General features: G+C 45.2%; 2 protein-coding genes across 2 annotated transcripts; one reads left to right on the top strand and one right to left on the bottom strand.

Moving 5' to 3' along the window:
* Positions 1 to 16,424: 16,424 nt before the first annotated feature.
* On the bottom strand, positions 16,425 to 17,075 carry ASCL1 (achaete-scute family bHLH transcription factor 1; the record flags this gene model as incomplete). Its single annotated transcript, XM_080349692.1, has 1 exon — positions 16,425 to 17,075. The coding sequence occupies one exon, from the start codon at positions 17,073 to 17,075 to the stop codon at positions 16,425 to 16,427; it is 651 nt and encodes a 216-aa protein (XP_080205818.1).
* An 8,944-nt stretch (positions 17,076 to 26,019) lies between these two features.
* On the top strand, positions 26,020 to 67,046 carry PAH (phenylalanine hydroxylase; the record flags this gene model as incomplete). The annotated part of the gene is made up of 13 exons (XM_080363761.1): positions 26,020 to 26,139; positions 30,606 to 30,713; positions 45,354 to 45,537; positions 53,168 to 53,256; positions 55,525 to 55,592; positions 58,407 to 58,603; positions 58,971 to 59,106; positions 60,401 to 60,470; positions 61,655 to 61,711; positions 62,724 to 62,819; positions 63,136 to 63,269; positions 66,265 to 66,380; positions 67,003 to 67,046. The coding sequence occupies exons 1-13, from the start codon at positions 26,098 to 26,100 to the stop codon at positions 67,044 to 67,046; spliced, it is 1,341 nt and encodes a 446-aa protein (XP_080219887.1). The 5' UTR covers positions 26,020 to 26,097.
* Between the last annotated feature and the right edge of the window lie 4,831 nt (positions 67,047 to 71,877).

Genomic DNA, 71,877 nt, shown 5'->3' with positions numbered 1-71,877 from the left:
CATTTATGGCATGGGTTTCCAAAGATTAACTTTCTTCCTTCAAACTGCATTAATAGCATTAAGCCTCAATTAATCAGATTCAAAATTTGGAAACAAAGAAAGTATTTTGTCTGTATAATCACTGAGAAGCCATATACCAGGAGCTCTTCTTACCAGCCTTTTTAATGATTATTTCAGTCCAGAATTCTTTTTTTTAACAGAACCGCTGAAATCTAGGCTTTGAATTTTGTAAATGAGCCTGCTGCCCAACACACTTCTCAGCAAGATAAGGGCAGAATGGCATTTGCAGAAATGCTTAGCTATCTCTCTAACAATCCTGCTTGGTTGTGGGCCCCTTGGTAACAGCTTGGCAAATCTGCAAAAGGAATGCGACTATATAGTTTGTGTGTGGATTGTTGAGTCATTATAGCCTCCAAATTGCACAGCAGATCATTAATCATAGGCCAAGATAGGCAATCACTGCAGAAACCTGATGAAAAGGCTCCAGAATAATGCCTGCTAAATCATGTTTAACATGCAGACCTTGCCTGTGCAGATATGGAAAGGGGGAGGTAAGGAAAAAAATCATTCCCCTTTTAGGAAAGAAAACTTCTACTTATCTTTGATTTGCATTCAGCCCTCCCTCAATAGTCCTTAAGCCTGTTATTTAATTCATTTTGGTGCCAGGTCCCATCACAAAGCAAAAATCCTAACCAGGACCTATGCAGTCTATGACCTCCAAACCCCCTGTCTTTTCTTGTCAGTTCTATGTCATTTGTGCAGTTGAACTCCACCAATTTGAAATGCTGACCTCTTCCATAGACAACCTTATTCTCCTTGAGTGAAAGAAAGGGACAAGGCCTACAAACCACTCAAGCGAGAGATGGCAAGAAAAGAGAAAAGTGGTTGACTCGTAAATCAATTTCCACAGCCCACCCAAAACCCACATGGACAATAACAATGGTATTTTTTTTAAAGTTGCGTTGTTGTGGTTTTCTTAATTGAGTTCATTCATTTTAGAGAAAGTTTCACGCAAAGAAAAATTGCTTGTTCAGAGTGGAAAATTAAAATAGATCCCACTCACAAGCCACTTCAAATCAGGGTATATTTATATCAGACCTCCATTCCCACCTGTCATCCCCACAGAAAATGAGTGCAGGCTCACAAATAGGTCTTTGTCTGCACTGGAAGAGGTGGCAATATAAAGAAAGAGAAACATTTGGGGCACGAATGCGTGCTCAGACCACGCAGTACCAGTATGCAGGAAGAGCGACAGTACCTGGCTTTGTGTTGCATGACCTGCCCACATGGATGTAGCTGTGCAAATCTCTCTTTGGGCCCCAAGAACCTCACACATCTGTCTGTGTTCTGTACCAAGCCCCTGGCGTGCTGTAAGCAGGGAAGGAACATGCAAACGCGTGGGTTGCACTGAGCCAAGCACACACATTGTGCTTTAGAGACATGCCAGCAGGCATCCAGGCAAAAAAACCAGCTAGAAACCTGCCACCACACAGTGAGATAGATTTTTAAAGACCCATATTTCACACCCTAGGTGCCTGATTCTGCCTATGTTACTCTCTTGGGATGGTCTCCTGCTCCTCAGGTGGTCTCGCTGGTTTCAATGGTTGTGTCTTTAAAGAGCAGCTGCAGAAATTGCCTGGAGCAATTGCACAGGTCAATGGGTGCCCCAGGCACCCATTCCCACTAGCCACTTTCCATTTTTCAGAGGCCTGGATATAGTCGTTCTGTTTCTTACTGGACAGTCACATCTCTGGATTTAAGGCTGGGACATCCTTAAGCAGCATTATCAGCCTTCCCTACAGGAAAGATCACCCCTCCCCTGCCAGACGTGCGTATCTCTGTCCTGCTCTCATGGGATCATAATCCTCTGGAGCACAGGATGACTAGTTAGTCTTTGTCAGCACAGGCAGGTCTCATGCTTAGGTTGCACATAACATATTGAACTTTTAAAATTTCTCATTGATCAGGCTTAGTTTTAAATATACCCTAAGCTTAGTGCCACTTATATTTAGACAAGTCTGTGGCAGAAAGAAAGTCTCTTGGAGCAATTAAGTACAATGCCCCGCCTTGGGATCTGCACAGCCTTGAGCTATATGTTATTGAAGGAGGTATCACCATGTGCTTCCCTTTTGTTATTTTTTTCCTTCAACATCTGGTATTGGCCCTTTCTGGACTACCCAAACCCTTCCTCCAGCTTCTGTTTCTTGAAACAGATTGATGGTACTTTGTGATCTGAAAATCCTTGATACCTTACAAGCAAAATACAGTGTGATGTATTGTTCTGGAGGTAAGAAAGTTACTCCACCAGAAAAAAAGTATCTACAATGGCAGACTACATCTTCCAAAGATCTTGACCTGTTGCACTGGATTTTCTCTCAATTGCTGTGAAAATGCTGATGGGCTAGTCAATGGGAGGGGTTCTTCATCTGGGAGAACAGATGCTCCAAAGGAATCTGCCTATGGAGCCTGCTCAGCCAATGTGCCCCATCAGGTCTGCGCCTGCTTGCCGTGGGGCTTACCAGCTCTGCGACCTTGGGCAGAAGGGAGATTTGGAACTGTTTATACCACTTGACCCTCCATCCAGACAACCTTCCATCATCTCGGGCCAGCTGATGCTAAGCAGTAAATTAAATTCAGCGGCATGCTGTCTCACTTCTCAATGGCGTTTTAGTGTGAGAGCTGGAGCCCATAGAGCAGGGCTCATTACACGCTGCTACAGCAGCTGGAGCTAAGGGGAGCGTCAAGCTCATTACCTTTTATAATATGCCCACTGATGGAGCTAGGTGTGCTCTAGATGGATTTATCAGGGGCCAGCACTTTTGTCTGGGGGTGAAGCACTACATTAATCTGACAGGCAAGACTCCACATTATGCAAAAGGAAGAGTTCTACAGGAAACAGATGTATGTTGATAAAAATGAGCAACATTTTTACAACCTGAACTTCTGAGTGCAACAGCATTTATAGCAGCAGAAAGGATGTATCCTCTCCTTCTTCACCTCTTTTCCTTGGCAAACCAAGTTTTATGGCAAGCAGTTTGCTAAGTTTCACTCCAGTTCAGTGAAATCCTTACATGTTAGCAAAGTTTTCAGCAATAAATTTGTTGGCTTTCTTAGTCAGCTCTGTGTATGTCATTATCTAGCCAAAAAACCCACTCAATTTTGCTCCTTAATGTCTGAAGTAATGCACCAAGACCTGTATTTGACTATGATTATGAGTACCGTAACACATACTTCCACTCAGGGCTAACCTTGCAACACCATTTTGTTTGGAGTGCAGTGCATTATATTTTAGTAATCAATGTACATTCACCTAATTTGCCACACTTCAGAAAAAAAAAAAAAAAAGTCACATGCCTGTAAGGAAGAGAAAATGGAAAGGAAAAAAAAAAACAAAACACACAACACAAAACCAACAAAAACCAAAAATGCAACAAAAACCAAACCGAATCAAAACAAAAACAAACAAAAAAACACAACAAAAACCATCCTCGCCGTGTCCAGGCTCCCTGGCTAGACAATGCTGATCTTGAATCTGTCCACTAATATCTAGATCTTTGGTGAAAAAGAACATCAGATGTATAATGATGATGAAGTCAGAAGAATAGGGTCTGCAGAGAGTTCCTTACTGGTTACTGTCCCTGCAGCACAGCAGTGGGCAGCTGAACTGGCAAATTCAAGGATAACCCATCTGTCATTGCAGACTGTCTTCCTAGGGGCTTCATAAATCTTGAAGGATAAGAGGCTATTTCTGAACTTCTGAGCTCATTAGGACTCATTGGTTATGGCCCCTGGGTTACTGATGGTTTGCAATTTATCTGCTAAAGGATAAAAAACAGTTTACAGAGCTTGGAGGAGGTGGACTTGAGGGAATCCACCAGCATTGTAAACCTCATCTTTTCTGTGCTCCTTGATTCACATTTCACACATCCCTGCTAGAAGAAGTGGGCTGGTGCATGGTAGATGGGAGCATCACACAGTCCCATCACTGAGGCAGCCAATTTTAATTTCCTGTTTTCTTAGATAGGGAGATGGCAAGGATATGTGTGCATTGTCTCAATTACAGCAGTAGCAGCAGGCATGCATTTAAAAGTGGTGTTAATAAGGCACATGCTCCTGGTTGTGTCTCCCAGAAGTAGTTGTGCAGTCATGCAGCCCTTGCTTCTTTTCATGCTGTGGTGGCATCTGGCACAGCCAGATCCTTGTTTGGGTTATTCAATTGCTTCTTTGCCTGCCTTATGCAAACTACATTTGTAGCTGGGTTTGACGTGGGCTTTTGGGCACTTGGACTCTTGACTGCACTGTATTTAGTAAGCACTCTGCTCTGTCCTGTAAGCAGTATTTCACAGAGTCACCCAGTGACTTTATTCAGTTCACTGGTCCTCAACGTTATTGTCAACCTCCATCATTTACCAATACAATTTTCACAAACAAAATTAGTCATTGCAATGTAGGTGTATGGAAGCTGTCCCACTCTGGAAGGATTCATTAAAATTCCCATAATAGTCTCCTTGTCAGGACTCTTGCCTGCTGTCTGGGAAGTATTTCAACAAGTCTGTCCTACTGTTGTGTTAATTAAACATTGTTCTATTTATAAATGCTCCATTGGTCAGTAGCAGTTCCACACACAGAGAGTGAGACGGGCTAATGGTAACTATAAGAGATGTGCCAAGAAGACACAATTTGTCCATGCAGAGAAGCCAAGGGACAACCCAGACTCAGTAAAGTGCCCTTCATGGACCTGTCATTGTCCTCATCACCTGCCCCTGCAGCCGTGGTGGTCTTATGACAAGAAACTTTGGAGCAGGGGAGGGAGGGATGAGGTTTGCTCAATACTTCTGCCAGAAGCTGTTTTATTTCTGTTTGTCTGTACATCATAATCTCTTTATAGTGATTACCACAGAGTGTTGTAGAAGGCTAAAATATATCTGGGTCCAGAAAAGGAACAGGTAGCTGAATGGAGGACAGAGTCATCAGTGGGTTTTAAAAATGGGCAGGTGCAGCCTCCAAACCAGTGCCCCACTACAGGAAGCTGAGATGCTGCACAGCCCGAGGGAAGATAATCCTCCTGTGTGCTGCTCACACTGCCACCAGCCTCCTCTGCAAGCCACTTGCACAAACACATCTCTCTTCTGACACAGACGCAAGGAGAGGGAGCTATGGGAGCCCTGAGGTGCTGCTATGGGATCATCTCCTAGGGCTGGCACTGCCCAGGTCTTGGAGGTGTCTGCCCAGCATTGCTCTTTCTATATGTTCCCATTTTGCTCATCAGCATCCCTTCTCTGTGCTGTCATCCTGCCCAGCAGTACACGGCATGGCTGTTTGGAAAGGTGCCTCTCTCCCTCTCATGATTTCTGTAAATTTCTGCCATAGCACCTTGTATAGCATCCTGTGATACTGCAGGTCCACACCATCCTCCTTTCTGCACAGGTAAGTGAAATGGCCAGCATCTTTCCTCTATCTCGTACAGGCTTCCTGGCCTCAGAGGCAGGAGCAGTTGGCCACCATCCCCACCAGTGGGTCCCTAAGAGGCAGAACCAAAACCTTTGGTGAAGCCTGGGGGAATTTGGGATTCAGATGAGTAGTAATAGCAATGAGATGCTTCTGAAAGTCATGTCTGTGCTTTCTCCTTGGCTTGTTGGTTTCCTCTTACCCCACAGTTGTTCTGGGTATACCATGCTGATGAACAATGCCTGGATGAAGACATATGCAACCGAGTAATTGCCCTGCAAGTGGGTTCATGGTGCAACACTAGACCTCCCATGGCCCAAGGTATAAGAAACAATGGAGCCTAAAGATGAAACCAAAGTAGTGCAGGAGAAGGAAGCAAAAATTTGACAGCAAAAAGTGTGAAGTGCTGCCAGGCTCACCAGCACTAAGTGCAGGGGGATGATCACTTCCTCGGTGCTACTGGTCACACTATTCTTGATGCATGCCAGGATGCTGTTGGCCTTTTTGGCCACCTGGGCACACAGCTTGCCCATGTTCGGCCAGTTGTTGATCAACACCCCCAGGTTCTTTTCCTCCAGGCAGCTTTCCAGCCGCCCTTCCCTGAGCCTGTAGCGCTGCCTGGGGTTGTTTTGACCCAAATGCAGGACCCGGCACTTGGCCTTGTTGAACCCCATACAACTGGCCTCAGCCCATCAATCCAGTCAGTCCAGATCCCTTTGTAGAGCCTTCCTACCCTCTAGCAGATCAACACTCCCACCCAACTTGGTGTCATCTGCAAACTTACTGAGACAATCCCCTTGTCCAGATCATGAATAATGATATTAAATAGAACTGGCTCCAACACTGAGCCCTGGGGAACACCACTTGTGACCAGCCACTAACTGGATTTGACTCCATTCACCAGAACTCTTTGGGCCCTGCCAAACAGCCAGTTCTTTACCCAGCAAAGAATATGCCTGTCTAGACCATCAGCTGCCAGCTTCTCCAGGAGAATGCTGTGAGAAACAGTGTCAAAGGTTTTATTGCAATCTAAGTACACAACATCCACAGCCTTTCCCTCATCTACTAAATGGGTCACCTTGTCATAGAAGCAGATCAGCCTGGTCAAGCAGGACCTGCTTTTCATATACCCATGCTGGGTGGGGCTGATCACCTGGCTGTCCCATACTTGCCACACGAAGGTATTCAAGGTGATCTGCTCCACAACCTTTCATGGCACCAAGGTCAGACTGACAGACCTGTAATTCCCTAGGTCCTCCTTCTAGCTCTTCCTGTAGATGGGCATCACATTTGGCAACTTCCAGTCAACTGGGAACTCCCCAGTCAGCCACGACTGCTGATAAATTATGGAAACTGGCTTGGTGAGCATCACCGCCAGCTCCTTCAGGACTCTTAGGTGGATCCCATCTGGCCGAATAGACTTGTGCATGTCTAAGTTGTGTAGCAGGTTTCCAACCATTTTTCCTTGGATTATTTGTGCTTCTTTCTGCTGCCTGTTCCTGTCTTCCAGCTCAGGGGGCTAGGTAGAGCTCAATTAGTCTTCCTATTAAAGACTGAGGCAAAGAAGGCATTTACGACCTGAGCTTTTGCCTCATCCCCTGTCACTATGTTTCCCTCCACATCCACCAAAGGGTGGAGATTCTCCTTAGCCCTCCTTTTGTTGTTAATGGATAATTAACAGCTCTAGTTGGGCTTTGACCCTTCTAATTTTTTTCCCTGCATAACTTCATGGCACCCTTGCAGTCCTCCTGAGTAGTATGCCCCTTCTTCCAAAGGTTATGCGTTCTCCTTTTATTCCAGAGTTCCAGACGAAGGTCTCTATTCAGCCAGGCTGGTCTTCTTCCCTGCCGGCTCACCTTTTGGCACACTGCTCTTGCACCTCTAAGATTTCCTTCTTGAAGCATGACCAGCCTTCCTGGACTACTTTGCCCTTCAGGACTGTCTCCCAAGGGACTCTGCTAACCAGCCTCCTCAACAGGTCAAAGTCTGCCCTTTGGAAGTACAAGATAGCAGTTCTGCTGATCGCCCTCCTTACGTCTCCAAGAATAGGAAACTCGATCATTTCATGATCACTGTGCCCTAGGTGGGCTCAGACTGTCACATTACCTATGAGTCCATGTCTGTTAGCAAACAACAGTACTAGGGGCACTGGGGCTGTAAAAGGCATGCCAAGGGGAGCACAGCACTGCACCAACATGGTTCACTCCACACCTTTCTCATCTGGGCCACCCATGCATGTGGGAACCTGAGCCCAAGGACCAAGTTGCCATTATGGTTATGGTTAGGGTTGTGAGAGCCACTAAGCCTACAGCTCCAATAACACTGGAGCTGCAAAAGGCAAGCCGTGTGAAGCACAGCACTGCACCAGCATTGCTCCATACACAGCCTTCCCTAGTTCACTCACTGACAAGCTGTGTCAGGAAATTTTCTTCCATACAATCCAGAACCATCCTAGACTGGGGTTCATCTGAGTGGCAGCATAGTCAGTGAGAGATGTGACCGATAAGCTGAGCTTTTTTTTGGCAGTACCTCAAGTCTGAGAGGGTATGAAACACTGTATGTCTCTTTGCTAGGTCAGGGACCATAGCTGGGCAGATCAACATGATGTGCACTATAGAAACCTAAAAATGTGGTTTGCCATGAAAGTTAAAAGCAAATGAAGCAAAGTGTGTCCCACAGCCTGTTCTTCAGCCTCTTGGGTCAGCAGCTCCAAATACAGTTTGCATGGCATGAAGGAAGATGCACAGACGCTGATTAGAAACTTAGTAAAAGTCTCATGTCTTTGAACAACACCCATCATCTGAAAAACTCAGGGAGTTATTAATAACCAGTGACCCTTTGCTTGTAGATCAACAGTCTGACATTATCCCATATATTATCTGAAAGCTCTTGCTGTCCCACAGTGACACAGTAGTGCATGTGGGAGAGACTGTAGGTTTTATGTTGACTGGTTATACCATCATTTGCTGGTGTATCCTTAGAGATGAAAAAGCAAAGATCTCCAGTACAGTCTGGCACTTAAGCACATGCATAAACATTACTGATATTTAGGTAGGCAGGCTGGCTTCCTGCCTTGCTCAGGGAAACCCTCCATTACTCTCTTGCAGGCCCTTGGCAAAACAGGTTGGGGAACGAACCGCTCTGTCCTATTGCCCAGGCAGTGTTTGTCCTGGTTATGATGCAGGACTTTGCTCTCCTGTGCTGTCAGTTCGGCACCTTTCAGAAGCACTGTGTTCACTCCTCCAAGTGCATACGTGAATTATTGTTTACTCAATAACAAATCAAACAAATTCTCTCTCCTATTCAAAGCAAACCGCAGTGATAAAAGAGGGCTGATTTCCAGTATCATTAACACCAATTAATGTCTTCCCTTCACTTGACTGTCTTTATTTCACATACAGGTGGCTTTTTAAATTTTTTCTTATTTTTTTCCTTTTTTTTTTTTTTTTTTTTTTTTTGTTTAGAAATGTCATCACCATTTAATTAGCAATGCATTGTTACCTGAAAGCAAAAGCAAGCCTAGCTTAGGCCATATGGCAGGGTTTTAATCTGCATTGTCATGGTATAATCCTGTTGAAATGGCTTCCTTTTTCAGTCAAAACTGCATTTCGCACTTTACTAATATGGGGCTTTTCCTTTCCTGTTCCAGAATAATATAGCCCTGCCGGTGCAGCAAGTGCAAATTAAAATAGCTCACAGCTCAGCCAGCAGCAGGAGGGGAGAGAGAGTAGTGTTGCTGGGGGGAGGGAGGAGGACCCCATCCCAAAATGGGAACACATGCTCTTTCTGTGACCTGCTCCTGTGAAATTGAACCAAACAAATTTGGGCTCCACTTCAGAAGACAATCACCACCCCTATCACAAAAGCCTGGGGATGGATTTAGGGTTCTTTGTCAATTTTACCTTTCTTTGCCCAGTGCTATGGGGAACCTCCATCAGGAGTTTATAAAAGCAGAAAACAAGAAAGCAACATGTTGCTGCAAATTAAGAGTGACCAGCAGAAAAACTGGGCAGCTTGACTGCTGCAGTTCTTTACAGGGTCTAAGAGAGGCCTGAAATACACAGCCTGGTGGGTGACATTTTCAGAGGAATTTTGCTCCCAGGCAGCTTCCAGGTAATATACACATCAACATACAGATGTTTGCTCTGATGTTTTAGAGGAAGAAAAGCTCTTCTGTGAAAAACACATAACTGTCCCTTTCTGGACTGGTAGGTGAAGAGCACAAACCCGATTGAATCCTGTTCACAGTAGGATGAAGGGAAACACAGATTGTCTGACCCCCAAAAAGACAAGCCAGACTATTAATATGCACTGGGTCTTCACACAGCACTTTCCACAAGAACAGAGTCTGGAGCGGTGACCCCTTAGTCTTGCCAGCTTCCTCACCTTCTCCCAATGAGGTGTATCTCTAGACACCTGTGAGGAACTACTCATGGTCTGTGTTTAAAATTCATGGATATCAGACTAAAATAAATTGAGACAGGGACAAATCATACCCAGCAATGAATCTAGATAGCTTCAGTCCAAGGTCAATGCCCTGTCACTAAAAGCAGCTGTCCCTTAGTTACCCTTCCCTGCATTTTTACCCAACCTCTCCCTTTTGCACCTAGTATAGTAAGCACCATGTATCTGGGTAAAGAGAGAAAATGGATCTCATGAAACTTCTCCCCTTTCCTGCTGATTGCCTGTGTTTGCGCAGGACAAAAGTGTCAGAGCCAATGAAAGTACCAGCTCTCAGGGGGGCTGTTCCTTTGCTTACATCCTTCTGGAGACACATCTGGCTCCAAAGCCACAGGAAATGCCTGTCTCCTCTGAAGGGAGGAAGCAAGCACCATATTGCCTGAATGCATTGTACTGCTCCAGAGTGTGTGTGGGATGGAGGACTGGGGCTGCTGTCCCTGAGGACTATGGGCAAAGTCTGACTTGTCTTATTTTCACGTCATCTGAGATGTGGTTGCTGTGTTCCTTTACTGGTGTAACCCCCTAGAACACCTGAGATGAGGTTTGGAGATACTCCTCCTTTTTCTTCAGTCACCCCATATTTTGTGGTAATTCTATTTTTGAAACCCACACACAAATATTACAACACACAGCAGTACTCTTCTCCACTCATCTCCCTGACTTCACTCAACAAAAGGCTGGCCATAAAAGCTGCAGAGTACTGATGTGGTCCTTATCAGATATCAGCATATCACAGAATCACAGAATGGTTAGGTTTGGAAGGGACCTATGGAGATCACCTACTCCAACCCACCTGCTAGAGCAGGTTCACCCAGAGTAGACTGCACATATATGTATATTTGCAATGGTATAATACAACAAAAGCAACAAGGGCAAACAAAAAGGCATTCAAGTGGTGGTCTGAGGTTTTGCTTACAGTAAGAAAAGGAGCAGAGCTCTCTTGTAATTTAGATGCTCAGGAAAAATCCATGCAGTGGCCAGGAAAGTCAAAGCATAGATGTTCACTTACAGGCAGTGCAAGGGAGGCTTTGGTTTGGTGTCCTTAACAGTAGGTATTTCCCTAGGGGAAAGGACTCGAGCATGTGTGTCTGGGTGGTTAAACCTGTACATTTGAGGGAGCACAAAGCAAAAGGTGTCAACAGATCTGGCATGCTGCTGTTTGACCAGGCACCTCATTTGTGCTTTGAAGGACTGGTGCAGGAAAGGGCTGAAGCTGCAGAGAGACAGTGTGAGTGCGTGTGATGGTCCCGAGAGAAAATGCAATTTTGGATAATGAAATGGAGGGAGAAATATCAAGAGCGAATATCCAGCTGCAGATCCTTTCCCCTTCTTTTTCCAGCTTTTGGATGAACTGCAAAGCCGAGGAGGACTGTTAACATCCTGGGACTATCCATTTGTCTCTCTCTCTACTTCTCCATCTCTAAATCCCCCTCCCTCTCCCCTCTCGCAGCTCCAGAGGGTGGAGGTGCGATTCGCTATGCCAGTTTTTTATTTCCAGCACGCTTGACAGGCTGGGCGAGGAAGGCGTTAATGTTTTCTGACAGGCCCCCTCTAATTGTTGGAGCTTTTCTTCTCTGCCTTTTCTGTGAAATTCTGACTTAGGCGAGCAGCATAACAAAATGCTCTGGCATTGAAATGTGCGCTTGCACTACACTGGGCTCGGGGAAACAGCATTATTCATGAAGATTTTCAGCTGTTTTTGTCTTTTAACTAACCTTTGAGTTTGATCAGAGGATAGCCGGGCTCCCTTTCTCAAAAGGCGGTCTTGGCAACCCGACAATGGAGCCAAACTGTTTTCCCTGTTAAAGAGATAACTATGCCGTTGAGTTGGTACATGGGGGAAATTAATCTTCAGGCGCATACAAATGATAGCTTTACCTCGGTTTGCAATCGCCTGCATGGGATTATTAATAGGACAGGGGTAAGGAGCAGGAGAAATTCAGTCTGGGGCAGGGAACTTTAAAAAGAAAAAAAATCCCAAACCCATCATCCCTTTTGATTGCATAAAGCCTGCGATTGATTCCTCACCACTTGCCTTTTGCAGCAGGAATTAGCCCTGCATTGTGCGGGCTGACACGCTAAAAGCGAGCTCGCTTAGGAGCAAGAAGTTGCTGTGCGCTGGAACGGACCGGGGTGGCGGCCGAGGGCGGGGGACCGATTCTCCCTGCTCCCCTTTCCAAGAGGCGAGGAGGGGGGAGACACAGAATCCCCCCTACACTTCAAGGCGAGCTAATCCCTGAATGCGCTGAGTTATACGCGCTGCATTATGGAGCGGCGAGCAGCGGCGAGCCAGGGAGTCCTCCTGGCCGTGGCCGCTCTTTGGGCAGGTGCCCGCGCTCCTCGCGTGCTGTCTGCCTGCCGGCCGCCCCTACCCGCGCCCCGGACAGGGGGACGCGCAGCGCGGACGCGGAGCGGGGCGGGCGGCAGCTGCGGCGGGCGCACGGCCCCCGCCCCCCGCCCCGAGCCCGCCGGGTCCCCGCCGCGCCGCCGCCGGCGGAATAAAAGCTGAGGCGGGACACGCGCGGGGGCAGCGCTGCCCGCTGCCTGCCCGGCCCCCATAGCCCCCACACTTGGTGCCCCTGGGAGCCCGCACACAAAAGGCAGGACTTGCACCGCGGGGAGGAGGGGGAGGGAAAAAAAGGGGGAAACAAACAAACAAACTTTTTTTTTTTTTTTTTTTAATCCAGAAAGAGGAAAAGGAGGGGAAAAAGTTTTTAAAAAGGAGGAAAGTGCCCCAGCCTCCCCAAAGCCCCGTGCTTGCGGGGCTGGGTGCGGGTCGAAGCCTCTCCCCGAGGGGAGGGTGGGAGAGGCGGGCTGGAGGGCAAAGGGAGGGTCTGCAGGGTGCTTGCGCCCCTTTCCCAAAGCAGGGCCGGGGGTGCCTCCCCCTCCGCTCTTACCTGAGCACCCTCAGCGCGGGGGCGGGGCAGTGCGCGGAGGCTCCGCGGGGCCGGCGCTGGTCCCGGCCGCAGAAAAAAAGATTGGGCAGCGGAGGGGCCCGTGGGGAGGGGGCAGTGGCAGAAGCAGGGAGGGGAAGGCCCACGCCGCGGGAAGGCTCCCCCTGGCTCCCCCCTGGCTCCGCAGGCGCGGACCTCAGCGGGTCGCCGCGCACGTCGGGGGGCGGGGAGGCAGCGCAGCCCACCTCCGCGGCCTAACGGCGGGGCTCTCGTCGTACTTCTCCGTCGCTGCCCGAGAGTCTTCATTTGCGGGGCAGGGCGGGAGCGACGGACTCAGGAACAGGCATTTTTTTTATCGGGACACTTTCCCAGCATTACGAGAAATAAATACACAGGTAAAGAAATTGATAAAGCCGTGGCCCAGCAACCTCCATCTGCATCGCTCCCCCTCTCCGCGCCCCCCCAGCCCTGAGTAGCTCTAAAACTTATACTGCGCCCAAAGAAGTCCCTGATTTATGGAGTTTACTAATGCTAACTGAATACTGTCTGTCAGGCAGCGCTGAAAGGCTCTCCGCACTAATACAAGAAAAGGCTTTGTGTTGCTAAGCGATTAGAGCAGATGTAATGAGATTTACCCCAATCCTGCTTTGCCCTTTCCCTATCTTCAGTAAAATTGTGTGTGTGTGTGTTTTCTTTCTTCCTTTCTTTAGGGAGGGGGCTGAGGGGAAAAGGGAGGGAGGAGGTGGTGAATTTCTGAGCCTGCCTTATACATTGTAGCGAACAACAGCGTAACTTTGCCTTTAGTTTAATGAGTCTGGATATTTACTATTCAGAAGTGAGCAAAAAAGAACACCTGTCTACACAAGGAAGAGAAATTTCGCCTTTGTAACAGAATGAAACATTATCCTAATGTTATATTCATAGCTATAAATTAGTCGCTACACTCTCTTTGCATACCTTATCTGTACATTTGCAAAAGTGGGTAAATAAAAAAGGAGATGCTGTAAAGAGAGAGCGGATGGAGGCATATAACGGTTATTATTTTCATAACTAAACATTAGTTCCACGAGCGGTTAAAACAATGAGTGTTTGTGCTGAAGTAATGAGGGATTTCGTGACCCCAGCGTGTCCCATCCCCGTCCCTCGTCCCTTCCCCCCTCGATTAAATCACATATTGATCATTTCAGGGCGTGGGGGAGGAGGCGAAGAGGCAAAAATACAGCAATACAGAAAGGACTATACGTTGATATGCACATGAATATATGTCCACATATGCATATACGTGTGTGCATGTATATAGGTACACATATACACACACACACACACACACACACAGAGAAAACTCCAGGGTCCTCTACCAAAGTTTTTCTCTCCTGTTTTTTTAAAATAGCGCATCCCTCAGTACTCATCTCGGAGCGGGATAGATTTTTTTTAACTCTGTACGATACGCTGTCTCTCCCCGGTCTTTGTTGTTTTGGGGTTTGGTGGGGTTTTTTTTTTGTAAGATGCATTTTGCGCTTTGCTTTCCGCTTGACTTGGTGCACGCAAACTGAATTTGCAAGTGATGCAGGAGCCAGGCGAAAAGGAGAAGGCGAATTCTGATCACGTCCTTGCTAACTGACAACAAGCAGGCTAGCCAAAAAAAAAAAAAATCGTAGCGGGGGGGGAAGAGTCCAATTTCTTTTTGAGTCTTGGTAATTGGGTACTTTTACAGGCAGATCACGCTATTTGGGTAGAATAACAAGCTTAGAAAGACCAGTGTCTCTAAGCTGCCACCCATTTCTAGCACTTTATTTATTTAATTTTATCTCCCTTCGTCTCTCGCTTCCCGTCTTCCCCTGACGGTTTTATGTACCCAGCCACTGTCTTTGCAGAGGCCACACAGTAGCCCGTGTTTTCGGTGGCGGCGCCTGTGCCTTCCCCCGGGTTTTTCTGCCCGGTTGGGTCAGGGCCGCGGAGGACAGTGTCACACCGCCGAAATGCGGGATGGAGCGCCCTCTTTTTTAGAACTTGGGCTTTGGGAGGAATTCTTTAATGTGCAGTGATTTCAGGAAGGACAATGCAATCATTAATCATCCCCTCGCCTTTTGATTTGGATACACATTCGCAACACAGAAGGGCAAGAAAACAATGGTGATACCGCTAGATCTTTGCATATTTATATAGAGATAAAGATATATATGTTACATCCATCAGATACAAGCACTTCATATGCAGCTTATCTCAGGCATGACAGCATTTAACATTTTGTCCTTACATTCATCGTTGTCAATGGCAGAAAGAAAAAAAATTGCATGCAGTGGGCAGCCGATCATTTTAATTAAAAAGGAAGTTTTATTACGAAACTAATTTGTATAAAACAAGGTTATACAGGACCTTTGTACGTTTGTAATAAAACAGTAAGAAAAGGCAGTGGCATGGGCTTTGTTTGTTTGTTTGCTTGTGTATTTTTTTTCAAAAGGCAGCATATAAAAAACAAATGGCTACCATTTGCGTTTGGGCAATAGCTGCATAAACTTTGTTCACTTTGAACATTGTTTAATAACATTATTAATACATTAACAAAGTTTCTATAAAGTAAGACACGTTGGTGCTAAAGTACATCTGGAGGAAATCCAAGTCCTTTACAAAACCACATACAAAAATGGCAGTTGTAAGGTAACGCCGACTACAAGTCTAAACATGAAGAGGTAATAACCATTACATATTAAAAAAAGTATCAAGATATACACATTTTAAACCATTTGTACAAAACCTCTATAAATCTCTCTCTCTTATGTACAAAAATAGCTTAATATATCCCCAAAGGGGTTAGGATAGATACAAATAGATTTTCTTATAATAAAAAAATTCACAAAAAAAGATTGGAAGCATTCTATGATGGAAACGAGAGGAAAAGCTCGGAGCGAGGGGAGGGAGAAACGCGGGGAGCAGGGTAGACGGAGTTCCAGGGTCGTCTTTGAGTAGAGCATAGCTTCATTTCAACATCTCCACAAACATCGGGCGACTAACTTTGTCCACAGAGTGATAAACACGAGTCTCTGAAGCGCCGCAGCGGCGAGGCCGGGGTGCGGAGGGGTTGCCTTTCTGCTGAGGAGGAGGAAGAGCTCCTCCGCCCGGCCGGGGCCGCCGTGGCTCCCCCGTGGGACATCCACTCCGCAGGCGCGCAGTCTGTGGCGGCGCGACGGAGCGCAAAGGCCGGCCGAGCTCCGGGGCTGGGAACGGCCGCCCCGACCGCCCCCGCGGCGCGCAGCGCTGTGCCCGCCCGCCGAGAGACGTGCCCGCACCGCCCTCCGACGGCGGGGAAGAGGGAAATGCAACAGGTTCTTTTTCTGTGTGGATGTTTGTCTTGTCTTTCAGTGTGACATATATACTTCTGTGGGTTTTTTTTCCCCCTTTTGCAACTGTCCTGTAACAATAAAAGAAAGAGGAGATCAGAGCCGCGCCAGAACTAGCGCAGCGCCGGGCTGCCGGAGCCGCTCGTAAGTACCGCGGGACGGGAGCACCCCGGCGGCTGCACCCCCGCGCCGCTCCGTGACCCCCCACCCTTGGCCTCCCTCGGCCCACGGCGCCCCGGCCCTCCGTAGACGCGCACCCACCTGCCGCGGGGGCCGCCGGCGCTCAGAACCAGCTGGTGAAGTCGAGAAGCTCCTGCTCCTCGGGACTGAGCGGGTCGTAGGAGCCCTCGTCGGAGGAGTAGGAGGAGACGGGGGAGCCCGCCATGGAGTTCATGTCGTGGGAGTAGCTGGGCGAGATGGTGGGTGAGAGGACGCCGGCCTGGAAGGCGGCGCTGACGGCGTCGTGCTCGTCGAGCAGCTGCTGCAGGGCGCGGATGTACTCGACGGCGGAGCGGAGCGTCTCCACTTTGCTCATCTTCTTGTTGGCGGCGCCGTTGGGGACGTGCTCCCGCAGGGTGGCGAAGCCCAGGTTCACCAGCTTCACCCGGTTGCGCTCCCGCTCGTTGCGCCGCGCCACGGCCGCCGGCTGCTGCTGCGGCAGGCTGTACCCGAAGCCGCTGAAGTTGAGCCGCCGCTTGCAGCGCATCAGCTCAGGCGAGGCCGAGCGCTGCCGCTTGGCGGCCCGCGGTGCCGAGGGCTTGCCGGCCGGCGAGGGCTGCCCGCCCGCCGGGCTTAGCTGCTGCGGCGGCGCCCCCGGCGGCGGCCCCGGCGGGGCGGCGGCGGCGGCCACCGCCGCGGCGAAGAAGCACGCTGGCTGCAGGAAGGGCGGCTGCCCGGCGCCGCTGGCCATTCTGGCGGGGCTGCCGCTGGCCATGGGCGCAGGGGCGTCCTGTGAGGCGGGGGCGCCCGAGCGGCGGCCGAACCCGGTCCCCCCACCACCAAAAAGAAATTTAAAAGGAGGAAAAAAGAATTGGCGGCGTTCGCTTCAAAAAAATGAGATAGGCGATGGAGAGCGGGGAGAAAGGGGCAGCGGCGACCAAAGGGAGCGGGCGGCGGAGACGGGCGGGCGGGCGGGCGGCCGGGGATGGCGGGAGGCTCTGCCCGCCCCCCTCCCTCTCGCCCTCCGTGCGGCGGCCGCGGGGAGGCTCGTGGCGCTCGCGTGTGCGCCGACTGCTTTGCAAAGCCCCTTTTGCAAAAAAGTGGCTGGGGATTGTGTCTCTTATAAGGGGCGGACGGGGCTCGCCCGCCCCCCCTTCCTACACACACACACACAAACACACACACGCACACGCACTCTCCCCCCGCCGCCCCCCCGCGCTCACACTCACACACTCTCTGCACCTTGCGCCTTCCACGCTCCCCAGCTTTGCCGGCCCCGGAGCGCCGCCGTCTTTTCAGCGCCGTGGGCGGAGGGGGGGGGGGGGGGGACGCGCACACACACACACGCGCGCCCCCCCCGCGGCCCCCGGCGCACACGCGCTGGCCGCCGCGCGGCCCCGCCTTCCCCCGCCCCCCTCCGCCGCCCCCCGGTGCCCGCTCCCCCGCCCCCGCCCCGCCGCCCCCACCCCTCGCGGGTTTGTTGTTGCAAGTGCGTGCGCCCGGCGCGTGCCGCGCTCCCGGCCCTGAGCAAACACCCGCGCCGGGGCGCCGCGCGGGGCGGGCGGCGGCGGGCGCGCCCCGGCGGGGCGGGAGGCGGCGCGCGTGGGCCGCCGCGGAGAGGGGGCTGAGGGGGGGCAGTGGCGGCTCCGGGGGAGCGAGGTGGGGATGCAGGCGGAAGGGAAAGAGGGGAGCCCTGCCCGGGAACGGGGGTGCCTAAGCGGCGTTTGCTGCCATGTCCTCCCGCTCTCCGCGGAGGTGGCGTGCGCGCCGGAACGCTGCTGCGGGAGGGATAACGGCGAGGGGGGGAGGAGGTGGCTCGCGGGGCGCAGGCAGGTGTGGACAGCCCCGGGAGGTGCGGGGTGTCCTCTGCGGCGCGTGCCGCCGGGGCGCTCGCGGGCTGGGGGTGACCTTAGCGGCACCTGCCAGGGTTTGGAGGGAAGAAGCGGCGGCGCGGCGGGCACGGCACGGCGGGTCCCGCGGCCGGTGCGTGCCCGCGGGAAAAGCGCCCGTGACAGCGCCGTGACGCGGCCCGTGCATGTGCACAGGCAGTCGCGAACTGAAACTTCCCGTGTGCGGAACCGCGAAAAGGCGGGTTTGTCCTTGTCCCTGGGAACCACAGGGATGCCCGCTGCCGCTTCCTTCGCTCATCAAGTGCTGCGAGTCTGAGTTTCTCGAGTGTCCGCGACCTGCTGCCGGGGGGCTGCTCCCTTCACAGCGGCTGGAGCCGCGTGTGCTCGGCCTGATGGCTCCATTAGCTTGCGACGACGGCGGGGGAACCGGTGCGGGTGTTCCGAGGAGCACTGCTGAGAGCCTCAGGAGAAGCCGCCTTGAGTTACCCCTTTGAAATGCTGCGTTCCAAGGGGCGAGCCTCTCTGGAGAATTAATAAACCCCTCTTGGGTGCGTCCAAAGTGGACGGTTACTTGGAAGGGCAGAGTGCCACGGTACTGCCACTGACACGGGGGGAAGCGGTTTGTCTCAGAGGGCATTATAAAGTGTGGGTGTGCTAAGCAGAGCAAGCAGATGTGGGGTCAGCTCTCTCTTCGCTGACAGAGCCCATTTCCCAGGTGATGCATCCTCTTACTGGTCCTGGGGAATCCACAGAGCCCCTGCTTCCTCCCATAACACCCTACAAAGTGGGAGCGAGTCATCACCTTTCCAAGCAGGTGGTGGCATCTGCTTGTAATTAGGGGAGTCAGGACAGATCCAAGCAATACAGGGGAAATTATCCCTGCTGCCAGGTGAAATCACCCTTGTGACTTAGGACCAAATGTGGAAAAACGGTGCTGAGAACCTGAGGCTGGCATGACTTGGTGATCACACTGACCCTTGGGGCTGCATGGGTCTGAGCAGCCTGGAAAACTTGGCGAGGTTTAGCACTGGGGGATGCTAGTGGCCCTGCTCTTGGCACAAGCAGCAGTGAGGACCCCAGCTTGACCCCTCCGTGCCCTCCTGACTTTCACATATCCACGGATCTGTGCAAGCTTTAAAACATTTTCTGCCTTCAGCTCCAGCCCATCTCCACCACACTTTGTGCCTTTCCACTCTGAAAACTGAGATGTGTGCTAAGCCCCTAAAAAAGGCAGAGCCATGGTATGACAGTCTTGCCATGGAGTGAGTTTATGGCTGTAAAAGGTCCTGCAAGTGGCTTTCATCCCTCATGCTCACACCAGCCCTAAAGCATGGAGGGAGTGAATCTGTGAAGTCTGTGTTCAGGTTTCAGTAGAAACGAGCGCAAAAATAAGTCCTGCTCTGCTGTGGTCCTCAATTACAGCAGCCTGGAGCTATAGAGATCACTTCTTCTCATCTGCTGCTCGATGCCTGACCCTGGCTGGACGTGTGAGTTTAAACAGTGAAAAGCACAATGTCATTCAACAAAACTTTAATGTGCACCTGCTGTATAGTCTTTTAATAATTTTTAACATGGTAGCTTTCAATACACCTGCATGATGAAAAAGGTGAAGTAGTTGTGGTCTAACCTCTATCATATTTATTTCAGGGCCCTCTTCACTGGTCACTGAGTTTTTTTCTGATTTTTAACCTACTGTCTTATTGCATGTGAAAGGTATTAAATGATTTTATTCTCTTTTGGGCAGGACAGCCAGACCTAAGCAGGATAAAACACTCATTTTTATTTTCTGTATAGGCGCTTTCCCTCTTCAGGTCCAAGTCTTCTGGATGGTTTGTTCAACATCCCTTGTCTGACATCAGAATCCTCTGCACTGGAAATAGTTGTTGCATCATTAGCTCTGCATTGTGATGTCACATCACTGGAGTGAGAGAACAGTAATGAACCAGCGCCGTGATTCACATCCCAGTGCTTAGGGAAGTGACAACAGAAATATCAAATAATTGCAGCCTTGTAAAATATATATGTACGTAAACAGAGTAATTCTGTAGCAACTCACTACCAGAACTGGCATGGAAACACCACTTAGGGAAATTCCTGCCCTTTTCCCTCAAAATGGCAGAGTGAGACTGGAATGTCTGGGTCCCTCTTTCTTCAGTCTCAAAGGGCTCTTAAAAAGGCAAAAGACGCCAGTCCCAGAGGTCACTGAGTGTAACTCCCATGTAATTTTGCCTCTGTGGCCCTGTCCGCTCTCAGGTCCCCTGGCTCCGGGGCCTGGGGGGGTGAAGGGGGAGGGCAGAACCTTTTCTTCCCTTTGCCCAGCACGTCCTTCACCATCCGCTGCCGCTGGGGAGAAAACTCAGCCCTCGTGTTGGCCCATCTTGCCAGCTCCCCTGTCCTCTCCCTGCACAGAGTGAGGGGTCTGGGGCTTTCAGATTTACGAATAATGAATATTGTTTCAAGGTCCCCCACCTCCACCCACTCACATGCACAGTCCTGCACCTGCACTTTGAAATTCTTAATTCTAACATAATGATAAATAGCCCTTGCCCTTTTCATTGGGCTTCCTCCCCACCTCCTTTTTCTTTGAGTTGTTTTTTTTTTTTTAATCTTGAACCGTTATTTTTTTATAGTGGCTTTTTTGTGTACCTAAATTGTAGCCACACTCATGAGGTCTTTTGAAGTCCTTGCTTTTCTTTTTTCCTTTTTTTTTTTTTTCTTTTTCCTTAAAAACCCCAACAACAAACAAACAAACAAAACCCCCAAACGAAACAACTTTGGTATGCTTTTTTTCTTTTTTTTTAATGCCCTTTTCTTTTTTAAAGGCCATTTACGTTATGATTAAATGCCGTCTTAGAAAAGCAGAACGAAAGTCGTTAATCTATATGGATCTTCAAAGAATCGATACATTCGGGAGTTCTGTAGGATTTGTTACACTCCATTTTGTTACAGTAGGCAGCTCGTCTGGATTTGGGCACATGTGTTTCCCTCCCCTCACCCTCCCCCTCCCCTTTCCAGCTTCCCCCCCAAGAGTGAAAATAAAGTAAAAGGTCTTTCATGGTAAACAAAACCAGCTTATTCTCCACATAGAACACATGAATAGCTGGAAAAAAAAACTTACAATAAATGGTGCATTTTTTTCTCTGCTGGGTATAGCATTCAAGATCAGTCCAGTATTCAAGAAGCAGTCCATTTTTTGCTCAGCAAGAGAGTTTAGAAAAGAAGCGTGGGGTCTATTCAAGGATCTTTTCCCCCTTCACAATTGCCGGGCTTTATGAAACCTATCTTCCATGCCTTGTCAGAGTATTTCTGGGGACCAATTAGTGCTTTGTTGCAAGGCTTCTTTGCTGAATCTTTGAGCAGCAAGAAAAAGCTCTCTTGAGTCTCCCCTTATTTTGACTATTTCAGTCATTACTCAGTGTAATAATTAATATGACAACTGGACGCTGAAGTTTGTATAGAAACACCTCGGCTGCAGGAGAGAGCGTGCAGTGGGTGGTAACAAGCTACAGATCAGACCGAGAAGCCACACACACAAGGAAGAAAAAAAGAAAAAAAAAAGAAGGGGAGAGAGAATAATGAATGAAAAGAAAAAGAATAAAGATAAATAAATAGTTGGAGCAACCTGAAGAAACATAATACGGACTTGTGAGGAAAAAAAAGGCAATTAGGAGAGAGGGGAGGGCGACCTCAGAGAGATAAACTTATTTTGAAACAGTTTCTATGTGAATATAATTTTCAAAACTTTGCTACTTTCAGAAGGCAGGAAAGTTATTTTTCCCTGACGACTAGTTCCTTCAAGTAATTTTCAGGTAGCATCTGCCTACACTTTTGCATACTCAATGAACTTTAAAGTCTCTTCCTAAGCATCCCTTCAAAGAAAGAAGGACTTTGAGCATTAAACCGTGTTCGTGAGTAATTGTTGCCTATCCTGCCCAGAGTGAGGGAGACTAGTTCTTGGGATAGTGAGTTGTACGAGTTTTCTTAGCGTTGTATCGTCTACAAGAGGAATAAAGCCCATGCCCCAAATGAAGAATTAAAAACGACGTTTGACCAGGGACACTGCTGAATTCTTCTCGAAGGGCGTTTTGGGATGAACACTCCTCACTTTGCAGACATTTCTTGGGCTGCCAATTAGGGCATAATAAATAATTAGAGGTTTTAAGCATATTAGATACAGCTCATGCTAATGAGCTACATCAGGTCTTGTGCTAACCTGAAGTGACAGTTTGCATATAGGGCTGCAAAAAAACGAAAAAAAAAAAAGGAAAAAAAAAAGAAAAGCAGCAGCCGCGGCAGTCGCCCTCCCCCCGGCCCCAGCCCCGGCCCCAGCCCCGGCCCCAGCCCCGGCCCCAGCCCCGGCCCGCTCGCCCCTTCGCTGCTCCCGCGGCTCCCACCGCGCTGCGCGGCTCCCCCGGCCCTCCGCGCCCGCGGAGTGGGGCCCTTCGCCCGTCGGCCCCGCCGTGTGGCCCCATTGTGGGGCCACGCGTCTGGCGTCCATCAGAGCCCCAGGGGATAAATCACACCGGGCTGCCCCCCACCTTCCCCCATCCCCACTTTTTTTGAGAGCTAAAGTTTGGAGGTTTCCCGGCGCCTCCGCAGCGGTAGTCCCCTGGCAGGGGGGGGTGGGAGGGGGGTCTGGGTGATGCCTACCACAGCCTGGGAGGTGGAGCCCCCCAAGCGGGGGGCTGGCGGCAGGGACAACCGGGTGTCGTCGTCGCCCACACCCGCCCCTGCGCCTCTGGGCGCTGCCGTGAGGACACAGTGCCACCTCCCGGCAACGCCGCGCTCCGGTGAGAAGCAGACGGGGAAATTCATTTGGGGAGGGGACGGTGTGCGGCAAAAAGCATTTAAGCGACGGACTGCAGGAGGTATCGGGAAACACGGCTCTGCAAGGACAGGGGATGTGGTTGCGCGATTTTGCAACCACGATGTAGACCGGAGTGTGAGGAAGGGCAGACTGGCCAACATGTTATGAAGAGCCGCAGCAGCCGGAGACCTCTAGTAAATGCAATAAGAGGGACTCCCCCCTGCCATACAGACACACACAAACCCCTTGAGATACTCACTCAGTCCCCATCTGGAAAAATTTTCAGGAGCTTCCGGTTTCACTAGAAAAGCCCCCTTCCATTGCTCACTGCTGCCTCAAATTGACTGGGACCTCTTGAAGCAGCAGGGCAGGCAGAAAGCTGCAGGCCAAGGATAGTCCCAGTGTCCGTGCATGGGAAGGGACATCCCTGCCCAAACCAGAAAACACACAGCTCTGAGGAAGCTGCCACTCTGTAAGTACTGGCTACAGGCAGAGACAGGAAAGAGCAGTCTGAAAAGCAGCCAAAGTCCGTGGCCATTTGAACTTGCATCATGCCGACCAGGGGAACCAGCCAACCTGGAGTGCAAAGAGCTCTCTTAGTAGTGCCTGAGCAGCATAGCCAGGAATGGATGCGTGTTGTGCACATGTGTGTACTCCAAGAAGGTGTGCATTTCTGAGGGCAAAAAGTTGTTTTTAGATGGAGGCAATGTAGGACATCAGTGCATCTTTGCATATGGTCGAAAGGCATAGGGTTGCACAGTGCTGCAGAAGGAGCTCAGAGCAGGACTAATGGACCCGAAGTTCAGATGCGCACCCAGAGCACAGGGAACCGGACACATGGGGCAACTTGAAACACAAGTAGTAAATCTCAGTTAGCGATGTCACTGCAGGGGAATGAACTTGTACACTGAACTAGTACTTCAAAGAAGACAGGGAAGGTCAGACAGTTTGGACTCTGAAATGGTCCAAGGTAACCAGCAGTGATGCAATTGTGTGTTTATACTGTAATGGCACTGGAGACACATATGTATGCAGTTTCACACTGTCCCCCCACCACCAACTGCCCACCCGCTCCCCAACCACACACCCTCTTTGCTCCAGGACAAGAGAATTTGGAAATTCCTCCTGGCAAAGAGGACATTTGCTTCCCTCAGCCAGTGCCTTGTGCTACCAGGCAACCTCTGACAGTCTGAGCTGATTAAACAGGGAACTGGTGGCAGTACAGTGGTGATATTGTTATGGTTATGTAGCAATAAGAGTAAGACATAAGATTGCAATATAAACAGATAAAACTGGCAACAGGAAGAGTCAGAATAGATAATTATGAGGATTTGGCATGAGCGGTATTTTGCGTACCAAATATTTCAGTTTGCTTTGACATTACTGTGAGGGTAGAGTGAACAGAGGTTGTAATACATAAGTAAAGGGATGGAAGAAAGGAAATAAAAGGACTAAATGCATGTAAAAGCTACAGAGAAGAAAAAAAGAGGCTAGTAGTGGATTTATTGGCTGAGGAGTTAAAATATATTAGATTTTGTACTGCTGGCAATTACCAAGGTTAACCTCCCTTTTTCTTACTGCTTCATCTCTCCTTGCCTCCACCTGCTGCTATGGTGTTAGTAGACCTCAGTGTTTTATGCATGCATCACACTTGGCTGCCTACTTTGACCTGCCAGCCCATACCACAGGCTTGTTGGTCACTTCAGAAAGTAACTTTCTACCCCTGTGTATAGCCACAAGATGCACAGACAAGCAGCTCTTCTGAAAAAGGTATTCATGCCAAAATACTGAGTTACTTCAAATGCACATTATCAGGTAGATAATTTCAGTGGGCTGGATTCTGATTCCATGATCATAGAGTTCAGCAGGGGTTTGAACTGAGATCCCTGAAAATGGCTCCACCCAGTTTTCCTACTGCGAAACTGATTCTGTTTAGCAGCTATTGGATTTTTTGAGTACAGCTGATTCATGGTAAGTCTTTGTTAGCATTTACCAATCTTGGTCTGCTGCGGTGCCTGCATTAGAGCTTCCCTGAAAGCTCACAGAGTTTATCTCCATTCACAAAAACATGACAAGATCACCTGCCTTGACATAGTTTGTCAGTACAGACTTCATCATTCCAAATAATAAATCAGATACTTGATCAGGTTTTTTTTTTTTAAATCTGCCCTCTGGTATTGGGCTACAGCTTTCCATTATTCCCTCAACCCATTGGGTGACTCTAAACCAAATCTGGGCTCTTTTATACCAAGCATTTACCAACATTTTCTGAAATCATTTATGCCTCCAACTCTCTTCCTCTTGTAGTTCTCCACAATGGACACTATATAGAAGCACACAAAGATCTGCAGTTCTTCTGAATTATCCTGTCCTGCCCTCTAGCTCTGGTGTGCTCTTCCCTGCTCTTTTTCTTCCTTTATCTTCTTCACTTCCTCTGTGTCCACACTCATATCCCACTGTGAGGTTCATGCAGGTAACTCCTGTCTCATGCTTCCTTTGCACAGGCTGTTTCTCTCCAATGTCTGTTATGTGGAGTGGTGTTTCCCGCCCTCTGACCTCTTGGATGCAGCCCAGGAGGTCCTACTAAAGGACAAATCCCCCAGCTGCAGCTCTATGGCCCTCCCCGGCTCATGTTTGGCATCCAAAGAGCAGATCCTGGAGAACATCTGATCTCTGGTCACGTGGAGTGAGCCTCAATAGGAAACACACCTGAGGCAGAACACACATGGGGCAGTGGGAATGGATGGGGGGAAGGATGAACTGAAGATGATGTGTTGATGTGCAAAAATTAAAACAGCAGCTGATGTTGATCAGGAGGAGGAAGGCTGTTAATTCAAAGCATGCTGCTTGTCCACGTTGGTTGAAGATAGAAACAATATGCTGGAGTGCCACTGTGCTCTGGGGTGGGCCTCGCTTGTCCATGCGCAGGGAGTGGGTGGAAGAGGCATGTGGGGAGAACGCCCCCTTGGCACTGTGTCCAGGGGAGGGAGCTGGAGAAGGGAGGGAAAGGGGATGGCTTTGCCTGGCTTGCTCCACTTTAAATACCTTTGCACAGAGCTCTGGCTACTGTCACAAGATCAGAAGGCTTCACCTGGAGTGGCAAAGGGATCTCCCTGAATAGGCATCGCTGCCTCTGCAATATGGACATGCAGCACTGCAAAATGAATGGTGACCCTTTCCAGGTAAGTGATGGGGTCTGCATGCCCACTCTTCACAGAAGGGGCTGTAGCTGCGTCCCTCCTGCCCACTTCCCCCATGCTTGCAAATCTTATTCCCCGCTCTCTGAGAAGCAGTATGACCTGAGATGGGAGGAAACAACTTGACTGTCTTGATGCTTTGCCATGCCTGTTTGCCACCGTTCTCCCTTTTGGCAGCTGAAGTACTTGTCTGTTTTTACTTGTGCTCACAAAACTGCACTGAGAACAAAAAAGAACACTGCAGCAGTATCCTTCCGGATATGACAAATAGAAGAAGAAGCAGAAAAGACCAACAGCTAATTAGAGGTCTTAAACATGTGTGAGGAAATGTAAGTTGTCTTCTTCTGTTAAAGAAAAACAGCTCTTCTAGTGGAGCTATTTGTTAAATTTTGTGACTTTGATATCACCCTTTTTAGTATCTACCTATTTACTTTGAACCCTTTGCTTTCAAAAAATCAGGAAAGTCCTGAAGCCCCCACCTTTCGATTACAGGCACTATAGTTACTGCAGGGGCAAGTGATGTAACCTGAGGCCAGCATGGTTAATTATTAGGACAAAATTCCTTGTGCATGTATCCTATGCAATGCCACTGAAGCTAGAAAAAAGCTGTAGAAGGTAGTCAAAAAGGGGCTTTAGTTTCTACAAGCCTTTTTAAGAGTGGAGCAGCCAAGGAAGCCTTGTGTGCTGATGCTGAAATACCACAACCACTCTCTATGGTTTCACCGTGCTACTTTTCCAAGTCCCGCTTGGTCCCAATGAGATCTGTGGCAGCTCAGCATCTAAGTGCCTTAAAAAATCTGACTTGGAAACTAGTTCAACTTTCAGAAGTAACTCAGAAATCTTATTGCCTTTGAGATACTTTTCCCCATTTTTTTTCCTACTATTTTGTATATCCAGTAACTCTGGAATTTACAACACAGAAGTGGGATTTTTTTTCTCACTGAAACAGCAAGCACAACTTCCTCTGGCTTTAACAGTGTTGGAATTCACTCTGAAGGGCTTTATCTAACCAGCTCAAAAATGGATTAGAAGGTGGACAGGTCTGTGTTATTGACCTCCAGTAGTGCCACATGTGCCAGGAAGGCAATATCAATCCATGTAAGAAGTGGTTAACTAAAAATACAGATTTGCATTGCACTCAGATTAAACCTGTCCTTGCATCTACACATCACCTATCTGTGAGACTGTTCAGGAATGGATGTTCATGTTGATCCACTGTTTCTTGTTTTACTTTTGGAAAAAAAAAATGCCAGAAGAAAATGAGTACTTAATTTGTTCCACACTACATTTATAAATCACATATACAGGTCACATAGGCAGTGTTTCAATGACAATGAAATTATTGTTCAATTCTTAATCATAATCACAGTAGTAACAGAACAGTAGAACTGTCCCAAAGTTGCAATTCCTCTCAATATAAGAGGTTGAAAACCAATAAATTAGAATCAGAATGGAAAATGGATAAACTGTGATCAACACTTAAAACTATATATATGAGTAGTAAAAAAAGCTCAACAACAAATGTGAGTGCATGTGTGTCTGTTGATGTATATAAACCCCAGTCGATATGTTGATGTACATTGTCTCCAGTGTATTGATTTATATCACTTCCATATATATTGATAAGAACTGGGTACCAGCAAAACAAACATTTTTCTCTTCTTTCCTCTTGCAATGAAAGCTGTTGTCTCTGTGGGTATGAACTAACTTTTGTCAAGTGAAATGTGTGCACATGCAGATGTGCAAGAAGTTAAGCAAGTATCACCCTGTTTGCAGGATTAGTGCCTACTCCTTACTGCGACGGGTCTTACTTTTAAGCAGTAACATAAATCAATTTACAAGATTGGAAAAATGAGTGAAGGCAGCTTGAAAGTGGCTGATCTCAACACATCAAGGCTAGTGACAAATTAGAGTCCATCTGAGTTGGAAATAATGTTTTTAGGTGTTTTTGGATTATTTTATGGTATAAAGACATCAATTAACATCAGAATTACCTTGCAGGGCTTGAACCTTGCATTGTATCCCAGGCAGCTGTCCAAACAACAACTTCTTTGTCATAGAGTCATAGAATGTCGTGAGTTGGAAGGGACACACAGGGATCATTGAGTCCAACTCCTGTCCCTGCGCAGGACAACCCCACAGTTCACACCATGTGTCTGAGGGCTTGTCCAGTCTCTTCTTGAACACTGTCAGGCTTGGGGCCGTGACACCTCCCTGGGGAGCCTGTTCCAGTGCTCCAGCACCCTCTGGGTGAAGAACCTTTTCCTAATGTCCAACCTGAACCTCCCCTGGCACATCTTCCTGACATTCCCTTGGGTTCTGTCATTGGCCACTAAAGAGAAGAGTTCGGTGTCTGCCCCTCCTCCTCCCCTTGTGAGGAATCTGTAGCTGCCATGAGGTCTCCTCTTAGTCTCCTCTTCTCCAGGCTGAACAAATCAAGTGACTGTCACACAGATTCAAGTCAACCTGCCATAGAAGTTAGTCCTTGAGGCATCTTTTGTCAAGAGTATTTTAAATGCAGAAACACATGGCTTTTAAAACAGTTCCAGTGAAGACCATGAAAACCAAATTCTTGGTCCATTGGGCAGACACTGGTGGAACACAGCTCTGTCCTTAAGATCAGTTTTGGTTGCAGTGGGGGAAAACAGAATGTCAAAGCCATGCAGGGATGGCATTTCAGATGATGGTTTGGGTTACACTAACTCACGTAAGATTTCCTGATGACTGACATTTTGGTTTGCCTTTTGACAGACTCCTGTCATTGTTTCCCCTTGTGTTGCTTCAGGTGTGAATGAGTTTCATTAGCCAGCTGCCACACCACTCCTGACTGCTTTTCCTCTTGGATCCCACCAGCTAAGAGCTGGGATGACTCCCTGGCTGGGTGAGGAACCAGGAAACACAGAGATGCTGCTTGAAGTGTCACAGTTCAGCAGGTGACAAACTTCCCTCTGGTGCATAAAACCAGTATTTCTAATACAGTTACAATAGAGACTCCCCATAAAGATGGAAAACACTTGGATAAATTTTGCAACCTCTGGAAATAAAGTCAGGTAGAAAAATGTGTTGCCAGTCTCTTGCAAAGAATTCTCAGGTTAGCAGCAACCTCAGAGACACCTTGAAGAATTGGCAATTATTTACTTTACAAAATAAAGCAGATCCTTAAAACGCTGTTTCAGAAAATTTAGTCCCACCAAGAGCTTTGTGGCTTCAGGGGCAGCTGGATTTAATTATTAATCCTTCAGCTACAAAGACTGCCTTTGCTATTTCTGAGGACAATATTTGGGAACTGAGACTCCTTATGATCTGATTTATATGTTAAATTATGCAATAGCTGTAATGGAGACAGACTCTGACTGAAAATCCAGACGATAATGAAGAAAAATTGAAAGGATGGATACCTTAAGTCAGGTTTTAGCCCAGGACATATTACATCAGGACCTGTGTGTATTGCAGATGTCTGGTATGATCTTTGAAATACCAGCCAGGAGTTGTTTGCCCAAGGCCAGTAGTAAAAAAAGCACAAATAAGGCCTTAATGTGACTTTTGAAAGTTTGTGATGGTTGCATAACAAATTTAACATTAAAAACTCCGTAAGTGATTCTGGAAATCTCACCAGGCACTTACCTGCCATCGTAGGTACCCAGATAATTTTGAAAATCTGACCCAACTCCAGGACTCTGTTTCCTGTTTCTAAAGCAGTGAAATAGCTCTCCCCTACTCAACATAGCTTTTTAAAACAGAAATACATGTACTGGAACATACCAAGACATTCTGGAAATGAGCAGAAAATCAATAAGAGAAAGAGAACAAACAAAAATTAAAACATACCTCTCCCTAACTGGGTCTTTACTCACGGTAGGATTTAGGAAGGATATGAATGAACATTTGCTCCAATGTTGTTCCCTTTTTTTGTTGTTGTTGTTTTTATTCTGTTTTTAAACTACCTTCCATATCCGTCTTGTGAATACACCTCTCCTGGTGCTACTTGGAAGGTACAAGCAGAACTGAAGGGAAACATAGATTATGGCCTGCAGCTCTACACAGAGCTCACCTACATTGCTCTGCTTAATCTTGAGTGTTAATGAAAAGAAAGCATGAGGGAAGATCTCACCATAGCTGAAACCCAAAGTGCAGTAATGTTTCCAGTCTTCCCTGAGTTTGATACACTTGAGAGGTGAAGCAAGGTAGAGATGATATTAGAGTATTTTCATATCCTTTTTGATCACCTCCCTCTCCCTGGAGAGAAGGGATTTGTGACTGTACCATCTTAAATCACAGCAGCCCCAGAACTGCTCTACTTCAGGCAGCAACACTGGCCTTAATTCTCACTTAAAGCAACTTTATATCCTCTTTACATTGCTGATGCTGTGCAAAAGGGAAATGGAGTAAATCAAAACTGACGTCTAGTGTGACTATAGATCTTTTTTGCTTGTTTGTTTGTTTTCTTTCAGGAATCTATGTACATTGAAGAGTCCTCAAATAAAAATGGTATGATTTCCTTGATTTTCTCTCTGAAGGAAGAAGTTGGGGCATTGGCTAAAGTTCTGCGCACATTTGAGGTAAATATTTTCCTCCAGGAGACCTGACCATGTCTTTGCATTTTTGCAATGCAGCAACATACTCTCAGGGTATTTGTGATCATGTTTGTAATTCCATTTCTTTGTCATAATGGGGGAAACTAGCATGAGGTTCTTTTCTGGGGCTAAAATAACTGAAAGTCCTGGAGCAGAAGTGGCATTTTAAAGTTGAAATTTGACTTCAAACTTTTAAATTAAAACCTCTACTTTAAACTCATATGAGGATGGAAAAAATGCATTTTCTCCATTTAAGAAGGCGATATTTCACTGCAACTGCTTGAGTAACAGGTAGAAATGAATTGTGCCATAGCCTGAGGTTGACATCTGAGTTTATATTTATATTTACGTTTACATTTACATTTATATTTATATTTAGGCAAATATAACCTGAATATGAGCTGTGTTCCATGTTCCAGGAAGTATTTCTACTCAGGACAGCTACTGCCCTCTTAATCCTTGCTTATCTCAATAAATCTGATGTAAATAAACCTACCATTTCCCACTGTTGGCACTTCTACAGAGAGGGTAGAGTCTACCTACAATAAAGTCCAAGAATGGCAGCATTTTGCACTTTGTTCAATCCAAAGGAACTCAGCAGCTTTTACTGACTGATTTGGAAAACTTTTGGGGAAATAAGGAGCCATTTACCTTTCAGTACATTGTGTGCCTATTTATTCTTCCAAAAATTATTCCCAGATGTCATGGATGCCATTTAAAAAGCACAAAATCCTTGCAATTCAAGATGGCTGTGTTACAACTCACACAGCTCTGTACTTTGTGCTCCCAAGCAAATACACTGTTATGTTGGTTTTGTGACTTCTTCTTTTTTAGAACACCATCATGTAAAAGTTGTGCCTCAAAGCAGCTCTTTCTGTAGAACACTGTAAAAAGTTGTGGCCTACATACTTTCCATTCATAAACCAAACTGACTAGGAAATGAAAGGTTTGTGTGGTATTAGTACAAATGAAAACTGATTATGAGTTATAAGACATACTTGATTCATTAAGATGAAGGGAAATTCATACCAACAACATCAGAGCTAGTCCAAATCTGTGGACTGACCACAGTAATACAGTCCTGCAAAATGTCCGTATGTCGGTGGCATGTAAGTGAATTAAAGAGGCTGCTGACATTCTCTAGATAAATGCATTGCTGTCTACTAATCAAATCGCTGTCAGGTCTAGAGGAAAATCTGCATGGGAGCTAGTATAGGAAGGAGAGAAGTAGCCACTTCTTGGATGTGACCCTCTTTGCTCCAAAGCAGGTACCTAAACTAGACCATCTGAGTCATAGTTTTCCCCAGTGACCCTGATGGCAACTGAGGGGATGGAGCTCAGCTAAAGCTGTCTGTACTGGTGGCTGGGTGGTTTCCCATCCCAATGAAGCCAATTCTTTTTGTGCAAACTGGCAGTCTCCCTCGGCACCAAGGCTTGACAAGAGACCTGGCATAGATGTTCTTATATCAGTTTTGCATGCTGTTGGTAACGTAGTGGGGAAATGCATGGGTGGCTGGAGGAAAGGGATTTAATGGTGCAAGCTTGATCTGCAGCTTCAGCTCCTCAGGGTTGTCATTAGGGAATTCATGAGCACTGGGGTGTGTCAGCAAGAGCAGCCCTTGGGCTGTTCTAACTCAGTGCAAAGGACCTCGCCCTGAGTACAGCAGTGTAAAACCCATGTGCACACAAAGCTGAGGTAACTTCCACCTTTTCCCACTTGGGCCATGACTATGGTGCCCCAGAGACACAGACTCAGTGCTCAGTGACATCTGCAGCAGATATGAGAAAGGTGGTGTTATGCAGGGGAAGGATGGGAACAAGGAGGAAGATCTTGAGAGGATCTTTATCCATTCCCTGCTTAAAAAAAATCAATTCTGAGATGCAGGTTAGCTACAGGAGTTAGTTCAGACTCTGTTGCTGGGCACCTCTGGGCAGAGACAACCCTCACCTTGTCCCCATGGTTTCTGACACCAGCTTGGCGCTGGCCTGGAGAAACCCAGCAGATGTATCTCAGAGGAACAGCACAGGGAGGAGATGTGGGGATGGCTGCTCTGGCTGTCGTTGCCTTAAGCAACCACAAGAAGTAGGAAAAAGGAAAACACAAAAACCACAAAATATGATCAGACTGCTCCCCAGGGTGAATGTTGACTCCCACTGAGGGCCAGACCTTGTGTGGCCGTTGATGCTGATGGCCATGCATGGCACATTTGTAGCCCCTCTGATCCTTGCTGAGGCTGAGGGTTGCCCAGGCCACCAGTCTCTCTCAGCATTCTTGCGTGGGAACACAGGAGAAGAGCACAGCTCAAGCCTCTACTCCTCCCAGCTTGCACTTGGGAATTATTAAGGGATGGTGCCTCCAGCACTGGCTTTGAGGATTTTGCCTCTTCTCTAGCCAATTTATAAAATTACTCTGGGAAATGAAGGATGGAGGAGGAGGATTAAGAGAGCTGTAAATATGAAAGTCTTGGAAAATAAATCCTCTTTCAAGACAGGGAAGAAAGTGTGGAGACATGATCCAGATTGAGACACAGGGAATTGAGGGGGTACCTAAAAAAAAATGAGTGATCACACCATGTCATCATCAGCCAGGCTGCCTTTCTGTAAAAGAGGTGTCTGTGTGGGCCTTGGGAGGTTCATCTCTCCTTGGATGAAGAGCTGGAGAAAAAATTTCTGTTACTGTGGGAGGGCTGTTCAGTCACTCTTATGTCCCTGCTCAACACAGGAGCACCTCCTCACTCCCAGGTACACATCCCATCTATGTCTCATCTTCATGCTGGGGTGAAACTAGGCCAGGTGTTAGCCCTCACTGCAGCCTGATGTCCACGGGGTGAAAGAGTCCAAAGGGAGCTGCGGTGTGCTCCAGTTTGGCTTTGTGTGCAGATAACAGGAGATCCAGGACTGACGGCCAACCAAACACCATCGCTGCTCCCCAGTGTAGCCGTCATCTGTACTCACCCAGGAGATAAACCTCCCAAGGAGGGAAACAGTGTCCAAACACAGGCCAGATGAACTGGGTAAGCCCCTGTTGTGGGCCAGGGTGGCCTGAAGGTAAGGGAGCCTTGTAGCCAGGCAGTCGAAGGCACAACTCCAGTCTCTACAGAGAGAGCGCTCATGGTGCAGAATTACATCCTGTTAACTGAGACACCAGGTTTAATAGAATTTCAGTGTGTTTTGGGGACTAGTCCATTAACATTTGTTCTACTCAAACATCCCTCAAGGTTACTTATGCAGTTGACAGGGTGCTGCATACTCTCACATTTGTTTTTTTTTTTTTTTTGGAGATCCAAACTCTTGGTTTCTGTTCAGGTCCCAGTTGCACATAAGTGTGTGGCTACAGTGACAAATATTGTTTTTCCTATGTAGCTTGAAGCCTTTTTTTCTGAGGAATTCCCTCTATGTACTCAAGTTCCTTATGTCTGCTGGCTTTATGTCCAAAATATACTTGATTATATCCACTTTTCTCTTATGTTTACCCTCGATTCATCTTATCTCTAAAGCATTTTGGTGTCAGGCCAATGCACAATGTCCAAAAAGAACAAGCATGGAAGAAGGCCTGGTCCCTCAGAAGGGCAGGCACATATTTAAAGAAAGACTATATGACTTTTTAAGCTGAAAGCATTTCTATCTTTAAAAACAAACCCAAACCATGTCTATGGAAGGTTTCAACATCCACTTTGGATAGGAGAAGAATCTTTTCCCTGGCTCTCACACAAAAATAAGCAGCATTGAGGAAGGCATCCCCAAACACCAGACATCAGCAGCCTCCTAAGTTCTTCTGGCCCCTGGCTCTTGCCTTCCCTCTGTTTTGCAAATCCTTGCCTGGTTGTGTGAATCTGCTTCTCCTGGACTGTTCTGCACCCAGGGTGCCCTATGCCACGGTTGACTGCCTGAGTCCCTTCTCCACCTTCCTTGCAGAGAGGCAACATCCACAGGACCAGACTCACACTCTGACATGCTGTAATGTAATAGCAGCTCAATCATGCTCAGCAATAAGCAGATTGTTAAAACTGAATCCACTTTGCTTCCATACTAGATGCTCTGTGTATACATTGGGATGTGGTAAAAACTCACTTTCTGCTTATCAGATCCAATTATTCTGCATTTGAATAGCCTATTTGACCATAAACTTAACCATCCTAGTGTGCATACAACTTCCTTATGGGTTATTCTTGGAGAACACCTTTTTCCTCCCTGCAGGCTTGAGGGTTGCCATAGAGGCAGCACAAACCTGTCAGCAGTGTCTTTACACCAACTTCATTTTATTAAGACCCACCATACCCTAAGGTACTACTTAGTGCAACGGTATACTGTTCATTTGTCTAATGCTATTACAGAAGATGATAGCTAGGAACCCAAAACCTGAATAAATACCTTAGTCTGAAAGACAGTATCACACATAAGCAAAATATCAGGAAAACAGAACAGTCATTGTGAACTATGGTATATGTTTATTTTGTTTTGGTTTGGTGGGGGGTTTTTTTGGTGTTTTTTTTTTTTGTTTTATTTATTTATTTATTTATTTATTTATTTACTGGACAAATCATAGAATCATAGAATGATTTGGGTTGGAAGGGACCTTAGAGATCATCTAGTTTCAACCTCCCTGCTATAGGCAGGGACATCTTCCACTAGACCAGGTTACTCAAAGCCCATCCAACCTGACCTTGAACACTTTTAGGAATTGAACATTCACAACATCTCTGGGCAACCTCTTCCAGTGCCTCACCATCCTCATGGTGAATAATTTCTTCCTTTTAACTAATCTAAACCTATTCTCTTTCAGTTTAAAGCCATCACCCTTTGTCCTGTTACTACATGCCCTTGTAAAAAGTCCCTCGCCAGCTTTCTTGTAGGTCCCCTTTAGGTACTACGAAGCTTCTATATGGTCTTCCCAGAGCCTTCTCTCCTTCAGGCTTAACAACCCCATCCTGTCTTCATAGGAGAAGTACACCAGTCCTCTGTTCATATTCAAGGCCCTTCTCTGAACTCACTCAAACAAGTCCATATGCTTCTTATGTTGGAGGCCCCGGAGATGAACACACTACTCCAGGTGAGGTTTCATGAGAACAGAGTAGAGGAAGAGAAGCTTCTTTTAGTGCAGCCCAGGATGCAGTTGGCTTTCTGGGCTGCAAGTGCACATTGAAGAGTCATGTTGAGCTTCTCATCAACAAACACTTCCAAGTCCTTCTCCTCAGGGCTGCTCTCAATCCATTCTCTGCCCAGCCTGTATTTGTGCTTGGGATTGCCTTGACTCATGTGCAGGACCTTGCACTTGGCTTCGTTGGACTTCACAAGGTTCACACTGGCCCACCTCTCAAACCTGTCGAGGTCCCCCTGGATGGCATCCCTTCCCTCCAGCATGTTGACTGCACCACACAGCTTGGAATGTCACTTTTGACTGGTTTCCACTTGGACATCAAGCCATTGACCACAGCTCTTTGACTGTAACCATCCAGCCAATTCCTTATCTTCCAAGTGGTCCATCCATCAAACTCATGTCTCTCCACTTTAGAGACAAGAATGTCATGAAGGACAGTGTTAAGTGCTTTGCACAAGTCCAAGTAGATGATGTCAGTTGCTCTTCCCTTATCCATCAATGCTGTAACTCCATTGTAGAAGGCCACCAAATTTGTCTGGCATGATTCGCCCTTAGTGAAACCATGTTAGCTGTCGCCAATCACCTCCTTCTTTTCCTTCTGCCTTAGCGTAGCTTCCAGAAGGATCTGCTCCATGATCTTGCCAGGCATAGAGGTGAGACTGACTGGCCTGTAGTTCTTCAGGTCTTCCTTTTTTTCCCTTTTTACAAATAGGGGTTATGTTTCATAGAATCATAAAATCGTAGAATGCTAGGGTTAGGAAGGGACCTCGAAAGATCATCTAGTCCAATCCCCCTGCTGGAGCAGGAACACCTAGATGAGGCTACACAGGAATGTGTCCAGGCGGGTTTTGAATGTCCCCAGAGTAGGAGACTCCACAACCTCCCTAGGCAGCCTGTTCCAGTGCTCTGTTACTCTCACTGAGAAGAAGTTTCTTAAGTTTGAGTGGAACCTCTTATATTCCAGCTTAAACCCATTACCCCTTGTCCTACCGTTGTTTGTCACCAAGAAGAGCCTGGCTCCATCCTCGTGACACTCACCCTTTGTATATTTACAAAAATTAATAAGGTTACCCCTCAGTCTCCTCTTCTCCAAACTAGAGAGACCCAGCTCCCTCAGTCTTTCCTCATAAGGGAGGTGCTCCACTCCCTTAATCATCTTTGTTGCCCTACGCTGGACTCTCTCCAGCAGTTCCCTGTCCTTCTGGAACTGAGGAGACCAGAACTGGACACAATATTCCAGGTGTGGTCTCACCAGGGCAGAGTAGAGGGGAAGGAGAACCTGTCTCGACCTACTAACCACCCCCCTTCTAATACACCCCAGGATGCCATTGGCATTCTTGGCCACAACGGCACAGTGCTGGCTCATGGTCATCCTGCTGTCCACCAGGATCCCTAGGTCCCTCTCCCTTACACTGGTCTCTAATGGATCATTCCCCAACTTATATTGGAACATGGAGTTGTTCCTGCCCAGATGCAATACTCTACATTTGCCCTTGTTATATTTCATTAATTTTTCCCCTGCCCAGCTCTCTAGCCTGTCCAGGTCACGCTGGATGGCAGCACAGCCTTCTGGCACATCAGTCACTCCTCTCAGCTTGGTGTCGTCAGCAAACTTGCTGATAGTACACTCTAGTACCTCATACAAGTCATTGATGAATATATTGAACAGTACTGGCCCCAGCACCGACCCTTGAGGCACTCCACTAGATACAGGCCTCCAACCGGACTCTGTTCCGTTGACCACGACTCTCTGGCTTATTTCCTTCAGTCAGTTCACAGTCCACCTCGCTACCCGATTGTGCAGACCACACTTCCTCAGTTTAGCTATGAGAGTGCTGTGGGAGACTGTGTCAAATGCTTTACTGAAGTCAAGGTAGACCACATCCACCACCCTGCCATCATCTATCCACCTTGTTATATCTTCATAAAAGGCTATGAGGTTGGTCAAGCACGACTTCCCCTCGGTGAAGCTCCTAATGACCCTCTTATCCTTGATATGCCTTGAGATGGCACCAAGGATAAGTCGTTCCATTACTTTCCCAGGGATGGAGGTGAGGCTGACTGGTCTATAATTACCTGGGTCTTCCTTCTTGCCCCTTTTGAAGACTGGGGTGACGTTAGCTTTCCTCCAGTCCTCAGGCACCTCTCCCGTTTCCCCAGACTTAGCAAAGATGATGGAGAGTGGTCCAGCAATGACGTCAGCCAGATCCCTCAGCACCCGTGGGTGCATCCCATCTGGGCCCATGGATTTGTGGATGTCCAGATTGTCTAATTGTTCCTTAAGCCAGTCCTGATCAAACAAGGCAAATTCTTGCACCGTCCTGACTTCCTCTGGGGCCTCAGGGGAATGGAACTCCTCAGGACAGCCTCTGGCAGAGTAGACAGAAACAAAGAAGGCATTCAGTAACTCTGCCTTCTTTGTATCTTCTGTCACCAGGGCACCCACCTCATTCATCAGTGGGCCTACATTGCCTCTGGTGTTAGTTTTATCTGCCACGTATTTGAAAAAGCTCTTTCTGTTGTCCTTGACCCCTCATGCCAGCTTTAATTCTAACGAGGCCTTAGCTTTCCTAGTTGCCTCCCTATATCCCCTGACAACAGCCTTATATTCTTCCCAAGTGGCCAGCCCCACCTTCCATGATCTGTAAACTCTTCTCTTCCACCTGAGCTTACCCAGCAGTTCCCTGTTTAGCCATGCAGGTCTCCTGGCTCCCTTCCTTGACTTCCTACATGTCGGGATGCTCTGATCTTGAGCATGGTAGAAGAAATCCCTGAATATTAACCAACTATCTCGGACCCCTTTACCTTCAAGCAGCCTTGCCTGTGGGATTTTCTCTAGCAATTGCTTGAAAAGGCCAAATTCTCTAGTCTTCCTTTCATCACTGACATACCTACAGAAGCTTTTCTTATTGCCCTTGATGTCCCTGGTCAGATTTAATTCTATCAAGGCTTCAGCTTTCCTAGCATGATCCCTGGCTGCTCAGACAATTTCTCTGTATTAGTTACTCATCCTTGCTTCCACCCTCTGTAGACTTCGTATTTGTGTCTGAGTTTGCCCAGGAGCTCCTTGTTCGTCCATGCAGGTGATTTTTACCTGACTTCCTCTTCGTTGGGATGCATCCCTCCTGAGCTTGGAGGAGATGATTCCTGAATATTAAGCAGCTTTCTTGGGCCCCTCTTCCTTCCAAGGCTTTGTCCCATGGTACTGTACCAAGCAGATCCCTGAAGAAGCCAAATGAAGAAGTTCCAGAGTATCAGTCCGGGTCAGAAAAAGACAGAAATCTTCCAGGTGTCTTATCAAAACTGAAAAAGCAAAGCAGAGCATTTTGGGTTAAACCAAATGTTACGCATAATGGGAATGTTTATTTTTTTCTGTAAGGATAAAAGCCTATTGGAATTGAGATTACTTTTTAAAATGACAACAAAGTCCATTCTGAAAGAAATAAAATGGAAAGAAAAAGAAGTTGTCCCCTCTCAAAGACTGTCATTTTAAAATTCAAATTAATCATTAAAAAAAAATCAGAACTAGACATTTTAACATGCAAAAGTTTTAATTGAAATTTTTCCACATGAGTTTGTGAATACAATTAGCTCCTCCAAAGTCCTTTCCCTGATGGATTTACACAAAGCAGAAGACATGTTAGCTGTGGTATGTGGCAAACATGGGGTTAGAATACATTACAAGTTTGCTCAACCTGTTCTTGAAGAGGAGCCTTCCATTTTCTTTTCACTGATGTGACCTTCCCAAATATAGAGCGAGACTTCAGTACAAGGTCCAGCCGTCAGTGGTGTTACTTACAGTGGGTAGGGCTTTAGCTCAAAAGCAGCCCCATTGATTTGCACTGAGTACTATTCCTGCTTCTGGAGCAAGTTACCGCTCCATGGGAGGACTGGATAAGACTAACAAGCTGCACCATATGAAACCCTGTTGCTTTCAGAGCCAATGAAAATGACTCTGCTCTTTTTCTGCTTATGAGTTCACATTATTGAACAGAAAGTCTAAAACGACTGTTATCTCTTTGTCCCTTGTGAAGGTATTGGCTCTGCAGTGTTTTGGGTTGTTTCCAAATCAGGAGAAGTGAACAGTCACTTTGGCCAGGGGGTGTGTTGGAGGTGTCTGCAGTGATAGGTGAGAAGGCCAGGCGTGTCTGTCCTGTGATGCTTGTTTTTCCATCACAGTATGCACATGCACAGCTACAATCATCTTCAGTCTGATCTCTCCTCTTTATGGGGCCAGGAGAGCAGGACACCTTGATCTACTAAACCAACATGAGTTTAAAGGAAGGAGTGCCTTCTTGCTAGGTGTTTGTGCAGTGCCACATGCTGTCACACAAGCTTTTTGGTTTGTTCTACTCCATGGGTTTTGTGGCTCAATTATGCTAAATGCCTCATACCAAACTTTAGGTTTGTAGCAGAACTGTGGAGTGATGGACATCAGGGGCAGCTCCTGGACTGGCTGCCTGTTGGAGCTATTTGCTGTCAGGGACCAGGTCTGGGTCCCTTTGCCTCCATGAGCTTGTCATGTGAGGAAGACCCTAGGAAATGTGAAGGAAAAGATGGGGAAGCACTGTCTGCAGCTGAGGAACAGGCCTTGGGGCAATAAATCTGAATCAGGTGGCTGCTTTTCCTTCATGTTGGGAAACCATGGCTGAAGGCACCATTGTAACTTTCTCATCTCCTGTGAAAATTAGGTACTTAGTTTCTTCTTGTGTTTCTGAAAGCACAAAGTATCCATCTGCACCGAAAGGTTCCCCATGTGGCTATGAGAACATAACTTCTATTTTCCAATGATCAGGTCATTAAAGTCTCTGAGGGTAGGACTAAATTATCTTGGTGGTGACCTCTACAATACTGCTGACTTAGTGTAACACCAGGCTGGTTTGATCCTGCTGGTGTGGGGCAGCTGCAGCATGAGAGATGCTTGGTTGGGACGGCATAAGTGGCATAACCTGGGGAGGGGGCTGGAGCTGCTTCACAGCCTCTGGGAGGGAGCCAAGGCTGAGATCCAGCACTGTGGGGAAAGGCAGGCAGGGAGATGGGCAATCTCCTCATGCATCCCTCATTGCCTCTGTTGTAAACCGGTATCTGTGTTGCTAACCCCTGTCATTCAAAAATCATGACTTACACAAAATGGACTTAGATTCTAACTTGCTTTTTGGGCTCTGAGAATGTCTTGAAACCTCTTTCTCTAAAGCGGAGTGATAGAGATACAGTTAACTTTGATATTAAAGCTGAAATCTTTCACCCTCAGGAGTGGAGGTTTTAAGAAAAAAAGCAAGAAATTTACGATGACTTCTGCTAACTCCAAGACATCTGGCAATACTGTACCCCTGTGGCATTCTTAGGAGTTACACTTAATGCTGCCTTCAGTCCTCAAGGCAAAATCTGTTCTGAATTGTTAATACTTGCTAAAAAGTATATTAGAAATGGCCTAGTACACTCTTTTGATATAAAGGCAAGGTGAACAGCTATGCTTTCCTCTACTGATACAGAAGCACTCTAGCAGATATGTGGTTGTATGATGGGATGTGTTCATGTAGGAAAGACTCAACCTCTGTGGTGGTCATAATCGTGAGGGGAAGTAGAGGAGGAGGAACCTGCTGCAAATTCTTTGAAGCTGATGAATGGTGGGGAGATTCCAGCAAAAAACATATTTGATCTCAAGCCATGGGCTCATCTGATTCCTACCAGCTCTAAAATAGGAAGAAGAGACCAATGTTAATAGTTCAGGCATGAATCCAGCCTCAAACATGTGAGAGTCAAAATCTTCCAAAACCAGTTAGGTTAGGAGCTAGGTTCTGTAAACAAAAAATAGCTGAGAAATCATGAAGTTGCATAAAATCAACAAAAACATTTTTGAGGGCATACATTGTCAAGATTTCAAGCTTTACTGATAAACACAGAGATCGAAATCTACTTAAAATAAACTAAACCAAAAACTATACCCATTCTCCTTTCTCAGGTATCTATTTGTCTTCAAAAGTTGGAGCTTTAAATAAAACATCAACTACTATGAGAATTCTCATGCAATTGCAAGATTTGGCGATACTGGGAGTACAAAATGTTTCGAACAGTGTGAAACTATGAAGATTAAACACTAGATGGAGTAGTTGTACTAGAATGAAATCAAGATTTGAATAACAGCTCTAGTAACAGAGCCATTGTAAATATTTTGAAATCGGGAGCTTAGTAGCAAGTCACAGCATATGAAAGCATGTTTCTACAGGAGAGCCAGTTCAGCTGTTTGGATGTATGCTGCTGAATTCTTGCTTCAAAAACACACACCAGAGGGTTCTCCCTTCAGCTTCTCTGTTGTGAGGTCCTGAAGCCTCATCACAAGGTGGTAATGTGTTGGCTCTGCACATCACTGAGCTACAGGCACCTCTCACATAAACAGCAAACCAGCTTCACACTTTGTGGGAGGTGATGCTCCCTCCTCCCTGTCTTCTTCTGTTTTTTTGTTTTTGTTTTTGTTTTGGTTTTTTTTTTTTGATTTTCCTTTCCCTTTTTCCACTCTGTTTGGTTGTGACAATACTTTGGGAGGCATTGATGCTCCTGCTACCTTAAGCATGCTTTGTGCCCACCCCACAGCTTGTCTCTTCATTCCCAACCCCTGCATCATTCTCTCTGATCTGTGCAGCTGCTCCCTGAGCCAGGTTGCAGAGCTGATACAACAGAAAAGTCACCTGGCCAAAAAAAAAACAAAGTCTTGTAGTCAAGGTACCTGTGTGATCTCTCCAACAGTTCTGCTATCTCCAGGGCAAGGATGCTGAGGCAGGGATGGACATTTGTGAGAGGGGGACGCAAGTAAGGGATCATGGCCACTGAGGAGTGGTCCATTTTATCACAGCCTCTGCAGGATGTGGAAAGCCCAAACAGGATCTGTGAATCTACACAGAGACAGAATACAAAACCCCGACGTATCAGTCCAACACATCAGTGCAAGGCAAAAGTAAAGCAGCAGCTTAGTGTGCCTGAGGTGAGACTTGGGCTGAGGGATGTTTTACACTCACTCTCTACCTTTCTGAGTGGCTCTACAGAGCAGCTGAATGGCCTTGGGCTCCAGGTGCCAGCTTCACAGCATCACATAATCACAGAATGTTAGGGATTGGAAGGGACCTTGAAAGATCATCTAGTCCAATGCCCCTGCTGGCGCAGGAACACCTAGATGAGCTTACAAAGGGATGTGTCCAGGTGAGTTTTGAATGTCTCCAGAGTAGGAGACTCTACAACCCCCCTGGGCAGCCTGTTCCAGTGTTCTGTTACCCACACTGAGAAGTTTCTTCTCAAATTTAAGTAGAACCTTTTGTGTTCCAGTTTGAACCCATTACCCCTTGTCTTACCATTGGTCGTCACTGAGAAGAGCCTGGCTTCATTCTCGTGACACTCACCCTTTATATATTTGTAAGTGTTAATAAAGTCACCCCTCAGTCTCCTCCAAATTAAAGAGACACAGCTCCCTCAGCCTTTTCTCATAAGGGAGATGCTCCACTTCCTTCATGTTGGCGCACTGTTCCACATGACATGGCAAAGGGGCCCGTAGCCCTCTCCTCCTGCTCTCTTTCGAAGTTGTTCCAGCCCCAAGTCATCTGAACTTCCATTTTTGGGCTGCCCCACCTCCCTGTGCCTCACCAAGCAGAGGGTACAATGGGCACTCTGTTTGTGAAATGAGGGTTTAGAGGCCTAAAACAAATTGTCCTCGGGGCTGAGGACACTGGCCGCCATTCTCTCCCCAAGATGTCCCCGTCAGGACAGCATCTCTCAAATGCAGCAGTTGGCAAATGAGCTTTTGACCTTTTCAACTTATTGTGTTGGTATCTAGCCAAACAATTTAAGTTCATTTGTAGCGTGCGACACTCAGGAAACAGAGGAATGACATGTGTGCTCTTTCCTACCAAGTAATAAACTGCCCTTTGTGCTGGAGTGAATGAGGCCATTGCCACTGATGGCCAGATGCCCTCCTGCACTATGCAAGCACTGAGAGGAGCAAAGAAAATCTTAAAAGGCTTGAGAAGCTCAGACTAGAGGGAGGCATATAAAAAAATCTTCCCTCTTTCTTTCCTGTAGGTCACAAGTAGATCCTCCAGCATTTCTTCATGGATGAAATCCTGATCCCACTGCAGCAGGGGGTTTGTCACTGACACCAATAGGGCCATCATTTCACCTCATGTAGTTTGAGGTCTTCTTGAGCCTGAAAGCAGCAGACCCATAGCTTCTTCAGGGCTGCTGAGCACTGTCTGTGAGCTCCTTGACTCTTCTGTGCTTGATCTTCAGCTTCAAATTTCCTCCAGGGGCTTGTCTATTCTTTCCAGTGAACAGAAGCCCAGACCTGGTCTCAGTGTGCCGTGGATGCAGTCCAGTGTGAGCTTGGCAGGAAGGCCAGATGGTTAAGTCAGCATCAATGGAAATCTGTTCAAAAGGCTTTTATCAAAAAAAAGATAAAGCGATATTTTCATAAACCAAGGCAGATTTTCCTAGACTTGTGTTTCAGTGACCAAAACCCCAGGATTTTTAGCTACTTTTTGCTTTACACATTGACATGGTGGCATGTCTAAGGTCAGGTACCCACTGTCCATAGTCATCAAGGCTGTTAGTTGCCAATGATCCCTTTCTTCAGAGTTAGGAAGAACCGCTGCTGGTCAGAAGATATTTGGTGAAATGGAACTTGAATTTCTGTGCTAAAGAAAAGACTTCTTTGCTTTAAGAGTGATCATACTCTGGAGCAGTTGCCCAGAGAGCTTGTGGAGTCTCCATCTTTGGAGATACTAAAAAACTGAATGGAAATAGTCCTGACCAATATGGTCTAGCAGATCATGCCTGAACCAGAGGCCTTGTCCAGCCTCAGCAACTCTGCCATGATGTGATTTTGTGATTCTATGATTTAAAACACCCATGTTTTTATTTGCACAAACTTGGGCTGCCTTTTTGGTGCAGATCCATGTTTCCCATTGGATCTCTGCCCAACACCTGCTCACAGCCCTGGAAATTGTTGCAGGTGGCTTTGCAGGTGACTGTGTAGTGGCTTGGCAGACACTTATCTCACAGAGCACCCAGCTGCTTCCTTTTCCAACCTCCTTTCAAGATGCTCATAAATACAGCATTCAGTTTCTCACAAGAGGTTTCTCTACAGGTGAAATGCCTACTTACCATGTTGATCCTGGGGAAATGCTCTTGTCCACACAGACAAGCTTTCATTATGTACTTGCCGTACTGGAGTCACCATTTACAATACAAAACCTGTTTCTATTTGTATCCTGCTTCCACCTGTTTCAAAGGTTTATGTAGCGCATAGTCTTTATGTTGGAGCTCTGCACAAGGGTGAATCTCACATACTTCTCATTCTTCCTTTTTGTCTTTCTCCCTCTTGTGAAAGCACTCCGTCCAGTGACCACCAGAGCCAAGTCTCTACTTTTGAGTTATTTGGATTGTATAGTATGGGTTGTTGACTAACACATGAATTTTAGTTAGTCTTTACGTCATATTTCTTTCCCCAAACCCCGTGTGACCAAAATCTATCTTTCTCATAGGAAAAGGGTATAAACCTGACCCACATTGAATCTCGACCTTCCCGTCTCAACAAAGATGAATATGAATTCTTCATTAACTTGGAAGGCAAGAACGTTCCAGCACTGGATGAGATAATCAAGTCCTTGAGAAATGATATTGGAGCAACCGTCCATGAGCTTTCACGAACAAAGAAGAAGGACACTGGTAAGGATAGACCGACAAGGGTAATATTAATAAGGAATATTTACTTCACATATTTAAATGACCTTTTTTTTCTGGTAGCAAAGGAGTTCCTCTTGGATCTATATGGCTGCATTTGCCTCTCTCTACCCGTTTTGCCTGTGTTGTAAGCTCTTTCATATGAAGATTTTCTCTTGGTGTGAACTGGCATGCTTCATCTTTTGTCATGCTTCTGACTAGGTCTCCTAGGAAGTGGTGTTAAGGTGTTATGTTGTCATCTCTCTGGTTGGTTGGCAGTACTCACAGTCTCTTAAAGACAACTTTACTGCAGTAGCTCATTATACTACATGCAGAAGTTAACAGGGATCAAAAGATGATTTGATTACAGGTTAAGGGCTCAATTTGCAAATCCCTAAGCAATGGTTGCAGGAAGTCGTGGGTACATCTATTTTCTGCTTGCAGTCTCTGCCCAGTGTTCAAACAGGTGGCATTTAGATACACAGCTTTTGATAAGCCATGCAGGATGTCAACTTTTGTTCTTGACACACACCTGTAAGTCAAAGGAATAACTCTGCCCACATGAGAACTTAAAACAGAAGAAAAGAAACAACGAAGATCTCCATGAGGGATCCACTACATCTGTCCAGTTGCTGAGACAAAAAATCCACATGAACTCAATCACAATTTAAAAGGGTGAACAGTTCCAGCAAAATCTTCGGGCTTATGCATTGACTTGGCTTGTAGATCAATTCTTCTGAGAAATTCAGGCACTGATCTTCTTTCTTTTCTGTCCCGCCCCATCCTCATAATAAATCCATACCTGTTCAGTACCCAGCAGATTTGAGCCTATACAGTCTCATTTTGTGGAAAAATGTTACCTGTTGAAGACTGCCTTTCACACTCCTAAAGAAGGATGTCTCCCTGGAGTCCCAAGGAAGGTCACCAAAAGGGTGTCCTGAAGACACTGCCTGTGCATTGTGCGTCCCAGCTCAGGGCCTGCCTCAGGTGAAAAGAAGCTGTGTTTTTTTTTAATTTATAAGTGATACATAGACTCTGTGAACCCAGTTAAACTTTGCTGTCTTGTACAGTGAGTCCATTCAGAGTCAGTTCATACATACCCAGCACTGATGGGTGAGTATGTTAAAATTGTGATAGGCCATCTTAAAAATAGACATAAAATTTTAAATCAGAAGATGGGGAGGAAAGCTCTGCAAGGGGTTATGTTGTCTGTCCCCTGGCAAAAGGTAGAACTAGCTAAACCACTGTGTGTCCTGAGTGCTGGAGATTACCTGACCTCCATGTCTCTGCACTGCGGGGCTGCCCTGTTCTGGCCCAGTCTCACATGCTGCACTGACAGCAGATGACTTCTCCTCCTGCCTGCCTTTGACACCTGGAACAGAAGATACTCTTTCCTTTAGACCAGCCTTTTTGGTGTCTGGTGTTGTATCCTGTCCAATCTCAGCCTTCTCTTCTCAGGGAACCTGGTTTCTAGGTTTGTGGCCAGTCTTGTTGCTCTTTTCTAGGATGTCTCCAGTAGATTAGATAAAACCTGTGTGTAACTACACGAGATAAGGGTTCTATTGCTCTGCTGAGCAATTAATTAACTAGTTATTAAACCAGTTGTTGCTCATTTGCTGACTCTTTCTAAACTGTTTATTCGATGGATTCTTTACACAAATTCCAGCTGTCTTCTAGATTCTATTAATTCAGGCAGGAACTGCTGGTAAAGGGTAGCATAACAAAAAAAAAGTGGCAGTGACCTGCTGTTGTAGTGTCTTCCCCATTGCCAAATATCTCTGAGACCTCACAAATCAAGTTTGCACAAACCTTGTGGTGTAGCTGATGTGCTAAGAGCCTGGTATGAAGCGATGTTATCCTCACGGGGCAGGAGGAGGAATTGCCCTCCTGAGCTCCTGGGCTGGCACACCCCTTTGAACACCTGGATTTACTTTCTGATTTTGATATCATCGTCTGCTGCTGCTGGCTGTTGCAGCCCTGTCCTTGCAGGACACATTGCACCTCTGGGCTGAGATGAGATGGGAGGAGGGGAGGAAAAGTCCCCCAGAGTGACCATCCCCCCTGCTAGCCACCTGTCCCTCACAAGGTGTATACAAGTCCAACATCATCTATCTGCCTCTCCACTTTTTGGGCTTGTGGATGCCCCTCACTTCTGCTGTTGAAAATGGGGAGGGTCTGCCACCCACTTTGGTGGGAGCAGGACTAACTTGGTTCCTGGAAGAAATCTCAGGGAGATCAGTTGTAATTCTGCCTTTAGAGGGCAATAAGAAAAGATTTTGTAAGCTGTTCATGCTTCTAATTCTCAGAGATTTTTGCTGGAGCTGAGGCTGCTCAGTACAGGGGTGGCTGCCCAGCATCCAGTCTGAGACACACTTAAATGCCTCTTGAGATAACAGATGTGATTTTAATAGGATTTCAGACTTTAAATACTTTAGGCCTAGAGCTTCCTTTTCCTTCCTAGGAACGACATGAAAGGACATTAATACCTTCTTGAGATCAGTGTTGGTAATCCTTTTACCGTTTCCTTTGTGTCCTACCCATGACATTACATTTGAAGATGAAAAAGAATAAAGCAGATACTCTTTGGAGTCAGTTCTCTCCATTCATGAGTCAGAGGGACAAAAGGTTGATTAGGTGATTTATGATCACATCAAATTAAGGATATTCTCTTTCGGGAGCTTTCGCATTTCCAGAAGAAAGATATAGGGCCTAGCAGGGGTTGGCATTATTTTGTTTTTCTAATTATTATTAAGAAGTTAATAATAAACTATTAAATAATAAAGTTGTGTATAAGCATTGACCAGAGTTGCACAGAGCTATAGCTCTAAATGTCAGCCGAGAAAGACCCCTGAGTGAAATTCTGACCTCACAGAAGTCAAAACTCCTTTGGCCAGATGTAGGATTAGGATTTCACTGCATGTTACCGTGTTGATCAAAGGATTTTTTGAGCTAGATTATCCTGTCAGTGCTGCAAAAAAGGACTCGATATCCTTCTGTCTCAGAAGATAACCTATGTTTGTTAGTTTCAGTAATTCATAAATAGTATGAAGTGGGAGCAAGTTACTGCTAAGGAAAGAGAAGAAGAGAAGATGGGTATTTCTTTTTGCCCTTTCCCCCTTTCCTAAAGAGCCATATTTTAAAAGGTCAAATAAACCCTGCTTAGATTATGAACTGTGGGTGGCAAATTCTGGGATGAGGCAGCTACACTAGCGGAGCCCTGGCAAATCTGGTCATAATCCACAGATGTGATTTTGTAATATTTTATTCATAAAACACAGAATGAGAGCAATATGACTCCAGGGAGCAAAATCTCAGGACTATGGTTTATGGGGACATTGTCACACTTTTCCCAGTTGGCAGGTAAAGGCTGGAAAAGTTTTCTCCTGAAGACAGCCCGAACATCCATTTTGACTGATTCTTTCATCACTGCTTTAGATACTCTCAGCCTTTCTTTGCTAAGGCTTCACTTTTCTTATGTTCATGATTTGAGAAAAATATCCCTATTTTACTGTTTCTTCTAGGAAGCACACAGTGCCATTCTTGGGACAGTGTCCTGTGGGCAGTCAAAAAGATTTCTTGCCTTGCCCTTTCTGTATAGCTTAGCACTAAACACGTGTGTGTGCTTTATTTGGTATATTGGGCAAGGTATAAATGAACAGCACCCTTTTTATTTATTTATTTATTTATTTATTTATTTATTTATTTATTTTCTTGGTCTGATCACTATAGCTGTTTATAGGGTCTTTTCCCTCTAAAAAGCAAAATGTAATTTTGGTTTCCCATGTATACATCAAAATATGAAGTTTGGATCAACAGCGTAATTTTAGCTGAGGGCAGACCAGCAAAATGTTATACATACAAAGGTAGTTTTAGAGCTTCAGATGAGACGGGATAGCAGTCACTGGGCCAAAACCCCTCTGTAGAGATGGAAAGATTTGTTGTAAAAACACAGTACATCTCTTCATGGCTCTTTTTGGAAACAAGCTGGGTATCTGCAGAGCACTCAGAGCATATGAATAAAAATAATTAAATATTATTCTGTTGCAGCATTAGGGAAATGCAGAAAATTTATTGCATTTCTGAGACAGGCTGGAGGCTGAAGTTCTGTAGGGGCCTTGTTTTCTAAACCCTGAGGCTGGCCAAAGCATTTGGGACTGTTTAAAAAAGGGCTAAACCTGGGCCTCGAACTGCTATAAATTGCATAGACCTGTCTTTGACCCTCCTCACAATGGTCCAAATGAAGGAGTTCTGCAGAAGTCCTTGCTGCCCCTGCTTTGCTGCCCCTCATATAAATGGCTTATTAGCATTCTACTAAGCATTTGACCTCATGGTAATTTGGTCACCACTTGGGTGTTCAGCACAATCCCATAAATACTGCTGTTTCATTTACAGACAAATCAATATTTATTACTGATCAGCCCACGTTTGCTCCTCAGACCTTCACAGAGGCCCAGTGTTGCAGCAGCTTGCTCTGGCAATTCATTAATGGCCGTGCAGAGAGACAGTGAGTCTGGCAAATGGGGCTGGAGGAGGATGTTACAAACGATATATGGGATAGATTCAGCCAGGGGGTAATTTGATTTGATCTTTTAAATAGTTGCTGGGAGGACTAGGGACAACATTCTGGCACAGCACAGCTAGGCAGAAGACCCAGTAGCCTCTTCTTGCACTCTAGCCCCTAGCATGAGGACTGTATGAACTTGATGCAATGTGACTGCCCTGGGGCGGTGCTCTGCACCTTCATTTCTTGTTTGCACAAATGCTGAGTAGGCTCAGGACTTTCCAGAACCCGAGTTAACATCCACTATGCTTGTGCAAATAGTACTAAACATCCTGAGGATTTCCCTTTCACAGCCTGCCCCTTTTATCCAGCTCTGCGGATCAGAGCTCCTCTCTCTTAGCTACTGCTGGTGTCTGGGGGAACCTGGGTGCAGGGCAGAAATCTGCTGAAAATAGGTTAGGTACCTATAGGGTCTGCATGCCTAAAATATAAGGTGCTTCTCCTGTCTAAGAGAAAAACCAGCCACCTGCCTCCATGCCTGGGATTGACACCGCACCAGCCTGGAAGTCAGTATATCCCAGAGTTTATAATGAGCTCTGCAGCAAGTACAGTGGGGATCTTGAGAATAAAATGTATTTAATGAAAGTAAGTTGGTATTATATATACATTTTATTCCTTTTTGAAGTTGCAATGATTCAAACCCTGCCCACGTTTCTGATTCAGGGAAGCAAAGCCCTATACACATTGCTGCTGAAATCCACTGCAGACTTCAGCCTCATCAGTCTGTCTGCACAACCTGGATCCTGCAGGTCATGATGTGTCTCTGAAAATAGTAGTTATTCACTGACAAATCCTTTGCTGTGGTGCTGCCAGACAGCTTTTTGTCCAGTGCCCAATCCCAAAACCTCTATCAGTGTGCCTTACACCAACCTGACGGGTGGAGTCTGAAGCACGAAACAGTGAAGTGATTCCCCCATCATCACACAAAGCTCAGTGGCAGAGCCAGAAGATAAACCTGGTGCTCAGCTGCCCATATAGAAAACAGAATCAGGAAGATTTGTTGTGCTTACGCTTCATGCGGTGTGAGTAGTGACTCCTCTCTAGGACTCAAACATGTCTTTTTCTATTCACCCCCTCTGACTGGTTTAACTCAAGGGGCTGGAAGTGCAGAATGTTGCTAACTGCAAGGTGGGAGAGCATTTCTGGAGAAACTGGAGAGCTAGTGATAGGTACACCCAGCAAATTAAGGCGTTTCGGGAAGATCTTCTGGGTCTGCTGCTGCCATCTAGTGACTTATTCAGGTGTGGTTTTTAGGGCAAAGCAGAAGGGTGTGCAGCTCAGAAAGGGGAGGGGGGACGAAAACCCACTTGTGCTGGTCGGGAGAAAGGGAGGCACAGCCGGAAGCAGCCCGGTGAGCCCGGGACCTCTCCTGCCTGCTTTCCCTGTCCTGCCTGGAACACATCTGAGGGCTCCCAGCGGGAGCGTTGGGCAAAGACAGGCTGGTGGTGGGACAGCAGGTCGGGGGAGGAAGCACCCTACATGGGGCTGAGCTGCAGCCACCCAAAATGTGTCCTGTAAATCTGCTGTTGTTGCCTTGGCTCCTCTCTGCAGATGTCTTGCAGAAACCCCGCAACGCAAGTGCCCTCTGTGTTGTTAGGCTCAGCAAAAAAAGCACGGCTGAATAGTCCTGGAAACAGAGTGATCCTCTTATCCTGTAGGTGGTCCATCCAGGTCTGGGATCAGCCCCATCAGCCAGGAGCTGCAGGGAGGTCATGCGGCAGCTGTGGTTGGGGATCAGGTTCATTTAGCATAAAACCCAAAATCAATTTGGGATGTATGGCTGAGTGGCAGTGCTCCCAGCCGAGCAAAGAGCCACACAGGAGAATGAGCAGTTTTCCAAGCACTGACTCAACCAGTGACACCCATTCATGCAAGAAAGTCATTAATGAACTGCAACATTTAATTGATAGAGAGATTGCTCAGAGCCCCTGGGCTTGGACCATCAGACTTTTGGGTGATGTTAACCTCAGAGTCCATGAATCTGGCTTATACTCAACATGGAGAGCATACAGGACATGATTGCAGGGTCTGATTATGGGGTACTTTCTCAGATGGAGGTCTTGTGCCCTTTCTTCAGAAAAAGTAAGGAAGAACTGGAAGTCATGCAGAGAGAAGTGATGAGAGGGCTCAAAAGTACAGCAACTGTGTGCGTGTGCATCAGGTCTCTGGCTGGTGAGGGGACACATGTCAGGGGACTGACTGGACCAGTGAGTGAATACACCTGTGTCCATCACTCCAGGAAGGAGGTCTGACCTGGGATGGCTGCTCCATGCACCTCACGAGCTGCAAAGAGCCTCTCCTTGTAGTGCAGTTGCTATGCAGACACTTGATATCTGCTTTTCCCTATCTGAATGCCACATCTGGAAAGCCCTGTGAGTCTTCTTTGCCCTCCACCTTATGTACTTGTGTAAAGGGGCATTACATGCTGTGTGGTCCCATTTCATATCCTGACTGTGCCGTAGAAGTGTATATAATATGTGAGCTACAACCCAATAGAAAACCAGAACCAGAATGTTAATTAAATTAGTGCATTATTGTATAATGACTGCAGTAATACTATGCTAGTCTGAGGTATTAGGGTGCCATTTATCATTTCATTTCAGCTTCCTAGCTTAAGTGAGGCCACCAAGTAAGTCTTAGAAAGAGATTTTCAGAGGGTCAAATAATCCTGTATCCTTCTTGCTGTGGGGTTTTGTGCTGTTCCTTTGAAATGGCTCATTCTAGCAACTGTGAAAGGAAGGATACTCTGGAAAAAATTGCTACATTTTGGTAAGCCAAGACACCAGAATAATAAACAGAAAATCATAAATATTAAAAGCCAACTCTTCGCCAAGGGCTAGACATTCCTGATGCTCTGTGTTCTTCCAACAGTGCAAAACAGCCACAAATTCAAGACAATTTGCAGCGTTTGTTCTTGCCCCCTACCACAGGGAAAGGCCTTTGCTGCCCAAAGAATTTAGCCCCTTGCATATGTTTCTTTATATTTATGATGAAAAAATGGAAAAAACCAGGAGAAGGTTCCAAAACAAGTAATGAAGAAGAATAGCAGTCTCTATTTCTTTTTTTGTTTTGCAGTGCCATGGTTCCCAAGAAGTATTCAGGAGCTGGACAGATATGCTAATCAGATCCTAAGCTATGGAGCGGAATTGGATGCTGACCATCCTGTAAGAAACACAGTTTTTTATTTGTATGTTTGTTTTTGGTTTTGCTTTGTTTTGTTTGTTTGTTGGTTTGGCTTTTTGTTTTGTTGTTGTTGTTTTTTTAACATGTTTCTAGTTATTGGGACAGATGTTTCTTTTATTTACATATGCTTTGCTTTAAGACAACTTTAGTAGCCTGAGTCTCATGTGGTTTAGAACCAGAAAGGTACCATGTTTACAGGGTTAGAATCAGCCCAATCCCTAGTAAAATCAGACCAAAGGTTGCTTTAATTTAAGCAAACAACAAGAGACCTTAAAAGTCATAGTGATCATCAGAGCACAGAACCACCACAGGACACCTCTGGTTTTCCCAAGTGGCTCTGATATGATGACTTCAGACTCATTTTGTGAATCAGTAGCAACAAAAACTTTGGAAGCAGCATATCATAGACCAGAGATGTAATAGGAAGATTGGTTTTTTTCATCTCTGATCACATACACATGATTGAGCTTGGTGCCTTATTATGTGGTTTTTAAATCTGACATGATTCTTGTATGTTGAGACAGAACAAAAGAAAATGTCTCTGTTTTGAAAAGTTTGTGGTTATAATGGTAGAGTCAGAAAGTTCTGTTCATCGGGTTAGCTGATAAAAACAACTTGTTCAGTGGTTTTACAGCTCTTCCAGATACAAGAATAATTTCTGCCTCTATTCCCTCTCCAAGCAAACAACAACTTATTTTCATTTGTCAAAACACACTGAGTTCCATGCAGTGCAACAGAAATTGCTGCTATTAGTTTAATTGGGATAGGGTGATTATAAATAAATTACATGCAGCACAACAAAAATTGCTGCTATTAGTTTAATTGAGATGGGGTGATTAGTCATTCACTACCCATTGCTTAATTTGAGATGTGTTATGTATCATGTACAATGATTCATGATGTTCAGTGTGGTCACATATGAAAGACAGAATGAAAGGAGATACACTGAGTCAATGGCCCCCTTGTGTGTCATGTGGGAATAGACCAAGACTGTATTTGAAAAAGGAAAACAACAACAACAAAAGATACTAAAAGGAATTAAGCATCTCTGCTCCAGTTCCTAGAATTAGTTAGTGAGCAGGTTAAGCCTTAAAAAGGAAACCCAGCTGCTGGGGTAAATAGGTGTGACAGTACACAGAGTGTAGAAAAAGAGAAAATAAAGGAGCTCGTGGTTTTAGTAAAGTGATATGGGATTTAATTACAAATACCTCTATGCCAGGTTAATCTTGAAGAGCACACATTTTAGACCCTTGGCTGCCTCTTTTTGACCAACACTCTTAGATCTGCACTCTACTTCAGCTGTCTCCTGTACTTCATTGTGTTTCATGGCCCTTTGGTCCAGATGTGCCATGCACCACTAAAAGATACATTCGTGAGCAGCCACAGTGTCCAGTGGGTAGTTGTTTGTCCTGCAGAACTATGTCCTAGCTTGGAAGGACATTTCTCCACTTTAGGTGGTGAAGACACTCCTAGCCCTGAGGAACTCTCAGTCTAAATAGCGGGCACAGGAAATAGCAGGAAATAGCAGGAAAATGGCTATCCTAGACGAAGATTTAGATATTACATTCCTTATCACTGGTTTTATTGCTGATTAGCTGCAAAGGTCAAGCTCCAAACCACAAGGTCTATTAGAAGTTCTTGGTAGTAATTGAATCCCTTCAAATGATTGAATTTGTAGACCAAATAGAGCTTTTTGGCCAGCAAAGTACCTACTGTTCTTCTAACAGTTTGAAAATGCACACCTTTAAGCACAATTTATGCTGAAAATCCACCTAAAATGTCTGACTGAGTTGATCAGTGTGTTTCTAATGTGGTTTAACTCTGTTTTGCTAGACCAGCCTGGCCCTGCTAGGAACTGCAACAAGCTTCCTGAGAAACCAAAAGGACTTGGTTATCTGAGTGCCATTAATGAGGTGTATTGCTCCTGTGGGAGCACCTTGCTGACTCTATAAAGAAGCATGTTAGCCTTTTTTGTAGCACGTGGAAATAAGAAAATGAAAGAACTTGGGGGGGCGAAAGGTGCTGGGAGGCTGTGGCTGAATGACTGACTTGGTGGCCTTGCAGATGGGGAAGGAGCAGTTCCCTGTGCAAGCAGGGTGCACCTGAGCTGGGCAGGATGAAGGCAGCTTCCCCACTTGTCCTCCTGCACTTCTTGGACTGCACCAGCCATGCCCAAGGGTGCTCAGTGAGAGGAACACTGTTCACCACCTGCATTTACAGAGGAACTGACCATCGCTGTTTTTCTTTAGGGGTTCAAAGATCCTGTGTACCGGGCCCGGAGGAAGGAGTTTGCAGATATCGCCTACAACTACAGGCAGTGAGTGCTGAGAGTGTGGGCAGAAAGCAACCCCACATCTCTTGCCCTTTCCTAAAGCTCTCACGCTGCTGGCAATCCCTGGTTTTCCATAAGTATCCTTTTGCTGTTGTCTTTTCTCTGTCATGTGTTTAAATCTTCCTGTTCATGTATTTATCCCCAAATCACAGTAAAACAAAAGTAAATTGTTCCAGGCACATGTTCAGAAGATAACATCGCCTCCCTTCTTTCCTCACAATGCGCCTCTTCCCTGGCTTTGTTGTCTAATTGAGCAGTAGACTCTGTTGCTACTACAAAGACCTGAGTGTTGAATAAATCTGCTTCTGGTATTCTCTCCACTAAACCAGGGCTAAGGGAGAAGTGCCTGTCATTTACATTTACATTAAAGCAGGAGCTGTGTACACTATTAAAATAATTAATAACTTATGGTTCTGATGCTAATCCAGTTCCTGATACTCTAATTTTATCATGTCTGACCCAGCTGCAATCAGCAATTTGAGCTCTCATTTCCCAAGAAAAATAAATGGAGATGATAAACTCAGTTAGAAAGGGCTTGCTTGATTGCTTTCAGTGATCAGATCTGGAAGAGATAAAATTCTGTTCCCAGAGCCACTCACACATTTACATCAGTACTACTGGGCCTTATTCTTGCTGAGACTGCCAAAAATTGTGATTGTAAAGAATAAAGTAACATATGTTGTACATTTAGGGCTTCGCTTTGCACAGGACTGCAATGAAAAGATAGTCCCTGAGCCAAAGAGCTAATAATCTAATCACAAAATGAGAGACAAAATTTGACTGATTGATGGAAAGCAAAAAAAAAAAAGTCAGGAGGCCAGTTGATAGTTAAAAAATTTGGATGAAGCTTTGTGGCTATATGTGGGTGGACCTAGTGTCCATTTATAGGTATCCCACAGAAAATTTACCTTTCCTACATAATGAATAGCAAATTCTGATCTCTAGTTTTCAGGCTTTCATCAAATCCTATGTAGAAATAGAGAAAAAAAACATGTTAACCGCCTCCTCCTCCCAAGATTCAAACTGAAACCATCTTAGGAAGATGAAACCATTATATTCCAAGATGTAACTAATTGATATTTAGTCTTCTATCCAGATCCTCAGACACACTGGAAACAGGGCCTATACCAACCTGGACCTATGTCCCAAAAGCACCTTCTGTGTGAAGTTCTTGGACTTTCCAATAAGATCTTCCAGTAACAGGTTGTGAAAGCCTACATCTGGGCTTCTGGGGCTTGTGGAAAGAAAGCACATGCTTTTTGTGAATTTGAGTGTTGATTTGGGAAGGCCAAGATGGATGTGTGATGTCCTTGCCCCTGGGTGCTACACCTGGCAGACATGCCTTTCAGGGTCTACAGTGGGGAGGAGAGGTTGAAGGGGTGTCTCCAGCTGGGGGAACAGAGATGCAGAGACTACGCAGGAGGAAAGGGACAACCAAAGTTATCAGGCTTCATGGGAAGTATCTGAAATGGCAAATATGCTTAGCTTGTGAAGTCAGCTACAAAGGTGAGGTGGCTTTGTGGTTTTTTGTCTCGTACTGTTCTTCCTGCCTTGAATTTCATCCACTTCTGTGTCCCTTCTCTTGCACCTGTTTTGTCCTCTTGCCTCCTGCTGTTCGCTTCTCTATTCTGCCTTTGCTCTTTTGTCTTCTCTTCTGACATATTTATTGGTCATTTTTGTTGTATGCCTCATTTCCCTGACTTCTCTGTTTTTTTGCTTTTAGCTTGCCTCTTCCCTCTGCCTCTCTTTGCTTCTGGCCCTGTTGTTCCCTGAAATTTTTAATTGAAATTTGAAAGGTTTTTAAGCCATAGCTTCCCCCTGTAGCCCTTAAAAGTGGCTGAAGATTACTAGGAGTGCCCAACAATCCCCCAGTGCCAACAATCCCCCAGCAATCCTCATAATTCAACATGCTGTTTAAAGCTCCACAGATCAAGGAGGGCTGACACAGAGAGATAGAAAATTATGGTGCTCCAGAGTTGCTGCCCTGAGGCTCAAGGGAAAAATGAGGGGGTGGGAGATGGTGGGGTATCATCAAGAGTTTAACAATGGATCTCTGGGGCTTAGAAGGCTCCAGCATTATTCCAGCAGTGATGTTAACCCTATTAAGTTCCTTAAACCCCTTTGATTTTTCAAAGCTGCTGGATTCACCTATGGCCCTATCATTATTGCTAAGGAATTGACTATTCACAGGAGACCAAACTATATTGCTTGTGATTTTGTAATTCCTGCTAGCTTCAACATGAGCTAAAGACATGGAGGCTTGAGGGTGGGATTTGACTCAAAATTACTCTTTTTTTATTATTAAATAGCATCAAAGTGGCTTAAGTCTGCATGTGTTAAAGCATGAAGCACAGCTCAGAATTTCTCCGCATCTCCATGAAACAGGTTTCTGGAGCTGATCATTTCCCTGTTGTAACAAAACAATCGATGTTATGTGTATTAGAGCAAGAAATACAACAGCTGCTCCATATCTAGAAATGCAAATAAATTGAAACCATCAGCCAGCAAATATTTTTAGAATAACATCTTGATAACACAAATAAGCAATACATTATTTTTACCACATTAATAAAAGGAGTTGTCTAAAGGCCAGTATCTCAGCTGAGGTCAGTAGGGTACTTCCAAGCTTGTGCCTAAGGGCAAGTGAGGCTCCTTTTGCACCTGCTTGTCAGACAAAAGGCAAGTCTCCCTCTGCACCAGCAACTCCTGGCCAGCCAATGTAAAACTCCTGAGTATAATGCTGCTGGCATAGAACATTTTCTCTGTTGCTGCTATCGAGGGTATCTATTTTCTTTTCAGTGGCCAACCTATTCCTCGAGTCACCTACACAGAAGAAGAAAAGAAAACATGGGGCACTGTCTTCAGGGAGCTGAAGAGTCTCTATCCAACTCATGCTTGTTACGAGCACAACCACGTGTTCCCACTGCTGGAGAAGTACTGTGGCTACCAGGAGGATAACATTCCACAACTTGAGGATATTTCAAAATTTTTGCAAAGTAAGTTTGAAGCATATAAAAACTGAAATAAAATGAAAGGCCTCAACTGTCAGTGGGGGTGGTGCTTCCAGAGATGGAAAAGTAGTCCCTGCTTTATCACAGGCCTGTGGTGCTTGGGCACATCACTATATCTGTGTGTCCCAGCTCCCTCTCTAAAACTTCCAAGGGTATGATGGTAGAGATGCTCAGATACTGTGATGGTGGTACACACGGGTAGAACATTCCCTATTCTCTCACAACTAAGCTCTCTTTGGCATAGGGAGAGCAAAGAAAACAATTAACAAATGTCTTCCACTGTGAGGAATCTAGACAAAGAAAAATCAAGCATACTAGCTGCTTTTTAAGATTCCATTTTTTGTCCCTTCAGCCTGCACTGGATTTCGCCTGCGTCCTGTTGCAGGCTTGCTCTCCTCTCGGGACTTCTTGGCTGGGCTGGCATTCCGAGTATTTCACTCTACGCAGTATATTCGCCACGCGTCCAAACCCATGTACACACCAGAGCCGTAAGTACTTTGACACAGAAAGTGTGTAAAGTTGCAGCAGACTAACAGCAGGGTCAGCCCAACTGATAATAACCATGTGGGACTCTGGAGTGCTCCTGGGAACAGAGCTAATGGAGAGCGGCCAAGCAACTGCTCTCTTCTGAAAACATTTTCAGAAGATTTCTACTCTTTTTAACAAGCTGCATCCTCTTCTGCAAGTTCTTATGGGACTGATCAGACAGTTTTGCTACTGAAGACATGCTTGCGTGGTGGCTGGAAAGCAAGAGAGCAGTGTACAAAGGCTATTAACACCCAAACAGTGGTGTGAAATCTTGTGCAGGAATGACTCAACATGTTGCAAGCAAGTTTCTGGCAGCAAGACAGAGGAAACTCAGATCATTGTTTCCTTCTCTTTTTCAGTTTTATATTGTAATGTTTCTCTCTGTCCCTGTCCATTGTCCTTTTCCACTTGCTATTTTCAAAACAATTTTCTTCCTCTGCTTCATATTGTTGTAATTCTTTCTCCCCTCCCTTACTGTTTCTTTGCTTCCTAGTCCTTTCCACAGCCTCCTTTTCCCCTCCATTTTTCCATCCCTCATACTTCTGATTTTCCTCCTTGCTTCTCCTTACCCGCTTCTCATCATGCACAAAGCCAGGCTGAAATGTCTTCCATAGACTTGCCCTCCTGAGAGCATCTTATACCTCTCCCCTTTCCTTCTCACCAAACCACTTCTCTGTCTTTGAAAAATCTAAAAGCCCCTAGGTGAGTCCATCCTCAAACATGCCTGCCCAGCTGCCGGCTTCAACTTGCAATGAAGGAAGTCCTACTAGTGGAAGGGCAAGCTTCCACCTCTCAGTGGGAGACTGTAGACCTGAACAGGAACTGGAGTTGAGCTCTTGTGGTACATGTTGACACCATGGTGTCTTAGTATCTTGGACTTGATCTAAAGAGGTTTCTTGTCATTGTGACTGAAAAGTCCATTTTCCCTTCAGTTGGGTGATTTCTTTCTGAGCTTTATTGAGCTGGGTGGGCAGTTGAATGAATGGTTTTCTTCCATAAGGAAAAATGAATAATATATCATCTTTCCTCTGAGGGATGTATGATGATGAAAGCACTGAAAACCCTGGAGTGTGTGACCCTTTCCATCACAAGAATCATTTTAGAGCAAAATGTTTTCCTGTGAGTCCTGAACATTATTTGCTGATAGGAGCAAAGGCACTGCACTCCTGACTATGTTCTGACTCTAGGGCACTCATCTAGCATCGCTGAACTTTTCCTAAATTAAAGTTATTCAAATGTCATGTTTTCCTGCAGTGATATTTGCCACGAGCTGCTAGGACATGTGCCTCTTTTTGCTGATCCCAGTTTTGCTCAGTTTTCCCAGGTAAGTTACTCAGTGGTTATACTGTTTTTTATAATTGATCACACAAGAGACTAGTTAATTCAGAGGATGAACCAAGAGCTATAAGAAGTGGTGTGGATTCACCTTTAAGCATATTAAGATTGGTTGAGGCTGATTTATTTATTGCTTGAAATCTTGACACAAATCACTCAGGTGAACTTATACACCCAAACACGAAACATCTGTCTTGTGTGAGGTGTTTTTTTACAGGCAAACTTTTTACAAAGCTAAAGAAGTGAAGGAGTAAACTTTTATTTGTATCTTACCAGAAAACATGAAAAGACAGAAAGAGAGAAAGTCAGAAAGAATCAGAAGGGCAGACAGACACAGAAGGAGAGAGAAGAAGGAAAAAAGTACAGAGGGAAAGAAGGCAAAATGAGCTATGTAACATCCAGCTCACAAGACAAAAGGCAACTTCATGTAGTTATTAAGCACTCAATATTGCACTCAGGCTCTGTCCTTTCCCAGAATGGAGGATTTCCTTTAAGATAAGCCCTACTGCATCTTGGCATATTAGGATTTGTCATGGTGATGGCTGCTCCCATGTTCTTGGTGAGTGTGTGAGGTGCTCTGATTTTTGCATTTTGTAGTCCTCACTGGAACAAACTGAGAAAGGTGTCTGGTTATATACAGTCTCGGGTGGCTGTCTTCTGAATCCAGCTGTTGCAAGCCTCCCAGAAAAGTCTCCATTAGCTGCCAAGAATGAACAAGCTCTTTCAAATCATGCACTGTCCTTCAGAAAGAATAACTCATTCAAGGCTCCAGGAAAACTCCTGCAATCAGGGCCTGTTCAAACAAAGAGAAATATTTCAGGTGTGTAGGTGTGATTGATTTACTTCCTTTTGACTGTATCATTCTCTTGGGTGTGCATTGTAGACTTGATCAAAAGCCTGTCAAAGCAAAAAGAGAATTTTATTTGACCTCAGTGGGCTTTGTACCAGACACAAAGGATCATGCCTTGTAAATGACATTTGGACAGGACCTTTTGTTCATTTCTGGAGAGATTTCTGGTTTAAAATTGATGTTGCATGATAGGAACATGTCTTGTAAACATTTGTGTGTGGTAGTAAGCAATGGTAACATTTAAAATGTGAGAAATTACATAAGATGAGACAGGAAGAATGTTTGCAATAAACAGCTTGAAGAATAATGGTTTATTGTTACAGGAAATTGGACTGGCATCTCTGGGAGCTCCAGATGATTTCATCGAGAAACTTGCTACGGTAATTTAATAAATGAGAGCTCAGTTTTCCAAAGCACCCTGCGTTGTCTTAATTCTTCTGCCACTGAAAGCACTGATAGAACTCCCATAGAGTTGAATGGGAATGGAGTGAAGTCCATGATTGGAAAACCCCACCCTGAAACAGTTGCATTAAAGGAAAATAACTTTGGCACCCCTTATTCAAAGTGACAGTTGTGATTAAACACAGAAGCCTAGACAATATTTCCTCCAGCACAAACATATTGGGCAAGAAGATATTATGTGTTACTACATCCCCACAGGAAATCTCAGGAGGCAGCTTTGGTAGCAGTCCTACCTGTGAATGTCCCTTCTTTTCCACTTTCCCAGGCAGATGATGCACTCTGCAGTCAGTGTGGCTACCCTCAATCCTACTCTGAGACTACTGAGACCCAGAGTCGCAAGCTTCAACTAAAAAGAGGGATTTGTCTATGAGATCAGCATCCTCAGTGCCTGGGCAAACCATTGCACCATCTGTACTGTTTCTGACAGATGAGGTAGTTCTTCTGAGCCAGAGCAGGTTTCCCTTCAAAATGACAGACCAGGATATCATACTAAGCCACAGATCATCTTCCTTTAATATTGCACTAATAGCTTATTCCCTCTCTTGCTGCTGCAGCTGGACAACCTCTGTATGAAACAGGATACAAACTTCTGTCAGCTAAGGTTCTGACTTCAACTGGGCTGGCCAGACAAAATGAAATTTTCTTGCTATAGTTTCATTGTTTCTGCTCTGCTGACAAATGTAAGCACAGTAAAATACAACTGTGTTTGTCAGGGAACTGAACTGATTCACAGGCACACTAAGTCTAGCACTGTGCCCCTTCCAGGAGAATTTCAGTCTGTGGGGATATTTTTTGTATTTATACAGTTGATATTTGACACATGGCAACATTTTAAATAGAAATGAAAACTGCAAATATATTCAAATCAATGATGTGCGCCTGCTCTTTATGATGCATTAATTGTATGCTTCTGTATAATTTTCTTGCTAGGTTTATTGGTTTACAGTGGAGTTTGGACTATGTAAGGAAGGCGATTCACTCAAGGCATATGGTGCAGGACTGCTGTCTTCATTTGGGGAACTGCAGGTATGTTCTATAAAACAGCATTTCAAAGAAGTTTATGGTCGCTCAAATTTCTGAATGACTTCAGACTCTTATTTTGCTTCATATTTTGTGCATAGAAGTAGTATGAAATGTCACACTTCATGGAAGAGCTCTAGTGAATGTGTCAGTGTACACAGGGGACTCATACCTGCTTCTTTCCTAGTAGGTGACATTATCATTGTATTCCACAGGAACAGCTCTTTCCTGTCTGAAATTGGGTGGCATTGAGAGCTCTTTCTTTCACAGCAAATTCAAGCACTTTCTAACTGACATAAATTTTTTACCCTTTTGCTCATAGTATTGTTTATCAAGTAAGCCTGAGATTCAGCCTCTTGTCCTGGAGAAGACTTCTGTGCAGAAGTACCCTGTTACTGAGTTCCAGCCTGTCTACTACGTTGCTGAAAGTTTTAAAGATGCAAAAGAAAAGCTAAGGTAATCCAGTCATTCCACAGAAAAAACAGTTTGTTGTCCATTGACAATACACTGGATCCCATCGCTGTAATGGGTCTTGGATTGACAGTAATATTTTCGGAGACACTACAAAAAAATGTGCATTGGTTAAAGAGACTGAGTAGTTGTTGCACTCAAAATGTTGTTAAGGACAATGAAGGGAAGATACCTTATACATGAAGTCAAGAGTTTTTTGTTAGAGTTTCATCTGTATAACCAAAATGCAGCAAAAAATTATTAGTCCAGTTGCAATGATACTAACACTTAGGGTCAAAGCTAGCTAATTAATGCAAAACAAGTCTCTTTAACAATGCTATAGTTAAAAGTTCTAATATAAAAAATCTCCTAGTATCTATTCCTTTTCCTCTGAAGTTATGCTCACCCTAACACTTTCTTTTGAGTCTTAAGCCAACAGTTTCTGTCTGACAGTGTGGGGTAGAGTTGTCAAGTGATCAGAAGTTTGAGGTCTTCAGAGCAGGGCTGTGATGTTAATGAATGGGGTTTCTTCCTCTCTTTTTTGAGGAGGCAGGTGGTGTTGATGCTTTCTTTCTTCCTCCTCAGCCCAAGATTTCCTCGGGGCCATTTTTATGTTTTCTAACATGCTTTACATCTTGCTCTTTCTCTACATCGATCTGCAAATCTGTGTTGCTTCTCACTTCACAATTTGTGTAAAATATTTGTCCCTTTTGTTTCCTCTAAAACTGGTCGTGGTTGTTGTTGGTTTTGTTTTGTTTTCCCTCTCAGCTCCTAAGTTTGCTTTACTATAAATAACTGTCCAGTGGGGAGTTGTTGATAGCCTGGGGACCCCCAGCTTCATCCTGTGCTCACACCTTCAAGGCCTCTTGTATCAGCCCATGCTGATGCTTTGTTATGCTACATCATTGTGGGTTGGAATACATGATCTCCAGAGATCCCTTCCAACCACAACCATTCTATGATTCTGTGATTACTTTAGGGTCAGATTTAGTTTATTAATACTATGTGCAGTGTAACTACTTGCTATTCTTGCCTATATAAAAACTATTAACAACAGGCATAATAGCACACAATTAATCAGAATTAAGCAAAACTGAAACAAATTAGGTAATAGCCACATGGTCATTAGACAATTGCTATTACAACTAAACAAAACTCCAAGCAATCCTAATAATCCCAATCCTGAGGCTTGTGTGGTTAGCTTAATAGAGAGCCTCCAGCTTGTTACCAGCAGTGTGTTTACAAGACTACAGGGCTACACAGTAAATCTTTCAGTCATCTGTGACTGAAATACAGACTCAGGTCCAGTTCAACAAGACTTTGAAATAACAGTCCAGGTTCAGTTCTGGTTTTTGAAACAGGAATGGCTCAGACTGTGTTGTTCAGCTTGGGTTCCACCTCACAACAATATTTCTGTTTCTCTTTAGAAAAGCACCACTATGTTTCTGGATATTAGTCAAGCCACTAGGGGTTAGCTTTGGTACACACTTAACAAATATTTCACTTGGAGATGCCATACAGGGACTTGCCCCAGACCTGCAATCTCTTCTCTCTCCTTCTCTCCCATTCACAGATAAACACATAAAGAGATCCAGGATATTCTGCTGCCCCCACATTCCCCAATTCCAAAGTCTTCCTAGCTACCCACCCTGTTGCTTCTTCAGTTGTCATAAGCCTATAGCTTCTCCTTTTGCGATTTTCTCTGGGGTAATACCTGAGAAAGGTGGCCTTCTTTTCTGTGTTGTGCTATTAATAGCCTACACATGGTTCCTTTCTTCTCTGTATATTCTAGCAAATTCTTTGAGAAAACAGAAGATGCTGCCTATAAAAACAATCTTGGAACTTCTTTAATTGTTTCAATGACCAAACTGGAAAACTGATTAAATTGAATTAGTGTTTGGGGGTTAATCCAGTGCCTGTGTTTGTGGCATGCACCTGGCCATGTGTGTTTGTGTGCAATGGAAAACATCCCTGAAAAATTATACTGACGCTGACCTAAAATATTTTTCATCTTAAGGCATTCATCTTCTGATTAGGATCTTACCTTCAGCTGAGATTTGGAAAGATTGTCTTCTAATGTGCATCTCTCCCCTTAGAAAAACTGGGCTGATACCACTAAACAATTTTCCATCCTAGCTAACCTTTTTTTTTCCCCACTGTCACACCTTGTGTCCTGCTCACACTGCAGTGTGAGACAATGGCCTTAGCTGATACTAATTAGGAATAAACTGAAAGAGAAATGTGGAGGTGGCATCCAGTGTACTCCATTGTTCTGGGTATATGGGATTTGCCATACTGAGTCACAATCAGGGGCTCTATAATCAACTTCTGCGTGATTTCCTTCCTCTTTCAGCAATAACTTCAGTAATCCAAAACAGATATATAAACCAGTATCCTGCTGGGGTCTACAAGGAGCCTGGAACAATAGCTCTGACCATGTCATCCCATTCAGAGTCTGCCATGGAATTAACTATTTTGCAGAAAGGAAGGCTTCAGATAAGGGTTGGCAAGAATACTGCTTTACTCCATTGACCATCTCCTATCTTTGCAATGGCCTGAAAGCCACTACCAACCATGCCAGATGTTAGCATTCTGCTTGTTCCTTAATATGTCCGGGTGGCATAGGTACTTGACCTTACTTTCCCAGAAATTGCAGACTTGGATTGGGATTCTTATATTTTGCATTACTGAAAGGAAAATGGGGTTTTCAAGTTCAAATCCAAATAGCTGCATAGTTGGCCTATACCAGGAGCAGTGTCGCCATGCCAATTACATAATTAATCCTGTTTGGAAAAAAAAAAAGTTGTAGTAAGGGCAAATTCAGATTCAAGAGTGTTACAGAATGCTGTAGATCTCAGATCACTCAGCAGAAATTTAATTTATTTCCTCTCACAGATTTTCTTATTCTCCTCATCAAATTCATATACCAATAAAAGAGTGACTTACCGCAAAAATAAGCTTTTCAAGTTTGTTTATGTTTTTGTGGTTTTTTTTGCCTCAGGAAATTTGCTCAAACGATCCCTCGGCCTTTCTCTGTTCGGTACAATCCCTACACCCAAAGGATTGAAGTCTTGGACAATGCAAAGCAGCTGAAGAACTTAGCTGACACTATCAATAGTAAGGAACTACAGATTTGTTACCTTGAATTCCTCAAAACTTGGATCAGAAATAGCAACCACAAAGCAGATTTCATCTGGTTGCATTTAATGTTCTCAGCCTGACCAAGTTCAAGCCATACACATCTCTTTTCTGTTGGAAAAATTGCTTCCTGATTCTAGCCAAGATTCAAAATAGTTTTTCCACTTGACTGGAGTTGGTTACGTCTGAAATATCCAGTAAGAATGCTTTAGTGGAGATGCTAGGAAAGGCCAGAGGGCCTTATGATGGATCCTGAAGTGTGCTTTACCTGTTCTCAATAAGGAGGAAAAAGAAAAGCTTGGCTTTAATCATATTTCATTTTGCCATTCTAGCCTTTTACCTAATTCATTTACCCCTTAACATCATCTAGCCTGCTAAAAGCCAGCACCCCTGATCCTGTGAGCCATCATTGTATGGCTGATGGAGGCAAAGGGCTGACTCTGCAGACCTTACTCCACTAAGACCCTAATAAACGTGTCCAATCCAGCATTTATTTTTTCACCTTGTTCTTTCAGAGAATGGATATAAAGGGTGAATACATACAAGAGTGTTAGAAATGGGCCAGCTTTAGGATTAACTGCTCTGATTATTTTCTTTTCAGGTGAGATGGGGATCCTTTGCAATGCCCTCCAGAAGATAAAGTGAAGATTTGCTATAACTTGCTAATTGCTGGCTACTGACTAGAAGCTGCCATGTGCTAATGCCAGTCTTCATCTAGTTTCAATCTATTATATTCCTGTGTACTGCATGGATGCTTATGTTATGTATCTTAATTACTATAGATTAGCAGAGAAAGAGACACCTGCACACTACCCTTGAACCTTCTGGCCTTCAGACACTAATCCAATTTTTATCACTAATGCATAAAAATGACCTTAATACTGGGAATCTGGGGAAAGCCTCCATGTCTCTTATGCCAAAGGTTAACAGAATAAGATCTCCACCCTGCAGAGCTATAGTCTGCTGCAGCTGTGAAGTTGCATTACCACCCTGGGGCCAGGGATGGGATAGTAATGACTAACAGACTAATCCACCTTGATTTTTTTTTCACAGTCATTCTCCCTTCAGTTCCTCACCTTTGTGCAAGGTTCCCATGGACTCCCAAATTCTACACCTATCAGGGGGTATACATATACCGTTTGGCCCTCTGTAGCTCTACTTCTGCACACAAGCACTTCTATCCTGATTTTTTTTTTTCCTAAAAATAAGATATTGCCATTGATCCAAAGCACAGATGCCAACAGAAGAGACTGCAAGTAAGCTGCAGCCTCACTAACAAAGATTTATCACCATGAATAAACACACTGTACTTGCACAAGCACCGATCCTGAAAGGGTCTTTGCAGCTCAAGAACATTGTATGCTGAGGTGTGACATTAGTTTGCAGAGCAGAGTTCCTAAGCAAGGCACTGACGCTGCCTATCCAGAGCATGGAGTCTGTGCCTCAATACAGCACCCATAAAAAAAACCCTTCAGAGGAGAGTTACTTAAAGGCAAGGCTGTGTGGCTTTTTGTGGTTGAATGTGAGGTCAGTTTGTCAATACCTCATGCAAGCAAGAAACCATGCAGATGTTTTAACATAAAATCAAGGCCTTATTATTAATAGTCCAGTCTCAGGGCTGTGCTGGCTGTAATATTGTGTAACATCATGGATTCAGAGCTGATTCAGGACCAGCTAGCTTACAGAAGGGGGACACTTCTCTTAATATATATAATCAGCTACTCACTGTGGAAGGCTGATGTGTGAAGTCTACTTTGTGTTGTGTCTGTCCTCTGAGAGTGTTTTATTCAGAACTTCTACAAGCTGTCTTCTGACTTTCCGGACTCACAATCCAAGAGGTGGATACCAACAACTTGGACATGAAGAAGTGGTTCTTACAATGCATCTGAAGGTCTCAGAGCCTTCCAACTCCTAACTCATTGTATCTGTGGCCAGAGTCCCCACCAAAGCTATGGAAGACCTGGGTTAGCTGTGTCCCAGTCTGAGTGCATTTGAACCTAAACCTGACATCTTTCAAGACAGGTCCTAAGTCATAATACTTTTTGGAGTCTCCTTCCTTCTCCCACTTGAGCTTTACTCTCCCTTTTTCAGTTAAAGCAGTTTTATTCTTTCTGGAGTACAACTTGACCGAGGCAGCAAATGGAAGCAAGGATGAATCCAGCTTAACTCAATGGCTGAGTCATGGAGACAGAAGAGCTTGTCTGTTCAAAAAGCTATTTTGGTATTTTATCCAATAACTTTCATTGAAAGCAGCTAAATGCTCTCTTGGACTAGTCCACCTAGTAATAGGACATAATGCCTCCCTGTAGCTCTTTAGTTGAAGGAGGAAGGAGATCAGCACTGCTACATTGGAACAGAACGGAGCATAGCAAAGCATAACAGCATTTGAAACAATTCTGTGTCATGATACTAACATGATTCAGGAGTCATGTTCCTGTTAGGAGATCCAAACATGGAGAGGGATTTGAATGTCCACAGGTCTTGTACCTACTATTGTATAACTCTTGCATTTATAGTTTGAAAATCAATGAAGCTTTAATGTAAGCATCATCCTTTAGGAAGACAGAAAGTACATCTGTTTCCATTATATTTATGGTGGGTAATAACATTAATCTAAGCATACCAGCTGGAACCCTTTTCAATAGACATATACTTATGCAAAATGGTATCATTTTGGTGCTTTGAAGTAAGCTTTTTTATCTCTCTATCCTTTTTCTTTTTCTTTTTTTTTTCTTTCTCATGACAATGTCTGTGTAGATCTTTCAGTCCTGCTTGGCACGTATTTTCAGTGTGAAAGGAGCCCATATTTTTCTCTCTTAATATAATAGGACCCATAAGGCAACTGTGTATCACAAAGAGACAATTTCATCTCAAGGGTGAAGTCTTTCAGACTAATCCTCAGACAGCTTTCCAAGCTCCTCTGCTTATGCTTGTTGTTATGAGTGACAGCAGCAGCAAATCTATAGTGATATTGAGAACCCAGGATTCATGGTTGTCTTTTTTGTGCAAGTGGAATGGTTAAAGAGTATTGATGCCACATATCCAATTCTGTGTCCCTTAATGCAGGTTTAAATGAGCAATAACTCTAGCCAAAGCAGCTTAACACAGCTGTTCAGCAAGACTGAGAGAAGAGGAAAAGTTTAAATGCTCGGTATTTTAAAACCAGAGGAAGTATACTGAAAGCAGATTTTCTTGCAGAACAAATTAGCCTGTGCACATGTGCTTTAATAAGTTGCATTTTAAATAGTGCTTCTTAATGGGTGACTTCTTATTTCCATGCTAAAAAAATATAAGTAGTGTAGCAAACTGGCCAGTTATCTGGCCAGTGTAATTTCTCTTTGCAAGGTAATCACACAGGTCTATCAGTATTAAATACCCAGGTAGGTGGCATGCCCATTTGAGATGGGTTCCAGCTCAAAAAAGGCTGTCTTGCACTGGTTGAGTATCACTCATCCAGACAAGATCATGAAAATTAGATATATATAAAAAAATTATTGATTTATGTGATTACCTAGTAATATACAGCAAAGCCTTGATTGCTATACCTTTGCATACTCTGGACATTTTTGTATGCTACTCTGACTAACTTATCCCAAGCTACTCTTTTACATAACCTTCATCTCTTCTGTCCCACTATGATCACGTTTCTTGATGTCCTCATCTCCAGGCCTGTTTTAGGTGATCAAAGAAGAACACTCATGAGGCCCTCTTCCTTTGCAGTGACCTTGGCCAAAGTCAGTGATGGTGATGGAGCAGGGAGTTGTCAGCACAGCTTATACAGAAAAGTGGTATCCTCTGAATTTCCTAAGATACCTAGATACAGTGGCAGCCTTGGAGTAAGGATGCATTATTCCCCAAAGGATGCAGAAATTGTTCAAAGAGGGATTAAGCACAAAAGGACTCAACAAGAGTGCATTATTTTAAAGCTTGTCTCTTCACTGCTTCAAACAAGTCTGGCGGCTGGCAGAGAAGACTTTTTCATATTCAAATGTAACCATATAAACTAACCTAAATAAACAGAAATATTAATGCTGCATCCATCTCAAATGAATAGCACTGTGCTCATACAGAGTGGAGATATTTGCATGGGAAGAGATAAAAAATGGGCAGGTTGTTTGTACCAACCAGCCATGGCCTTTTAAAACACCCATCTCAGGGGCTGCATGAGAGGGGGTGAGTCTACTCTTGGGGTGGGAGATCCCCACCTTATGCAGGGAGAATTTGCCTGTCCCATGAGAAAGGATGACACACTGTGCTCCAGCCCTTGCATAGCCCTTTAAACTGTAGCACCCAGACTCAAATCTCTCCTCCTGCACTCCTAGAGGTCACTAGAAGTGCTGAAAGCAGGACTTTGGATGTCTCAGCAGAGTTGACTTACACCATGACAGCATGAGTAAGACCTTCCTGGGCCTGCCCCAAACATGGATTCAAGGTAGTATTAGAGTGTCCACTGGCTTGGAATGGGCCTGTCACCACCTGGAAAAACAAGGCTCTCTGCGCTGGTTTTGCAGTGGGCTACAAAGTTGTGCTGTAAGCTCTGTCTGTATTGCTTCAACTGTTACTTTGACTGATGAGTCCAGTTTGGCTCTATAGAGAAGCCTCAATTTGTACACAGAACCATGATTAGTGCTGTACAGCAGATAGAGATGGGACTCTGACACTAGGGCATAAAGACAGCCATAGGACCCTGGTGACCTGGTCTGCCAGTATTTACGACCAGTGCCTTAAACAAGCAACTTGAGCTCTAGGGCTTTCATCTGCACATCCACACATAGCTGGAGTAGGAGACCTTATGACATACAAGGATGCTGTGAAGTTATACAGGGAGAAAATCAGAAGGGACAAAGCCCAACTGGAGCTGAGCCTGGCTACTGCTGTAAAAGGAAACAAAAAAAAATGCTTATATGAATATATAAGCAACAAAAGAAAAGCTAAGGAGAATCTTCACCCTCTGGTGAATGTGGCGGGGGAACATAGTGAAAGAGGACAAGAGAGAAGCTGAGGTAATAAATTATGTCTTTGCCTTCGTCTATAATAGTAAGACGAGTTGTGCTCCAGGTACTCAGCCTCCTGAGTTGGAAGACAGGGACAGGGAGCAAAATGAAACCCCGATAATCCAAGGGGAAATGGTTGGCAACCCAATACACCACTTAGACACACACAAGTCTATGGAGCCATATGGATCCACCCAATGCTACTGAGAGAGCTGGCAGAGGTGCTCATCAAGCCACTTTTCAACCAAGCGATCAGGCCCTGTCAGCATGGGTTTATGAAAGACAAGTCCTGCTTGACCAGGCTGATCTCCTTCTATGACAAGGTGACACACTTAGTGGATGAGGAAAAGGCTGTGGATGTTGTGTACTTGGACTTCAATAAAGCCTTTGACACTGTTTCCCACAGCATTCTCCTGGAAAGGCTGGCAGCTCATGGCATGGACTGGCATACTCTTCCCTGGGTAAAGAACTGCCTGGATGCT

The sequence above is a fragment of the Nesoenas mayeri genome, assembly GCF_963082525.1.
Source record: "Nesoenas mayeri genome assembly, chromosome: 1".
NCBI classification, from domain to species: domain Eukaryota; kingdom Metazoa; phylum Chordata; class Aves; order Columbiformes; family Columbidae; genus Nesoenas; species Nesoenas mayeri.
The sequence above is the reverse complement of the archived record's forward strand: the minus strand, read 5'-3'. Positions and strand labels throughout refer to the sequence as shown.